General features: G+C 33.4%; 5 protein-coding genes and 1 long non-coding RNA gene across 9 annotated transcripts; 3 read left to right on the forward strand and 3 right to left on the reverse strand.

The window, feature by feature from the left end:
* Positions 1-18977: 18977 nt before the first annotated feature.
* On the forward strand, positions 18978-22010 carry LOC130932836 (cytochrome b-c1 complex subunit 9, mitochondrial). 2 transcript variants are annotated; one of them, XM_057862269.1, is made up of 4 exons: positions 18978-19179; positions 19317-19484; positions 19812-19859; positions 21673-22010. In XM_057862269.1, the coding sequence occupies exons 2-4, from the start codon at positions 19365-19367 to the stop codon at positions 21721-21723; spliced, it is 219 nt and encodes a 72-aa protein (XP_057718252.1). In that variant the 5' UTR covers positions 18978-19179; positions 19317-19364; the 3' UTR covers positions 21724-22010. The 2 variants fall into 2 exon arrangements, with proteins under 2 accessions (XP_057718252.1, XP_057718251.1); XM_057862268.1 differs by lacking the exon at positions 18978-19179 and having other exon boundaries at positions 19205-19484.
* A 1280-nt stretch (positions 22011-23290) lies between these two features.
* Positions 23291-26486, reverse strand: LOC130933110 (iron-sulfur assembly protein IscA-like 2, mitochondrial). The gene is made up of 4 exons (XM_057862623.1): positions 26193-26486; positions 25426-25556; positions 25220-25328; positions 23291-23799 (listed from the first exon to the last, which is right to left on the reverse strand). Exons 1-4 carry the CDS (start codon positions 26373-26375, stop codon positions 23734-23736), a joined length of 489 nt encoding a protein of 162 aa, XP_057718606.1. The 5' UTR covers positions 26376-26486; the 3' UTR covers positions 23291-23733.
* A 173-nt stretch (positions 26487-26659) lies between these two features.
* Positions 26660-29636, forward strand: LOC130936003 (glucosamine 6-phosphate N-acetyltransferase). The gene is made up of 2 exons (XM_057865963.1): positions 26660-26938; positions 28917-29636. The coding sequence occupies exon 2, from the start codon at positions 28917-28919 to the stop codon at positions 29376-29378; it is 462 nt and encodes a 153-aa protein (XP_057721946.1). The 5' UTR covers positions 26660-26938; the 3' UTR covers positions 29379-29636.
* A 2672-nt stretch (positions 29637-32308) lies between these two features.
* On the forward strand, positions 32309-40567 carry LOC130933319 (heme-binding-like protein At3g10130, chloroplastic). Of its 3 annotated transcripts, none has more exons than XM_057862901.1 (8): positions 32311-32649; positions 32753-32839; positions 32960-33030; positions 33496-33597; positions 33719-33823; positions 34229-34364; positions 39885-39994; positions 40104-40567. In XM_057862901.1, exons 1-8 carry the CDS (start codon positions 32436-32438, stop codon positions 40176-40178), a joined length of 900 nt encoding a protein of 299 aa, XP_057718884.1. In that variant the 5' UTR covers positions 32311-32435; the 3' UTR covers positions 40179-40567. The 3 variants fall into 3 exon arrangements, with proteins under 3 accessions (XP_057718886.1, XP_057718884.1, XP_057718885.1); XM_057862902.1 differs by having other exon boundaries at positions 32315-32643; XM_057862903.1 differs by lacking the exons at positions 39885-39994; positions 40104-40567 and adding an exon at positions 34452-35055 and having other exon boundaries at positions 32309-32649.
* Positions 40568-55745: 15178 nt separating this feature from the next.
* LOC130935824 (uncharacterized) lies at positions 55746-56464 on the reverse strand. Its single transcript, XM_057865730.1, has one exon. The coding sequence runs from the start codon at positions 56390-56392 to the stop codon at positions 55892-55894; it is 501 nt and encodes a 166-aa protein (XP_057721713.1). The 5' UTR covers positions 56393-56464; the 3' UTR covers positions 55746-55891.
* A 10688-nt stretch (positions 56465-67152) lies between these two features.
* On the reverse strand, positions 67153-69384 carry LOC130936040 (uncharacterized). The gene is made up of 3 exons (XR_009068035.1): positions 69013-69384; positions 67993-68082; positions 67153-67368 (listed from the first exon to the last, which is right to left on the reverse strand). It is a non-coding gene; the product is annotated as an uncharacterized LOC130936040 (long non-coding RNA).
* Between the last annotated feature and the right edge of the window lie 2558 nt (positions 69385-71942).

Raw genomic sequence — 71942 nt, forward strand, 5'->3', positions numbered from 1 at the left:
CTAAAAACAATGCCAAAAAGCGTATAAATTATCCGCTCATCACAACACTAAACTTAAATTGTTGCTTGTCCCCAAGCAACTGAAAATCAATTAGGATAAAAAGAAGAGAATATACTATAAATTCCAGAATATCAATGAATATTAATTCTAATTAGATGAGCTGGACTTGTAGCTTTTTGCTTCTGAACAGTTTTGGCATCTCACTTTTTCCTTTGAAGTTTAGAATGATTGGCTTCTCTAGGAACTTAGAATTTCGGATAGTGTTATTGACTTTCCTAGTTAAGCATGTTGATTCTTGAACACAGCTACTTATGAGTCTTGGCAGTGGCCCTAAGCACTTTGTTTTCCAGTATTACCACCAGATACATAAATGCCACAGACACATAACTTGGGTGAACCTTTTCAGATTATGACTCAGCTTTGCTAGAGTCCCCAGTTAGAGGTGTCCAGAGCTCTTAAGCACACTCTTTTTACTTTGGATCACGACTTTAACCACTCAGTCTCAAGCTTTTCACTTGAACCTTCATAACACAAGCACATGGTTAGGGACAGCTTGATTTAGCCGCTTAGGCCTGGATTTTATTTCCTTGGGCCCTCCTATCCATTGATGCTCAAAGCCTTGGATCCTTTTTACCCTTGCCTTTTGGTTTTAAGGGCAATTGGCTTTTTCTGCTTGCTTTTTCTTTTTCTTTCTATGTATTTTTTTCGCCATTTTCTTTTTTTTTCACAAGCTTTTTCTTTTTCACTGCTTTTTCTTGCTTCCAGAATCAATTTCATGATTTTTCAGATCATCAATAACATTTTTCTTTGTTCATCATTCTTTCAAGAGCCAACAGTTTTAACATTCATAAACAACAAGATCAAAAATATGCACTGTTCAAGCATTCATTCAGAGAACAAAAAGTATTGTCACCACATCAATATAATTAAATTAAATTCAAGGATAAGTTCAAAATTCATGTACTTCTTGTTCTTTTGAATTAAAAACATTTTTCATTTAAGAAAGGTGAAGGATTAATGGAATTATTCATAACTTTAAGACATAGTGACTAAACACTAATGATCATGAAGTAGAGACACAAAACATAAATGAACACAACATAAAAACCAAAAAGCAGAGAGAAATAAGAACAAGGAATGAATCCACCTTAGTGGCGTCTTCTTCTTGAAGGACCAATGGTGCTTTTTGAGCTCCTTTATGTCTCTTCCTTGCTTCTGTTGCATGATCCCTAGTAATTTTGGTGTTCCTATCCTTAGTTGCTCCCAATAATTATATGGAGGAACATGTATCCCCTGAGGTATCTCAGGGATTTCTTGATGAGGGAATTTCTCATGCTCTCTTGATGTGCAGTCAAATGCTCTTCTACTGAGTTATGGACCCTTGAGATGAATATCTCCATCTCCCATGACTCAGAGGTGGAAACTTTTGTCTTCTCTTTTCTCTTCTCTTTCTTTTCTCTCTCTTTTTTTTTTTTTTTTTTGAGGTTTCTCTGGCCTTAGGTGCCATTAATGGTAATGGAAAAGCAAAAAAAAGCTATGCTTTTACCACACCAAACTTAAAATGTTGCTCGCCCTCGAGCAAAAGAAGAAAGAATAGAAGAAGGAGAAGAAGATATGGAGGAGAGGGAGAGATGGTTGTGTTTCGGCCATGTAGGGTGGGTTTGGGTGGGAATGATGGATGGATGTGAGTGGTTTAGAGGTGATGGGGAAGAGAGATTGTTTATTGGAGAGAATGTTAAGAAAATGAGTGGAGGTAGGTGGGGATCCTGTGGGGTCCACAGATCCTGAGGTGTCAAGGATTTACATCCCTGCACCAATTAGGCATGTAAAATGCCTTAGCATACCATTCTGGCGTTTAAACACCGAGATGATGCACACTCTGGGCGTTCAACGCCCATGTGTAGCATGTTTCTGGCGTTGAACGCCAGTTCTATGCTTGTTACTGGCGTTCAGTGCCAGCTTTTCTCAAGGCACATTCCTGGCGTTCAAACGCCAGAATGTTGCTTGTTTCTGGCGTTCAGCGCCAGATTCATGCTCTGTTCTGGCGTTGAACACCAGCCAGATGCTCTTTACTGGCGTTGAACACCAGTCTGTCCTTCCTCCAGGGTGTGATTTTTCTTCTGCTGTTTTTGATTCTATTTATAATTTTTATATTTTTTTCATGACTCCACATGATCATGTACCTAATAAAACACAAAATAACAATAAAATAAAATAAAATAAAATAAAAATTAGATAAATAAAATTGGGTTGCCTCCCAACAGGCGCTCTTTTAATGTCATTAGCTTGACAGTGGGCTCTCATGGAGCCACAAGGTGATCAGGTCAATGTTGTATAGTCCCAACACCAAACTTAGAGTTTGGATATGTGGTCTTAACACCAAACTTAGTGTTTGGTTGTGGCCTCCCAACACCAAACTTAGAGTTTGACTGTGGGGGCTCTTCTTGACTCTGAACTGAGAGAAGCTCTTTGTGCTCACTCTCTTTTGTCACTGAGGGATGGCCATGTGCCTTAAACACAAGGTAGTCCCCATTCAATTGAAGGACTAATTCACCTCTGTTGACATCTATCACAGCTCCTGCTGTAGCTAGGAAAGATCTTCCAAGGATAATACATCCATCCTCTTCCTTCCTAGTGTCTAAGATTATGAAATCAGCAGGGATGTAAAGGCCTTCAACCTTTACTAACACGTCCTCTACTATTCCATAAGCTTGTCTTAATGACTTGTCTGCCAATTGTAATGAGAACAAGGCAGGTTGTACCTCAATGATCCCCAGCTTCTCCATTACAGAGAGTGGCATAAGATTTATCCCTGACCCCATATCACATAGAGCTTTTTCAAAGGTCATGGTGCCTATGGTACAAGGTATTAAGAACTTGCCAGGATCTTGTCTCTTTTGAGGTAGAATTTGCTAAATCCAGGTGTCTAGTTCACTAATGAGCAAGGGAGGTTCACTTTCCCAAGTCTCATTACCAAATAACTTGGCATTCAGCTTCATGATAGCTCCTAAATATTGAGCAACTTGCTCTCCAGTCACATCTTCATCCTCTTCAGAGGAAGAATAGTCTTCAGAGCTCATGAATGGCAGAAGAAGATTTAATGGAATCTCTATGGTCTCTATATGAGCCTCAGATTCCTTTGGATCCTTAATAGGAAACTCCTTCTTGCTTGAGAGACGTCCCAGGAGGTCTTCCTCACTAGGATTTTTGTCCTCCTCCTCCCTTGTGCATTCGGCCATATTGATTAAATCAATGGCCTTGCACTCTCCTTTTGGATTCTCTTCTGTATTGTTTGGGAGAATACTGGGAGGAGTTTCAATGACTTTCTTACTCAGCTGGTCCACTTGTGCCTCCAGATTTTTGATGGAGGATCTTGTTTCACTCATGAAACTGAAAGTGGCTTTTGACAGATCAGAGACTAAATTGGCTAAATTAGAAGTGTTTTGTTCAGAATTCTCTGTCTGTTGCTGAGAAGATGATGGAAAAGGCTTGCTATTGCTCAGCCTATTGCATCCACCATTGTTAAAGCCTTGTTGAGGCTTTGTTGATCCTTCCATGAGAAATTTGGATGATTTCTCCATGATGAATTATAGGTGTTTCCATAAGGTTCACCCATGTAATTTACCTCTGCTATTGCAGGGTTCTCAGGATCATAAGCTTCTTCAGAAGCTGCCTCTTTAATACTGTTGGATGCATTTTGCCATCATTCAGACTTTGAGAGATCATGTTGACTTGCTGAGTCAACACTTTGTTCTGAGCCAATATGGTATTCAGAGCATCAGTTTCAAGAACTTCCTTCCTCTGAGGTGTCCCATTATTCACGGAAATCCTCTCAGAAGTGTACATGTGATGAGCGGATAATTTGTACGCTTTTTGGCATTGTTTTTAGTATGTTTTTAGTATATTTTAGTTAGTTTTTAGTATATTTTTATTAGTTTTTAGCTAAAATTCACTTTTCTGGACTTTACTATGAGTTTGTGTGTTTTTCTGTGATTTCAGGTATTTTCTGGCTGAAATTGAGGGTCCTGAGCAAAAATCTGATTCAGAGACTGAAAAGGACTGCAGATGCTGTTGGATTCTGACCTCCCTGCACTCAAAGTGGATTTTCTGGAGCTACAGAAGCCCAATTGGCGCGCTCTTAACGGCATTGGAAAGTAGACATCCTGGGCTTTCCAGCAATGTATAATAGTCTATACTTTGCCCAAGATTTGATGGCCCAAACCGGCGTGGCAATTCAGCCTCAGAATTTCCAGCGTTTAACGCTGGAACTGGCATAAAACTTGGAGTTAAACGCCCAAACTGGAATGAAAGCTGGCGTTTAACTCCAGAAAAGGTCTCTACACTTGAAAGCTTCAATCCTCAGCCCAAGCACACACCAAGTGGGCCCGGAAGTGGATTTTTCTGTCATTTACTCATTTCTGTAAACCTTAGGTTACTAGTTCACTATTAATAGGATCTTTTGACATTGTATCTGGACCTCATGACACTTTACACATTTTTTTGTGTACTTTCCACGGTATGAGTCTCTAAACCCCATGGTTGGGGGTGAGGAGCTCTGCTGTGTCTTGATGGATTAATGCAATTACTACTGTTTCTTATTCAATCATGCTTACTTCCATTCTAAGATATCACTTGTTCTTAACCCGGATGAATGTGATGATCCGTGACACTCATCATATTCTCAACTATGAACGTGTGCCTGACAACCACCTCCGTTCTACCTTAGATTGAGTAGATATCTCTTGGATTCCTTAACCAGAATCTTCGTGGTATAAGCTAGAACTGATGGCGGCATTCAAGAGAATCCGGAAGGTCTAAACCTTGTCTGTGGTATTCTGAGTAGGATTCAATGATTGAATGACTGTGACGTGCTTCAAACTCCTAGCAGGCGAGGCGTTAGTGACAGACGCAAAAGAATCAATGGATTCTATTTCGGCCTGACCGAGAACCGACAGATGATTAGCCATGCTGTGACAGAGCATAAGAACGTTTTCACTGAGAGGATGGGAGGTAGCAACTGACAACGGTGAAACCCTACATACAGCTTGCCATGGAAGGAGCTTCGCGTGTTTGATGAAGAAAGACAGTAGGAAAGCAGAGATTCAGAAGATGGAGCATCTCCAAAACCTCAACCTATTCTCCATTACTGCAAAACAAGTAACCATTTCATGTTCTTTTGCTTTTTACAATCAATCCTGATAATTTCTGATATCCTGACTAAGATTTACAAGATAACCATAGCTTGCTTCAAGCCGACAATCTCCGTGGGATCGACCCTTGCTCACGCAAGGTATTACTTGGACGACCCAGTGCACTTGCTGGTTAGTTGTGCGGGATTGCAAAAGTGTGATTGCAATTTCGTGCACCAAGTTTTTGGCGCCGTTGCCGGGGATTGTTCGAGTTTGGACAACTGACGACTTATCTTGTTGCTTAGATTAGGACTGTTTTATTTTTGTTGGTTTAGAGTCTTTTAGTTGAGTCTAGTTTCATATTTTAAGTTTGGTGTCAATTGCATGCTTTTGTTTTTCTTTTAATTTTTCGAATTTGCATGTCTTTAGTCTCTTTTTGATCCGGAAAAGTTCTAAGTTTGGTGTCCTCTTTGTGTTTTTCTCTTAAAAAAAAATTTTCGAAAATTAGTGTTTGATTTTCTAAAAATTTTAAGTTTGGTGTCTTTTTGTGTTTTTCTCTTTCCTCTTTTCAAAAATCAAATCTTTTTCATAAAAATCTTTCAATCATATCTTTTTAATTGCTATTTTCAAAATCTTTTTAATTACTTAATTGATTCAGTTCTCAATTTGCTTTGATCTTATTTTCTTTTTGATTTTTAAATTTTTATTTTAATTTTCTTTTGTTTTATTTTATTTTTTTTCGTTTATTCAAAAAAAAAACAAAATTTATCTGTTTGCAATCATTATCATTTCCCTTTTGTCCATTATGGACCTAAGTGGGATTGATCAGTCTAAAAAGACTCTGGGGTCATATGCTAACCCCATTACAGCTGCATATGGGAGTAGCATCTGTACACCTCCCATCAAAGCAAGCAGCTTTGAGCTAAATCCTCAACTCATTATCATAGTGCAGCAAAATTGCCAGTATTCCGGTCTTCCACAGGAAGAATCTACTGAGTTTCTGGCACAGTTCTTACAAATTGCTGACACAGTACATGATAAAGAGGTGGATCAGGATGTCTACAGACTATTACTGTTTCCATTTGCTGTAAAAGATCAGGCTAAAAGGTGGTTGAATAACCAACCTACAGCAAGCATAAAGACATGGAAACAGTTATCAGACAAATTCCTGAATCATTTTTACCCTCCAAAGAGGATGACACAGCTAAGGCTGGACATCCAAGGCTTTAAACAAGAGGATAATGAATCCCTTTATAATGCCTGGGAGAGGTATAGAGGTATGCTAAGAAAATGCCCCTCTGAAATGTTTTCAGAATGGGTACAGTTAGACATCTTCTACTATGGGCTTACAGAAAAAGCTCAGATGTCTTTAGACCACTCAGCTGGTGGATCTATACACATGAGGAAGACAATTGAAGAAGCTCAAGAGCTTATAGACACTGTTGCTAGAAACCAATATTTGTATTCTAGCAATGAGTTCTCTCCAGATAAGGAAGTCATGACAGTAGTCACTGACCCTAATCCTCAAGAACAGATGATTGAGCTTAATTAACAATTGCTCCTGATGACAGAACAGTTAGCAGAATTTAAAGAGATGCTCTATGAAACTAAAGTTGCTAACAAGAACATAGAACTGCAATTGAATCAAGCAAAATAGCAAATATCTAAACAGATAACAGAGGAGTGTCAAGCAGTTCAACTAAGGAGTGGGAAGACACTGAATACCACTGCTCAAAAGAGCAAAAAGCCAAACAGGGAACAATTGACAGAGGATAACCAAACCACTGTTCAAAATCCCTCTGAGGACAGTAAGAGCCCAGAGAGGAATGTTATTGGCATTCAAACGCCAGAAAGGGAAGGAAAGTTGGCGTTAAACGCCCATTCCTTGCCCAGTTCTGGCGTTCAAACGCCAGAAAAGGGAGAGAAGTTGGCGTTTAACACCCAATCTTCACCCATTCCTGGCGTTCAAACGCCAAGGGAAGATCAGACACCTGAGAGTGCTGACAGTAATCCCTCTAAAAAGGCTTTTTCAACCACTTCTGTAAGGAATAAACCTGCAGCATCTAAGGTTGAAGAATATCAAGCCAAGATGCCTTATCCTCAGAAACTCCACAAAGCAGAACAGGATAAGCAATTTGCCCGCTTTGCAGACTATCTAAGGACTCTTGAAATAAAGATTCCGTTTGCAGAGGCACTTGAGCAAATACCTTCTTATGCTAAGTTCATGAAGGAAATCTTAAGTCATAAGAAGGATTGGAGAGAAACTGAAAAAGTGTTTCTCACTGAAGAATGCAGTGCAGTCATTCTGAAAAGCTTACCAGAAAAGCTTCAAGATCCTGGAAGCTTTCTGATACCATGCACATTAGAAGGCGCTTGCACCAAGACAGCCCAATGTGATCTTGGAGCAAGCATCAATCTAATACCTGCATCCACTATCAGAAAGCTTGGGTTGACTGGAGAAGTCAAACCAACCAGGATATGCCTCCAACTTGCTGATGGCTCCATTAAACATCCATCAGGCATAATAGAGGATATGATTGTCAAGGTTGGGCCATTTACCTTTCCAACTGACTTTGTGGTGCTGGAAATGGAGGAGCACAAGAGTGCAACTCTCATTCTAGAAAGACCATTCCTAGCAACTGGACGGACTCTCATTGATGTACAAAAAGGGGAAGTGACCCTAAGAGTCAATGAAGATGAGTTCAAGTTGAATGCTGTGAAAGCTATGCAGCATCCAGACACACCAAATGACTGCATGGGCGCAGACATTATTGACTCTTTGGTGGAAGAGATCAATATGACTAAAAGCCTAGAATCAGAGCTTGAAGACATCTTCAAGGATGCTCAACCTGATCAAGAAGAACCACAGGAAACAAAGGAATTTTCGAAAATTCCTCAGGAGGAGGATAAGCCTCCCAAACCTGAACTCAAACCACTACCACCTTCCCTGAAATATGCATTTCTGGGAGGGGGTAAAACTTTTCCAGTGATTATAAGCTCTGCTTTAAATCCACAGGAAGAGGAAGCACTGATTCAAGTGCTAAGAACACACAAGACAGCTCTTGGGTGGTCCATAAGTGATCTTAAGGGTATTAGCCCAGCTAGATGCATGCACAAGATCCTGTTAGAGGATAATGCCAACCATGGTCCAACCACAAAGGAGGCTAAATCCAGCCATGAAGGAGGTGGTGCAGAAAGAGGTCACTAAATTACTAGAGGCTGGGATTATCTATCCTATTTCTGATAGCCCCTGGGTGAGCCCTGTCCAAGTTGTCCCCAAAAAGGGAGGCATGACAGTGGTTCATAATGAAAAAAATGAACTGGTTCCTACAAGAACAGTTACAGGGTGGCGTATGTGTATTGACTACAGAAGGCTCAATACAGCCACCAGAAAGGATCATTTTCCTTTACCATTCATAGACCAAATGCTAGAAAGACTAGCTGGGCATGACTATTACTGCTTTTTGGATGGCTATTCAGGCTACAACCAAATTGCAGTAGATCCTCAGGACCAAGAGAAAACAGCATTCACTTGCCCTTCTGGCGTGTTTGCCTATAGGAGGATGCCTTTTGGTCTGTGCAATGCACCTGCAACCTTTCAGAGGTGCATGCTCTCTATCTTCTCAGATATGGTGGAAAAATTTCTGGAAGTCTTCATGGACGACTTTTCAGTATATGGAGACTCATTCAACTCTTGTCTTAATCACCTAGCACTTGTCCTGAAAAGGTGCCAAGAGACTAACCTGGTTTTAAACTGGGAGAAATGTCACTTTATGGTGACTGAGGGAATCGTCCTTGGGCACAAAATTTCAAGCAAGGGAATAGAGGTGGATAAGGCAAAGGTAGAGGTAATTGAAAAATTACCACCACCTGCCAATGTTAAGGTAATCAGAAGCTTTCTGGGGCATGCAGGATTCTACAGAAGGTTTATAAAGGATTTTTCAAAAATTGCAAAACCTTTAAGTAACCTACTAGCTGCTGACACACCATTTGTGTTTGACACACAGTGTCTGCAGGCATTTGAGACCCTGAAAGCTAAGCTGGTCACAGCACCAGTCATCTCTGCACCAGATTGGACATTGCCATTTGAATTAATGTGTGATGCCAGTGACCATGCCATTCGTGCAGTGTTGGGACAGAGGCATAACAAGCTTCTGCACGTCATTTATTATGCCAGCCGTGTTCTAAATGACGCACAGAAGAACTACACAACCACAGAAAAAGAATTACTTGCAGTGGTCTATGCCATTGACAAGTTTAGATCCTATCTAGTGGGATCCAAAGTGGTTGTGTACACTGACCATGCTGCTCTTAAATACTTACTCACAAAGCAGGATTCAAAACCCAGGCTAATAAGATGGGTGTTGCTTCTGCAAGAGTTTGATATAGAAATAAGAGACAGAAAAGGGACAGAAAACCAAGTAGCTGATCATCTGTCCCGAATAGAACCAGTAGCTGGGGCGTCCCTCCCTTCTACTGAGATCTCTGAGACTTTCCCAGATGAGCAACTCTTTGCCATTCAGGAAGCTCCTTGGTTTACAGATATTGCAAATTATAAAGCTGTGAGGTTCATACCCCAGGAGTACAGCAAAGTGCAAAGAAAGAAATTAATTTCAGATGCCAAGTACTACCTCTGGGATGAACCATATCTCTTTAAGAGATGTGCAGACGGAGTAATCAGTGCTTCCTCTTCCTGTGGATTTAAAGCAGCGCTTATGATCACTGGAAAAGTGTCACCCTCTCCCAGAAATGCATATTTCAAGGATAGTGGTAATGGTTTGAGCTCAGGTTTGGGAGGCTTATCCTCTTCCTGAGGAATTTTTAAAAATTCTTAATTTTCCTCTGGTTCTTCCTGATCAGGCTGAACATCCTTGAAGATGTCCTCTAGCTCTAATTCTAGACTTTCAGTCATATTGATCTCTTCCACCAAAGAGTCAATAATGTCAGCGCCCATACAGTCATTTGGTGTGTCTGGATGCTGCATAGCTTTTACAGCATTCAACTTGAACTCATCCTCATTGACTCTCAGGGTTACTTCCCCTTTTTGTACATCAATGAGAGTTCGTCCAGTTGCTAGGAAAGGTCTTCCTAGAATAAGAGTTGCACTCTTGTGCTCCTCCATTTCCAGGACTACAAAGTCAGTTGGAAAGGCGAATGGCCTAACCTTGACAATCATGTCCTCAATTATGCCTGATGGATATTTAATGGAGCCATCAGCATGTTGGAAGCTTATCCGGGTTGGTTTGACTTCTTCAGTCAACCCAAGCTTTCTGATAGTGGATGCAGGTATTAGGTTGATACTTGCTCCAAGGTCACACAGGGCTGTCTTGGTGCAAGCACCTTCTAATGTGCATGGTATCATAAAGCTTCCTGGATCTTGAAGCTTTTCTGGTAAGCTTTTCAGAATGACTGCACTGCATTCTTCAGTGAGAAACACTTTTTCAGTTTCTCTCCAATCCTTCTTATGACTTAAGATCTCTTTCATGAACTTAGCATAAGAGGGTATTTGCTCAAGTGCCTCTGCAAACGGAATATTTATTTCAAGAGTCCTTAGATAGTCTGCAAAGTGGGCAAATTGCTTATCCTGTTCCGCTTGGCGGAGTTTCTGAGGATAAGGCATCTTGGCTTTATATTCTTCAACCTTAGTTGCTGCAGGTTTATTCCTTACAGAAGTGGTTGGAGAAGCCTTTTTAGAGGGGTTACTATCAGCACTCTCAGGTGTCTGATCCCTCATTGGCGTTTGAACGCCATGATTGGGCGAAGAATGGGCGTTTAACGCCAACTTTCCCCCTTTTCTGGCGTTTGAACGCCAGAACTGGGCAGGGAATGGGCGTTTAACGCCAGCTTTTCCCCCTTTTCTGGCGTTTGAATGCCTGGAGTATTCCTCTCTGGGCTCTAATTGTCCTCAGAGGGATTTTGAGCAGTGTTATTCAATGTCTTCCCACTCCTTAGTTGAACTGCTTGGCATTCTTCTGTTATTTGTTTAGATAACTGTTTTGTCTGATTCAATTGTGATTCTATGTTCTTGTTAGCAATTTTAGTTTCTTGGAGCATCTCTTTAAATTTTGCTAACTGTTTTGTCATCAGGTGTAGCTGCTGATTAAGCTCAACCATCTGTTCTTGAGGATTAGGATCAGTGGCTACTGCCATAACTTCTTCTTTTGTAGAGGACTCATTGCTAGAGTACAAATGTTGATTTCTAGCAACAGTATCTATAAGCTCTTGAGCTTCTTCAATCGTCTTCCTCATATGTATAGATTCACCAGCTGAGTGGTCTAGAGACATCTGAGCTTTTTCTATAAGCCCATAGTAGAAGATATCTAACTGTACCCACTCTGAAAACATTTCAGAGGGGCATTTTCTTAGCATACCTCTGTACCTCTCCCAGGCATTATAAAGGGATTCATTATCCTCTTGTTTAAAGCCTTGGATGTCCAGCCTTAGCTGTGTCATCCATTTTGGAGGGTAAAATTGATTCAGGAATTTGTCTGATAACTGTTTCCATGTCTTTATGCTTGCTGTAGGTTGGTTATTCAACCACCTCTTAGCTTGATCTTTTACAGCAAATGGAAACAGTAATAATCTGTAAACATCCTGATCCACCTCTTTATCACGTACTGTGTCAACAAGTTGTAAGAATTGTGCCAGAAACTCAGTAGGTTCTTCCTGTGGAAGACCGAAATACTGGCAATTTTGCTGCACCATGATAATGAGTTGAGGATTTAGCTCAAAGCTGCTTGCTTTAATGGGAGGTATACAGATGCTACTCCCATATGCAGCTGTAATGGGGTTAGCATATGACCTCAGAGTCCTTCTGGACTGTTCAATTCCACTTAGGTCCATGACGGAGAAAGGGAATATGATATGAATTCACAAGTAAAGTATTTTTTTTATTTGACCGAAAATAATAAAATAAAACAAATGGAAAATAAGATCAAATTTCGAAAACTAAAAGAAAATAAGATCAAAGCAAATTGAGAACTAAATCAATTAGTTAATTAAAAAGATTTGATTTTTGAAAAGAGGAAAGAGAAAAACAACAAAATGACACCAAACTTAAAATCTTTAGAAAATCAAACACAAATTTTCGAAAATTTTAAAGGAAAAACACAAAGAAGACACCAAACTTAGAATTTTTAAAGAACAAGAAAGGACTAAGAACAAGCAAATTCGAAAAATTAAAAGAAAACAAAAGCATGCAATTGACACCAAACTTAAAATATGAAACTAAACTCAAATAAAAGACTCTAAACCAACAAAAATAAAACAGTCCAAATCTAAGCAACAAGATAGACCGTCAGTTGTCCAAACTCGAACAATCCCCGGCAACGGCGCCAAAAACTTGGTGCACAAAATTGCAATCGCACTTTTGCAATTCCGCACAACTAACCAGCAAGTGCACTGGGTCGTCCAAGTAATACCTTACGTGAGTAAGGTTCGATCCCACGGAGATTGTCGGCTTGAAGCAAGCTATGGTTATCTTGTAACTCTTAATCAAGATATCAATAATTATCAGGGTTGATTGTAAAAAGTAAAAGAACATGAAATAAATACTTGTTTTGCAGTAATGGAGAACAGGTTGAGGTTTTGGAGATGCTCTATCTTCTGAATCTCTGCTTTCTTACTGTCTTCTTCTTCAAGCACGCAAGGCTCCTTCCATGGCAAGCTGTATGTAGGGTTTCACCGTTGTCAATGGCTACCTCCCATCCTCTCAGTGAAAATGTTCAACGCTCTCTGTCACAGCACGGCTAATCATCTGTCGATTCTCAATCAGGTTGGAATAGAATCCAGTGATTCTTTTGCGTCTGTCACTAACGCCCAGCCTTCAGGAGTTTGAAGCTCGTCACAGTCATTCAATTCTTAAATCCTACTCAGAATACCACAGACAAGGTTTAGACCTTCCGGATTCTCTTGAATGCTGCCATCAATTCTAGCTTATACCACGAAGATTCTGATTAAGGAATCCAAGAGATATCTACTCAATCTAAGGTAGAACGGAGGTGGTTGTCAGGCACACGTTCATAGGTGAGAATGATGATGAGTGTCACAGATCATCACATTCATCAAGTTTAGGAACAAGTGATATCTTAGAATAGAAGCAAGCGTGATTGAATGAAAAACAGTAGTAATTGCATTAATCCATCAAGACACAGCAAAGCTCCTCACCCCCAACCATGGGGTTTAGAGACTCATGCCGTAGAAGGTACAGTATGAAACATGTAAAGTGTCATGAGGTCCAGATAAAATATCAAAAGGTCCTATTAATAGTGAACTAGTAACCTAGGGTATACAGAAATGAGTAAATGACGTAAAAATCCACTTCCGGGGTCCACTTGGTGTGTGCTTGGGCTGAGCATTGAAGCTTTCATGTGTAGAGACTTTTTCTGGAGTTAAACGCCAGCTTTTATGCCAGTTTGGGCGTTTAACTCCAATTTTTGTGCCAGTTCCGGCGTTAAACGCCGAAAATTCTGAAGCTGATTTGCAATGCCGGTTTGGGCCATCAAATCTCGGACAAAGTATGGACTATTATATATTGCTGGAAAGCCCGGGATGTCTACTTTCCAACGCCGCTGAGAGCACGCCAATTGGGCTTCTGTAGCTCCAGAAAACCCACTTCGAGTGCAGGGAGGTCAGAATCCAAATGCATCTGCAGTCCTTTTCAGTCTCTGAATTAGATTTTTGCTCAGATCCCTCAATTTCAGCCAGAAAATACCTGAAATCACAGAAAAATACACAAACTCATAGTAAAGTCCAGAAAAGTGAATTTTAACTAAAAACTAATAAAAATATACTAAAAACTAACTAAATCATACTAAAAACATACTAAAAACAATGCCAAAAAGCGTATAAATTATCCACTCATCAGGTTACTTCTGGATTGTTGAAATTTAGCTTCTCTTAGTTTCCTCTTAAAGTCCTTTCAGGTTCAGGATCAGCTTCAACAAGAGTGCTTTTGTCCTTGTTCCTGCTCATATGAAAGAGAAGAAAACAAGAAAAGAAAGAGGAATCCTCTATGTCACAGTATAGAGATTCCTTTATGTTAGTAGAAAAAGAAGGGGAGAAGAGTGAAGAAGAGTGGGTTCAGATATTTAGATGAAGAGAGGTGAAGAGAAGTGTTAGTAATTAAATAATTAAATAGAATAAGAAAAGAGAGGGAGAATTTCGAAAATAATTTTGAAAAAGGTGTTAGTATTTTTGAAAATTAAATATAAGATATAATTAAAATTAAAATTTAAAACAATTAAAAAGAATTTTTGAAAAAGAGAAAGGTATTTTCGAAAATTGAAGGGGGAAAAGTGGTTAGGTGGTTTTGAAAAAGATAAGAAACAAACAAAAAGTCAAATAGTTAGTTGAAAAAGATATTAAAATCAAATTTGAAAAGATAAGAAGATAAGAAGATAGATAAGATATTTTGAAATCAAAATTTTGAAAAAGATAAAATTTTTGAAAAAGATATGATAAAAGATAAAAAGATATGTTTGAAAAAGATTTAATTTTTAAAATTAAAATTAATTACTTAACTAACAAGTAACTACAAGATATGATTCTAGGATTTAAAGATTGAACCTTTCTTAACAAGAAAGTAACAAATTTCAAATTTTTGAATCAATCACATTAATTGTTAGCTAATTTTTGAAAATTTGATATAAAGATAAGAAAAAAGATTTTGAAAATATTTTGAAAAAGAATTTTGAAATTTTCGAAAAAGAGGAAAAATTGGAAAAGATATGATTTTTGAAAAAGATTTTAAAAAGATAAGATTTTTAAAATTGAAAATTTGACTTGACTTGTAAGAAACAACTAATTTTAAAAATTTTTGACCAAGTCAACCCAAAATTTCGAAAATTTGGAGGGAAATAAGGAAAAGATATTTTTTTGGTTTTTAAATTTTTAATGATGAGAGAGAAAAACATAAAAATGACCCAAAATATGAAAATTTTGGATCAAAACACAAGATGCATGCAAGAACACTATGAATGTCAAGATGAACACCAAGAACACTTTGAAGATCATGATGAACATCAAGAACATATTTTTGAAAAATTTTAATGCAAAGAAAACATGCAAGACACCAAACTTAGAAATTTTTAATGCATGGACTCTAACAAACGAAAAATGCATATGAAAAACAAGAAAATACATAAAACAAGAAATCATCAAGATCAAACAAGAAGACTTGTCAAGAACAACTTGAAGATCATGAAGAACACTATGAATACATGAAATTTTCGAAAATTGCAAGAAAAAATTTTTAAAGCATGCAATTGACACCAAACTTAAAAATTGACTCAAGACTCAAACAAAAAACACAAAATATATTTTATTTTTATGATTTTATGATTTTTTTGGATTTTTATTAATTTTTTTTCGAAAATTTTTTTGGAAAAACGAAAATAAAGAAAAAAAATTTTTGAAAACTTTTTGAAAAGAAACTTACCTAATCTGAGCAACAAGATGAACCGTCAGTTGTCCATACTCGAACAATCCCCGGAAACGGCGCCAAAAACTTGGTGGACGAAATTGTAATTCATTTGTTCTCTTTGTATTTGCATGAGATTTATTTAATGGCTCTATGCTATGTGTGGACACAACTCCGTTCAACTTAACCAGCAAGTGTACTGGGTCATCCAAGTAATACCTTACATGAGTAAGGGTCGATCCCACAGAGATTGTTGGTATGAAGCAAGCTATGGTCACCTTGCAAATCTCAGTTAGGCAGATTAAATGGTTTATGATAAGTTCGAAAATAAATAATAAACGGAAAATAAAATAGTAAATAGTTACTCATATAACTCCATGGTGGGAATTTCAGATAGGCATATGGAGATGCTGTGCTCCTCTTGAATCTCTACTTTCTTATTACATTCATCCGATCCTTCTTACTCCTTTCCATGGCAAGCTGTATGTAGGGCATCACCGTTGTCAATGGCTACATCCCATCCTCTCAGTGAAAATGGTCCTATGCTCTGTCACAGCACGGCTAATCATCTGTCGGTTCTCAATCAGGTTGGAATAGAATCCCTTGATTCTTTTGAGTCTGTCACTAACGCCCAGCCTTCAGGAGTTTGAAGCTCGTCATAGTCATTCAATGCCAGAATCCTACTCGGAATACCACAGACAAGGTTAGACTTTCCGGATTCCCGGAATCCTACTCGGAATACCACAGACAAGGTTAGACTTTTCGGATTCCCATGAATGCCGCCATCTATCTAGCTTATACCACGAAAATTCTGTTGGGGAATCTAAGAGATATGCGCCCGGCCTAAAGTAGAACGGAAGTGGTTGTCAGTCATGCGCGTTCATAGGTGAGAATGATGATGAGTGTCACGGATCATCACATTCATCAAGTTGAAGTGCAACGTATATCTTGGAATAAGAATAAAAGAGAATTGAATAGAGAATAATAGCAATTGTATTGAAACTTGAGGTACAGCAGAGCTCCACACCCTTAATCTATGGTGTGTAGAAACTCCACCGTTGAAAATACATAAGTGAAAGGTTCAGGCATGGCCGAATGGCCAGCCCCCCATGGTCTAAGGACTAGGCGTCCAGAGATGTCCCAAGCTGTCTAATACACTAGTAAAAAGTTCTATTTATAATAAACTAGCTACTAGGGTTTACATGAGTAAGTAATTGATGCATAAATCCACTTCCGGGGCCCACTTGGTGTATGCTTGGGCTGAGCTTGATCTACCCACGAGCTGAGGCTTCCTTTGGAGTTGAACGTCGAGTTATAGCGTGTTTCTGGCGTTCAACTCCGGGTTGTGACGTGTTTCTGGCGTTTAACTCCAGACAGCAGCATGTGCTTGGCGTTGAGCGCCACTTTACGTCGTCAATTCCCGAATAAAGTATGGACTATTATATATTGCTGGAAAGCTCTGGATGTCTACTTTCCAACGCCGTTGAGAGCGCGCCATTTGAAGTTCTGTAGCTCCAGAAAATCCATTTTGAGTGCAGGGAGGTCAGATTCCAACAGCATCAGCAGTCCTTTTGTCAGCCTTTTTCAGAGTTTTGCTCAAGTCCCTCAATTTCAGCCAGAAATTACCTGAAATTACAGAAAAACACACAAACTCATAGTAAAGTCCAGAAATGTGAATTTAACATAAAAACTAATGAAAACATCCCTAAAAGTAGCTTGAACTTACTAAAAACTACCTAAAAACAATGCCAAAAAGCGTATAAATTATCCGCTCATCAATAGTCATGCTACACATCCATGTAATTTTGTATTCAAATCCATCTAAGTTAGCCCAACATAAAAAAAATCCAATACCGTTAAATGAAACGTGAAATACACGTGCCCAACACACAGAAACCGCTCTTACCCAACGCTTCTTCTTCTTCTTCTTCTCACGCTTGTTTACGCACGGAGCGTCTTCTTCTTTTTCTTTGCCTTCTTCTTCGCGTTCCTCCTCCTCCTCCTCCTCCTCATTCTCCTCCTTCTTTTTTGTGTTCCTTCTTCTTCATGTGTTTTCTCCTTATCGTCATTCTTTTGTTGTTGTTGCTGTTGTATTTTTTTTGTCTTTTCCTCCTTCTCTCTCTGTTAAAGAAGCAGTAGAAGGTGAGGAGAAAAAGTTTTGAACTGTGCAGAACAGAAATGAACCAAACATGTTATTATGGTGAAACAATTGTATAGTACTAAATGAATGGAATATTATCCATTATATAAATTCAAATTCAAACATCTTTTTGCATAATGAACCGAACACATGCTCATGGTGAAATAATTGTATAGTACTGAATGAACGAAACATAATCCATTATATAAATTTAAATTCAAACAGCTTTCTGCATAATGAACCGAACATGTCATTATAGTGAAATAATTGTATAGTACTGAACGAACGAAACATAATCCATTATATAAAATCAAATTCAAACAGATTTATGCATAATGAACCGAACACGTACTCATGGTGAAACAATTGTATAGTACTGAGTGAACGAAACATAATCCATTATATAAAATCAAATTCAAACAGTTTTTCGCATAATGAACCGAACACGTACTTATGGTGAAACAATTGTATAGTACTGAGTGAACGAAACATAATCCACTATATAAAATTAAATTCAAATAGCTTTCTGCATAATGAACCGAACGCCTACTCATGGTGAAACAATTGTATAGTACTGAGTGAACGAAACATAATCCATTATATAAAATCAAATTTAAACAGCTCTGCCTATAATTTACATATTATCAATTCAATTCAATTTAATTCAGTACATCTCCGTCCATTCAATTCAAATCAATTCAATTCAATTCAAATTAGTAATTGCATTCTATTCAATTCGATTCAAAATTGAATAATCCAAACTTCGTCCGTTTGGTTCGTTTCAGAAGAATAATCCAAATCGCTTTTATTCAACTGATTTGAAATTGAGTCATTCATTGTTTCGATTTAAAAGTGCAGATCGAAGAAGAAAACGAAGAAGAATAGAAAGAAGATAAATGCAACGTAATCAGATCGAAAGAAAAAAACGAGAAGATGAACGCGACCAGAAGAGAACGACGAAAGCAATGCAGATCAATAAGGAAAAACGCGAGCAAAGAAGAAGAAGAAGAAGAAGAAGAAGAAGAAGAAGAAGAAGAAGCGAGCAGAAAAGAAGGTTTACGTTGCAGTAGAAGGTTTACTTGAGCAAAGCTTTAGGTTGCAACATGTTATATGTAGCGTGTGTATAACAAACGAGTGAGGGTGGGAGAGGAGCGCATCTGACCAATATTGCTTGAATAACTTGAATGCATTTTTTTCATGAATGTAGAGTATTATTGTTAATTTTAATATGTAAAATATATTTAAAATTTAAACATTGTAAATAATTAAAATTTTAATAAATCTTATACAATTATTGAATTTTATCCTATCATATTAACCAAACCATCTCTGTGTTACTGAGTTGACTAGGGTTTGTGAGTACTCCAACAGGCTAGGTAATGCAATTTTCTCTCTCTCTCTCTCTCTATTTTTTGGTTATAATCGCAACTCGTTAGGTTTGCGGAAAAATCTTTAGTGGCAGCACCTCAAACACCAAACCTGGCAATAAGGTACTTTACCCCTATTATTATTATTATTATTATTATTATTAAATCAAATCAAAAGTTGTCTTCAGAACATTCACTCACCTCCCTTGGTTCTTGGATCTTCGCTTTTTCCTTTCCATCGCTATTGCTGAACGAGGCAGAGAAACAGAGAGTAAATCGTAACCCTAATCCGATTTCAAACAAGAGCAATGGAATCTGCGTCTCGAAGAAGTGGAGGAGGCATCTTCGAAGCCCTTTACAAGGTCCTCATGCGCCGCAATTCCGTCTATGTCACCTTCGTCATCGCCGGCGCTTTCGTCGGTGAACGGGTATCTCTTTCATTCCCTTCGCTTCAGTTGCAGTATCCGATGCTTTATAGTAATTGTTGAAATCCAGCTTTGTAGGAGGGTGAATTTTATCTGGCGGTTAAGGGAATCCATCTTTCAATTGCCACTTTATATGATTTATTGTTGTAATTATTCAGTTCTTTTTTGTTTTCTTTTTGTTTTTTCTTTCTTCTGAATGAATTTATGACTTTCATTGTGCAAGTTTATTCACATTTGAAGCTCTGATTTTTGTTTTTGGTTTCTTCCATGTTTATTTAAGATCTGTTTCTGCGGTTGGAATTGCTGAATGATTCTGTTATTGGGTTGCAGGCTGTGGATTATGGAGTTCACAAGCTCTGGGAGCACAATAATGTTGGGGTAATATGCCTGCCTCACTTATGTTATGCCTTGTGGTTTATCTGTTGATTTTACTTGGATGCCTTGTCATGTGCTGCTTGCTTATTTGTGACGATGATATATTGGATCTACAATGAAACTTGGACGGGGTATTTTTTTTTGTAGGTCATGTTTACATATCTTGTTAATAGCTTTGGCTTTATTAAGATAACAAGTTCTTTGTATGGTATATCCGTTAAAATGGATTAAGCTTATGCAATATCTTCTCTCTATTCTATACCAATGCTCTACTCAGTGGAATAGAACTTGATTGTGCTTGTACTATGGTTATTAATTTATTAGTATCTCCTGATTCTGCAAATACACTTCATAGGCCAGTAATTCATAAATACTAATTGGAATTAGCTAGTATTGCTTCAAAGTTTTTTGGGAAAATACTAAATGCCTTTGAGTTGATTCTGCAGCATCTAAACAGACAAGGAGCATCAAAACTGGTAGGATGTTTTAGGGTGTGTTTGGCTTGTGTTTTTACCTCCTGTTTTCTTTTTTTTTTTTCTTCACAAAATTCTGAAAACAGAAATAACTGAAAATTACAATAGAAAATGAAAACACAAACCAAACGAACAGATTTCCTTTATTATGAAGTCTGGAAGAATAAGGAGACTACGCATTTGTTGTCTTAATTCATCAGTTTTTTGCTGTGTTTTCTATCAGCACAAAGATTTTGCCATTGAATTCTAAATTATATAATTGGTCTGTTTTTGTGTGAAACAGAACTTATTAATTGCTCTTTGTTGCTTTTGTGGTTCTTCAATTCTCTGTCTTACTAATATCTTGGCATATTTATCATTTGGGATTCGAGTTATCTACCTTCCAGTTTGCTACTTTATCATGTCACCTGATAGCGTTTGCACATTGCCATTGAATTCAATTTATACAAATATTGATTAATTGTTTACAGTTTTACTGTCACTTTTGCAATTGATTCGTCATGTTGTTTGGAGATGATGCAATCTTGACAGGTGTATCTTGCATTGAACAGTATCAAATTGTATTATCTAAGTTTTGTTAATAACTTTATCCATATGTATTGCTTAGTGTATTGGTAGGCATTAGCCATCGCCTCAAACATGTGCTCAAACATACCCTATATACACTCCTCACCTAGTCACTTGCTCTATATCTGTGGCGGCCCTTTGGCCTTACATTTTCTTTGTCTTGAGAACACAAACTCATCATTTGCTATGTCTGTGGCACATGATTGACCTTGCTATCATAATTCACCTCTTTCTTAAAAGAGGATAAATAAAATGGTCACATAATCCATTATTATATTGTTAGGCAGACCATTTTTTCATAATTAATGATCAACTAAGGTTCTTTTGTAAACGGAGTAACTTCTATTTTCAAGATGATCAAATACCGAGTAGAAATGCCATTGTTGATATGAGTCAAAAGTGGCTATCATAAAATTTGGCCTTGGCTTACGTGCTGTTGATGGGGCTTGTTAGTTGAGAGGGAAGAAGGAGAATGAAATGAATGAGGGAGATCATTGTGTAATGCACTTATGGCGGGCTAACTATTTGGGTTGTTTAGGGCATGTGCCCATTTCGTATTTTCATTTGTTTTCCTTTATTCTATGTTTTCACAGAAGTTTAGTGGTAGTATGTATGTGAGATAATTATGGAAAATTTGTTCCATCAATTCCATCCATGCCAATGAATATCTAATTATGAAGCATTGTTTAAGAGTTGTGGTTTTCATGATAGAGTGATGGCTACTTCTACTGTCAAACTTTTTCAGTATTTTTAACCAATTATATTTTCTTCTGCAGAAACGATATGAAGATATTTCTGTGCTAGGGCAAAGGCAATCCGAAGAGTGAATTGTTGGACCATCTTTTAGCTATTTTGAGGTTTATCATTCATGGAATTTGAATTGAACATCATGAGCTGGAAGTTGCTTCTTTTTTTGCTAATAAGTATCTGATAGTCTTGTGCTTTGCTAAAACTGCTCACTGGAAATATAGAAACATTGAACCAGTTCAAAGCTATGTATTTTTTTTTTCTACAATTTGGAAAGAAAACATTGTGTTATTGAAATCTTTGGCTTCAGTGTTGAATTATCTTAATTTTTGAAGATTTAGGAATAAGAAAGTACTTTCTGTCTAAATATGTCACCCTTTCCTTACTTTTCATCGCACTCAAAATATTTATTACAAAAAAAAAAAAAATTCTTTTAGGGAAAGCTTGAATGTTCGGGATTTACTATTTGACAATTGGGTTTGCTAATCATACTGAATGCATTGTGTGTGTGTGTATATATATAATATGGTTACTACATTATCCAATCATTATATAACGAATATCAGTTATTACTATATAAGTTTAATATCAATTAAATACGTTTAATTTGATATACCGATGGTGTAAGTTTTTAGTTATTTAATTGTCTCTTGTTATGCATATGTAAATGTAATTAAAGGACTAATGGATAAGCAAAGATATAGAAAACACCTAACTTGTACTTTGTTGTCATTTGTCATATCTTCACAAGTTTCTTTGCCTATATTAAGTCAATTGCAGCTTTAACATCATCATCATCACTAGTAACACAACAACAATTAATCACAGTAATTGAAGAAAAAGAGAGAGAAAAGAGAAGAGAAAGGAGGGGGGGGGGGGGGGGGACCTAAAAGATTTGTGATTCTAATCTGAGAGAGACACATATAGGAATAACAGGGCGACGGAGAGGGGAGGAGTTGCTTCTGTATCACCTTTTGCTCAGCTTGCTATTTTAGTTCTGTCCCAACTCTATTGTTGTCGTGTTCTATATCGCTATTGGAGCTTCAATCCCACCTCTGCTCAACGTTGTTGTTCTTCCACGGTCTTTCATCTGTCATGATGAGACAGACACGGAGAGAGTCCATGGAAGTCAAACGGAATATGTATATGGGAGTTATTGTCATTTATATATTTTGAGATTTTTTTGTTAAAATAGTTATGTATTAAGAGTTAAAATGACTATTCAATCTTTATGAACTAAATCCTCGTAGTAGTATTTGAGATTCACAACTTATACTATTTTAGTCCCTTAAATTCAAAATTAACTATATTAATTAATGAGATCTAGTTTTAGACAACATATTAATGCCTGGACCATTTCCAGCGTTTAAGTCAACGAATAAAATGTAGAGTTAATTCTAACTTACCATGCTAGACACAATATTAAATGATGTTTGTTTATTTTAACACTTAAACAAGATAAAAACGAGATCGTTTTAAAGAATGAGGGGAAATAAAACGATTTGCACATTATATAAACTCTTCTTCCTCTTCTCATTTTGCTGTTTTATACTGGACTCCATAGTCATTTATTAGAAGATATATCTTACATGTCTTTAGTAGCATTCTGTAAATGTAACGATTTAATAAATCTAATTTCGAGCCCTCCGTAATGGGATTGGTAATTTGGTAGAGTAGAAGTTCATATTCGTATTCACTGCAAATAAATTTACTAAAATACGATTGCTCAGTTATCTCCTGCATCATCACTCTACGAAACTATACATGTTGCACGGTATTTTGCATAACATCTCAAGTGTTAAATTTATTAATTTTTGGATGAAAACTTCAGTCATCAAGATTTTGGAATGAAAAATCTATACAAGCCAATAAGCCTCGTTAACAAATCCTCATTGTTGACAGGCTAAGAAAATGCCTTATTACTAATACAGTTCCATGTTACATCGATATAATTATACAAACAATAAATTTAATCTATAGTTCGACCAATCGATATTTGAGGTACAAAAGTAATGATTCATAGTGTAATATAATTTGCAAGAAATTGAGTATCTTAGCAGTTATGAAGATTCGGAAGCAATCATCAGGAATTACTGTTTCACCATGAATGAAGCTTTACAACTACAACCACCAACGGCACTGGGGTTCTCAGTCACCTGCAAATGAAACCAGACATTGATATTTTTTCTAAAGAAAAAAGTCATCAATGATCTTTATCCAAAATTTAAAAAAAAAAAACATGGCAGGGTTGTGATATCATAAGTCGATGACTCAAGTATCCTGAATTCATCATAAAAGGTGATGGAAAACAAATACAGATGTAAATTACACAATTCAAATCCGGTGGATGAAACAAAGGAGTGTTTGCAGTGTTATTTATGACTAAAAAAGGTACCATGAAAAAGCCCAAGGAAAGATTTTGCCACGCATCTACCAAGAGCAACAATGTTCTGTGGGGAAAAAGACCAAATATGTCTATACAGAGACTGAACGTGAATATTGGTCAGTAATAGAACCAACAAAATAAAAAAGCTTAATATTGTATTTGCATAGATGATGATTTTACATTGGATGTGTCTATACACTGGACAATCGGGTGATGAACAAATACATTAGAAAAGTTAGTATAGCACCTATTGTGCAGAAGAAGGTGAATTATCACCACGAGTTATTTAGGAATCAATGGATTAAGGTTGTAGAAGTTCTAACAGGGAGATTATCTTATACAGAGGACAGTTCAATAGCTAAATATAAAAACTCAGAAAACTTTATGTGAAAAAATTGAAAAAGATTTGGATGTAAGTGGTCTAATTACAAACATGATTAAATTCAAGTTACCAAAAAAAAAAAAAACATGATTAAATTCAAATCCACTTGGTGTAACCCCACACACAGAACTTATCTTCTAAGAAAAAATAATACCATGGAACTTATAAGATAAACCATGTTTGGGACATTTTGCTGCAGTTTACAGACAAATTTCGTCTCAAGACTTGAATTGCCATATGAACATTATAACAAAGTTCCATTTGTAATAAGAAAGCAGCTGGTACTGTGCTTAAAAGTAGAATAGAAAATTAACGAGGAAAACTCTTACTATATAAAAATACTGCTCAGGACATTCTAGAGTAGATACTGGAAATTGAAAGGAACTGATAATAGAGAAATGCAGAAATAAAGTTGAAATTTAGTGCTGTTAGACAAGCTATCCTCCCAGGCCTAATCCCCAATTCTTTCCTAAATTCCACTCTCCCCCCTTTACTACACTCATCCTTCCCTTCATTCATTTTGTCTCCATGACAAGGTTTACCCCTAATTGGTAATTGCAGCATCATTTTTCACTCTCCATTGTCCTGCTAATAAACTATCATGCTCATTTCCGACCCCAGATGCTTACCCACTTGGCCGAATTCCTTCGAAGTTCGAACCCTTCTCTATTCTTTTATAACTCCTCTTATACATGTGGGTTAAAGGCCCATCCTAATTCGTGTGGAGCGTGAAAAAGGAATGAAAGTGAAGATATAATTTTGAATAATACAACAGTTTACACATGGCTTTCAAGTGTGCTTGACTTACCACGAAGGCTGAACGGATTAGCTCCTCAACGTAATCAACAGTTGCACCTTTGACAAAATCGTATGAGATATTGTCAACAACCAGTTTAATCCCTTCTTTCTCAAAAACTCTGTAAATACAGCAAGAAAGCCAGTTGTAAAAGAACCCAGGACAAAATAGCTAGCATATCTCACAGGTGAAACTTGTGACTGGTAAAAGGGGAATACTTGTCATCTGAGTTGATTCTGTCATCCAGATTAAAAACGTACTGAAATCCAGAACATCCACCGGTTTCTACACTCAGACGAAGCAGTTTTCCATCAGATGATGACTCAGTTGCTTCTAGTTCTTTCATTCTCTGTTCCATATTCAAAAGTTGCAGAAAGGGGTTATTATTCACCACTTTAATCATACATTGCTCCTGACGATATCCAATGTAAGCAAAAGCAAAGAGGAACCAAATAGAATGAACAATTAATGAACTGAAGAAAGAACACTCAATGCAACATAATGGGCCACTCTAGCAAGATTTTGGGATGCAAAAAATGCAAACTTTTAGAAAAAGAAAAAATTTGTGAACAGCATCAAAATTTTTAGAAAAGAGAAGGAGCCTCCCCCTAATTTGGAGAAGTAACAGTGCTTCAGTTTATTCCAAATGGCATAAATTTAGAAGTTGAGTTAGTTATTATGGTAGTTGATACATGAAATTGCAGAACAATCCAGAATTCTTGATTACACTAACTAACCAATAAATAGGAAGCACATAGCAAGGTAAAATTGAAACAAAGTCGCATCTTCAACATACTAAGATGTGATTATGCACATCAATTGCATAGATAAGAGCGTTGGGTAGAATCATTGTTTTCCTTTATATGTTGAGAGAAATATAGCTGAATTCCTAACTTTATTTATCTATTTGAAAAATAAAAGGAAAGGAGGAATTATTAGTAAGAAGCTGGAAATGTTAGAAAGTAACGAGAGAGAGAGAGAATACTCGGACGCAGCTTTCGGTCATGTGAACGGGCTCAGGAGAATAAGAGGAAGTCGGAGTTGAACGGTGAAGAATGGAAGCCGAAGAAGAAGACGAAGAAGCAGGAACGGAGTTGATGAACCTCTCGTTCTGTCGGAATCGCGCCGCCAGGTACGGTGCCAGCCGCCGAATCAGTGGTGTCGACATCGCTCTCTCTATCTCTCTCTATAAAACCATCGGGGAAGATATCTCCGCTTCGCTAATCGCTCGCTCTCTTTCTCTCTCTCTCCCTCTAATTCTGCAGTTGCGTTTTTGAAACACAGAACAGAACATTTCCCTTTAGGTCCCCACCCCGCACTCAACCAATTCACGATCCAGATTCAGCCACGTCAACTAATTTATAATCCAACTGTCTGTAACTCATCCACCCTTCCATCCATCATGTTTTCAATTAAAAAAAAAAAAAAAACTAAAATCAGAGAGACGATGCATCAAACCTCCCTCAGACCTCACCTCAATGCCTCACTCTTCTTCTTCTTCCTCAACCCTCAATCCTCTGACCTCACCCTCTTCTCCACTGTCTCACGCTCACTGCCCAGACTCATCCCCTAGCCACGCACGATTCGCAGGCGTCACCTCCTCCTTGCTGCTTCGCCGGTTCGTCCTCGCCCATCTCCACCAGTCCTCCTCCATCCGCGAATCGCCGGCGTGACCAGAAGCTCCGGGCTTCTCCTCCTCTGCAGTCTGCTCCGCGCCTCTATTGCTCCTCGGTGAGCTTCTTTATTTTAATTTTTCAATCTTCAATTTTTGATAGACTAACGAGAAATGGTTAAGGCCATCAAAATTTATTATTTTTTGCAATCACTTTTAGCCATCAACTCAATTCTTTTTAGTTTAGTAATACAGCAATATAGTTTAACCCACACATTGATGGCTAACTAACTGATGGCCGAAAACCATAAAGTTTGATGGTCCTCTAGCATTCCTCTGGATTAATTGTCAAATTTTTTTCTTTGCATTTCATTGTTCCCCCGAATCACCCCTATCTCTTCTCGTTTGCTATTTCTCTGTTTTGATGGCCGTTTCTTTTTTACTTAGTGTTGAATTCCCGAAGAAAGAAAAATTTAAATACCCTTAGAACTTGCAACCAGTAATGCAGATTCTATCTAATCCTTTTCAATATGTTTCGACTCCGCCCCTCCCCTCGCCCAATTATGAACCCTATGTTGGTTAGTGGTTGTTATGTTAGAGACGGTTAAGTAAATTTTAGTGAATCATGCGAGTTAGGGAGTAAAGTATTCCATTTCTGTAATTGTTATGACATAAGAATAATTTGAACTTTTTTAGTTGTGGCTGAATTAACATAATGTAAAGTGCTTTGGGAAAAAATTTTTTTAATTTTAATTATGAACAATTATTTACTAGGTTTTGAAGGCATTTGATTATTAAAACATGTTTGATACTTTCAGAATCATCACAATTTTTTTATCATAATGATTTCGAAACTCGTGTACAAATATAAAGAAGGCTCTATAGAAATAAAAAGAATAAAAAACAGCAACAAGAATTATATAATGTGAAGTCTTTCCCATGATCGTCATTTACAAAAGAAAATTCTATAATGTAGGAAGTCAGAAGCATACTACTTTAAGCATGGTAATTGTATATTTGTGGGTTGTTCTTATCACTCTAGATACTCCCTATCTATCCGGCTTTCTACTATTTTCTTTATGTTTGTGGGTTTCATTGGGAAATTTGAGTTGTTTCAAAAAAAGATTGTAACCAGACATGAGTTAAATTTGTTATTCTATTGGACTTTGATATTCATATACGTGTGTATATTCATATACTTCGTTATTCTATTGGACTTTGTTACTTTATTAGTTCTTCATTTAATGTCCTTTATTTTTGGCAGCCTAGCTACATACTCTTTCTCAAATATATAACATTATAATTCAGGTTTCAATCTTGACCTTCAAACTATTAATGATGATGGAGAGTTGGAAAGTGACTAAAACTAATGGATTGAAGGCTCATTTATATCTGATGTGATTTATTTATGATTTGTTGTAATGTTGCAACCTTTTTACTATTGTGTTAAATTTGTTTGGTGACTAAACATTAGTTTTTTTCTTTTTTATTTTATGTTATTTGACATTGTATAAATCTTTTGTTTTTAGTTTAGTTTATGTTTGGATGTGATCTTGATTATATAAATTTTGAAATTTAATTTTGTTTGCTGGATTTTAATGATTATAAGGGCGGATCAGGATTCAGTTTTCTACTACCTACAGGTAGGGGCAGGGCAGTTTCTATACAAGTTAAAAAAAGGGCAGGGCAGGGTTGGGTAGGGCGAAAAGCCACCCCATTGCCACCCCTAGTTCTGTCTCCAGATCCTCTTTTTTTTCTTCAGTCTAACTGCAGGATGCGAAATAATATCAAATAGTAAATAAGAACCTCAAAATCTCCGAAGCTTGTTTTCCCGCTCCTTTTTGCTACATTTTCTGTTGAGGCTTTAATCTGTTTTTTCATCATGAATTGTCATCCACCACCCTCTCAATTTCATACAATTCGAGTTAGCATGATGATGAAGATGCTATTGATCTGTTATTTTTGTTTCCTCTCGAGGTGTAGGTAGTGTTGTGTTTCTTGAGAAATGTACTCCTCCTAGTCCTTTATCAATGTTAATTTACACAATTTGGGAAATTCTATTGATATCTTTGCTTCTTGTTTGTATGCTGTTTCCAGATGGAAACTAGTGAGGAACAAAAGTATGGAGTGCGAAGACTGGAGATGTCCGACAAGGGCAAAGGTTTCATAGAGCTACTGCAACAACTTAGTGTTTGTGATTCTGTCTCTGACAAGGAGTTTGAGGATAGATTCCGAGAGCTCAGTTCCCTCGGAGACGACCATGTTATCTGCGTCATTGAAGACCATGTTTCCAAGAAGATTATTGCTACGGGGAGCGTGTTCATCGAGAAGAAGTTTCTAAGAAACTGTGGCAAGGTTGGTCACATTGAGGACGTTGTTGTGGATTCCAGCACTCGTGGGAAGCAACTGGGAAAGAAGATAATCAACTTCCTAACTGATCATGCTCGTTCAATGGGCTGCTACAAGGTCATTCTTGATTGCAGCATTGAAAACAAGCTCTTCTATGAGAAGTGTGGCTTCAAGCAGAAAGAAATTCAGATGGTTAGGTATTTCGTTTGAGTCGGTAGCTTTTCTAACTATTCAGATAATTATGAGTATGTTTTGTTAACGTGTTGTAACTTAGTACATGACCTTTGTTCCCTTCATTTTTTTACCTTCTCAGTTCAATTGTGATTTAAGATTCCTTTGTTCAATAGAAATGGCACCTTCAAACATCTGTTCAGAAACACAAGCATATCAGCATATGCACATATGTTTTAAATTACATTGCCAAGACATTCCTTGCCTATATCACTTGATACATTTGTTATAAACAATTCAAGGTGCTCTATACAAATTGAAGTTGTTGCACTTCTAACAAATGAAATTCTAGTAGTTTACAACTATACAACTAATCCATAATCTCTGCACTTTTTCTGTTTTCTCTCTATATATAAAATGTTGAAAACAAATTTGCCTGAGATGACCCCGATCAAGGCAGAATTCGGCTACATTATTATTACAGCTACATCTTTTCCTTGAAAGAAGTTAGCATGCAGGCTGCGCTAGATGTTCAGCGACATGCAGGGCACAATATTTGAACAATTGAACTTAAGTCTTGAAAGAATACCCAGTGCACAAAAAACTACCAAAGATCATTGAATACTTCATGAACCTAAGCCTTGAATTTTGATATAGTAGCAGCTAAATTAACTGCATGAAAGAATAAAATACAGAGGCAGAAGTGGATGCCTTAAGGCGCGGCAATGGTATTGCAGTTATCCAAGTACTCAGTAACACTGCAGTGTGCAGCCTAGCCTGGTTTGCCTTTTCAATTTCAGCTTTCCCTTTCAAGAAAGAGAATCACAGCGTATACCTCGAACATTATCTCCCCAGTAAAGAAATTACGAAGGCCCAAGTAAAGAAGCCAACAACCAAAATGTATCTGAAAATATCACCATTCAAAGTAGGTGATGTCTGTGGTGGCTGCACCAGTTATAACTATGTAATTAAAGTAATTAAAGTATTCATATGTCATATTTCAATTAGATACTTAATGCATAGCCATCCATAGCCGCCACCACAGACATCACCTTCAAAGTATGGTAAATAAGGAGTAACTAGTAAGTACTTAAAGCAAAGGATTTGGGTTTTGCGTAACAGGGTCAATCCCATCAAAATCCATACGATAGTTACTTATATTGGGGAAACATAATCTTATAATATATTCAAATAAGCTAAGAGGAAGCGAGTAGAGTCCAAACCATCTTTAGAGTGGACATAGCAGATTAACTTCATTCAAGCTCCAGCTGACTTCACACGAAGGATGACAATCATTAATCATCTGTAGTTTTTTCATGTTGAGCTCTCAGTCATCTCATGAGCCATCCCAATCCCTTCCTTAACCTTCCTCTCCCTAAACATCCCCTTAATCAAAATGATGAAAGTAACACTACATTTGGCTCACACCTCACCTTTCTTATCTCCTTGAACATCTCCAATGCCAACCCAAACTTCAAATTCCTACTATAACCACTGATCAAAATGTTACAAGTTACTCTGTAACCATGTTTTCAACTCTAATTCAAACTTTCAATTAATGCTCTTCATTGCCTTAGCTGATTTTCAGATTGAGATTCTCTTCCTAAACTTGTTAGGTGACTGCTGCCCCCAATTTTCATTTTGATATTTCTACGAGCTATGATGAAGTATATCCTCTCACTCATCGATCCAGCCCTCATTAACAATCAGGTAATTTTTTGTCATATTTGATATGTAAATGCTATATAGAACCATTATAGTAGCATCATTCTAGAATTACATGCAATAACCCCTTCTTTTTTTTGGATCTTACGGCGACATAAACTATTTTTTTTTCCGGTGAAACACACACACTATTTTTTCCCCTTCCAGTTGTAGGCAAGTTTTGACCCTTGGCTTTCGTTGTTTTCAGTTTTTTTTTTTTTTTTTTGGGTTATGAACTGGAATGGTTCTATATAACTTTACCCGTCAAATAAACATGAAAAAATTTACATGATTGTTAATGAGGCTGGATCAATGAGGAGAGAATTATCCTCGGTGTAGCTCATATATACAAACAGCACAATGAAAAGTGAAAATAGCAACCACCTCAAAGTGAACGTAGCAATCACGTAAAATTGGGAATGAGACTCTAATATATTTGATAGTCATATACTAAAAACTGAGACTAAAATTGAGATTCAATATTATATTTAAAATTTTAATTCTAAAATACAAAATTTTAGTACCTTTAATATTTTTAAAAAATAAGAATATAAGTGATTGAAATTTTTTAAGATAGAAACAAAAATTTTAATAATATTTTTTTAAAAAATATTTTCATTTTATTTTTTAAATTTTAAATTTATTCTTCAATTTCTATATTTATCTTAAATTAAATATAATATTAAAATATAATTAAATATATTTTATATCAAATATAATACAAAAATTTAATTTAATTTCTGTCTCCCAATATCATTTAACGTAGTTTAAGAGCCTAAGACAATGAAAAATATTAATTGAAAGTTTGAAATTTGGAACTAGAGTTAAAAATATAGTAACGGAATAACTGTTAAGATGGATGGAAGTGGTTAAACGATAATTAATATTAAAAGACAGTGATGAGTAAATAAACCAAATCACTAGAGCTGGACACATAAGAAAGGATGACGTTCATACGATATAAGCTTCAAATAGGTGGGGTGCTAGAGAATTCACCGTAAATAAAATAGGGCTCTTTTATTAGTCAAATTATAAGTAATGTTATTTGCTTTCATTTGCGAATTACCAATAAATAATACAGTTAATTCCAGATTTCCAGTTAATATTATAGTTAATTACTAAACAAAGTTTAGTATGTTCTGTGATAACTGAGAAATTTATATTGAATTTGAATTTCGAATATTTTAGAAAACTAAGTTTCGGATGTGAATTTTTTAATTTTTTTTCCTTTGCTGCAATATTAATCGTGAATATATCTGTCAAAGATGCGGAATACGTGTAATTGTGCCGGGAAAAATAAACAACCTGAGGACCAAAATTATCTGAGCTGTGTCAGTGCGTCGCTGAACAACAGAAATTCAAAATAGAAGAAGCTGTGTCTGGAAAAGCACCATGGTTCCCCTTTGCAACCCTACGCTTTCTCTGCCCCTCCGGATTCCGACGAAAGCCAACAACCGCTCCTCGAATTCAATTATCACCAACTCTGCTTCTTCCAGCAAGAGGCAGCGAACAACTACAACTACTTCCTTTTCGCCCTTCGAAACACGAGTCTCACTCATTTTCGCCCTTGCTTCTCAAGCTACCTCTCTCTCCCAGCGACGTAAATGTTCAAACAAATATTCCTAACAACTCTTCTACTCTTCCTTTTTTCCTTCACTCTCCGATCCCAATATTATTGCTTTTATTTATTTATCTAATATGTGGCGCAGTTATAGCTGACGTGGCTTCTGAGACTGCAAAGTACGTGTTTCCTAAAAGATTTGAAAGCCGCACGCTCGAGGAGGCCTTCATGGCAGGTAATTGAACGGTTACTACTTACTACTACTCTTGTGTTGTGTTTTTGTGTGAATTCTGCTTAAACTTCATTCTCGATTCAATTCACTTCTTGATTTTAATTGATTGTTATTTCGGTGTAGTTCCCGACCTTGAGACTCTCAACTTCAAAGTTCTTAGTAGAACGGACTTCTATGAGATCCGGGAAGTTGAGGTATATACTATACACACTAATATTTTCTTATGTTTTGTTCTTGTTCTGGTTCTGGTTCTACGCTGTGTGCTTTCTTTGTCTAAGGCTTCTAGGCTATTACATGTGGTATGCGGTATGTGATTGGGTAATATCCATAGTTACATGAACTCACCAATTAGGTGACGTACCGCGCACCAATTCATGCAAACTAATTCATAATTCTTCTGCGTACCAGAGTGCTATAAATATATTTTTCACATAACATATTTTAAATGTGTCGAACAGCATCCTGCTTACCCATTTCCATATCAAAACGTATTGCAGCCCATGTAACTATTTCAACTGGTCTGAAAATGCTCTCCTTCACGCTTGCAATTACATTGAAATGACAAACTATTTCAACTTGTCTAAAAATGCTCTCCTTCACGCTTGCAATTACATTGCAATGACATTATTTTTTGCATCACTGACAATGCATCTTTGCAGCCTTATTTTGTGGCAGAGACTACAATGCCTGGGAAGACTGGCTTTGATTTCAATAGTTCTTCTCAATCCTTTAACGTCCTAGCTGAGTACCTCTTCGGTAAGGTAATTATACATTTTACAACTCTACTACAATATTCATGCATTAATTTTATAGTTGCATTTGATTACTTGTGCTTCTATTGAGAGGAGCTAAGTTATAGATGTGGGCTGTTTCTGATGGTAGAATACAAGAAAGGAAAAAATGGAGATGACTACACCAGTGATTACAACTAAGAATCCGTCGGATGGAGTTAAAATGGAGATGACTACCCCTGTGCTAACAACAAAGGTATATACAATTATACAGTCTTAAATTTTGTGAAATATCTCATTTGAAGCCTTCATCTTTGGGTAATGATTGCTGTTTGCATTCCAGCATGGTTAGTTCATAGTATAATAAAGCATAAGTCAAACATTGATCAGCAATTTGGATTAGTTTATCCTGTTTTTGTCTTAGAAATTGACTATAACTATCCCATTTGGACACCATTTTTTTAGCTTTATCTTTCGTTTAGGTCATGGGTTCAATGTTGTTCCTTCCATTGTAGTAGTGTACTAGTATTTCCTCACAGTTAACAACGTGGATTTTGTTATATTATCTTCTAGAAAGTTTAATCTTAACGCTGTTATATTAGTATTTATTGAATATAGTTTTATTTTATGATGTTTCAATGTAACAATGGAATTATTTTAGTCAGAAGATCCAGATAAATGGAAAATGTCTTTTGTCATGCCATCAAAATATGGTGCTGATCTGCCACTGCCTAGAGACTCCTCTGTGAGGATTAAAGAGATCCCCAGAAAAATAGTTGCTGTAGTTTCATTTTCAGGTGTGTTATTGCTTAATTGCCTTTTTTATGTATTTTTTTTATAAATAGTATGTTTTGAAACATTAGATTAATGAGCTGTAATTACAGTTCATAGCTCACTTACATGCACTACATCTACTTGCACATACAAGGAGCTGTAAATCACAACTTAAGTCACCCACTTGCCCCACTCGCACAACTAACTCAGCACACTTTCAAACAACTCAATGATTTGTAATGAACTGTTTTTTGTTTCTAAATTGTGCCTATAAATAAGGCTATGTATTGTATAATTTAAACATAACAGAAAATATTTTTCTTCTTTCTTCTATATGTATGCAACTTTTTTTCTCCTTGTTGGTGAGTCTTTGGATTTTAGATGCAGGAAATTATTAACACTGCAGATAATTAACTTTAGGAGAAACCCCAAATCTGCAATTTGGTTTACTAGAGCACATGCATATTTTTCTGCGTGTATGATGTGTGTATTTTCATCTGGTTGTGCTCCATTTGTATTTCAATGAAATGTTTGAATGCTTGGGCATGACGACTCTTCGTTTTCTCTAATCACTGAGTTATAATAATTAAGTAAATCATTGTTAGTTTTAAATAGTTTGATGTTGGTTTAGTGCATTATGGTATTGAATATTGTAGTAAGGATAGTTTTGATGAATAAGTAGTTTGGATAAATGGTTTGAGAAATTTGATAGTTATATTATTGATGGGTTAAAGAGAGAGGACAAAGGCTAGTGGAATTTGATATGTTTGTTAGTTAGTTACAATGAACTTCATGATGACTTATTTATAGGCTCCATAAGTTGATTCTAGATAATTCCAAATCTTAGATAATTCCAAATCTTAGATAATAATCTAAATATTTTTAGATACTAATCTTAAATATTTCTAGTACTTGATTTATTTACTTAACTTCTAAACTTCTCCATTATAATATCTAGATATTTATTTTTATAAAACAAGATCATAAAAAATCTAGAAAATTCTACAATTGTGTAGCATCATTAATACTCATCCGTAATGCACATTTGTGTAACTCCAACCATCTCTCGAAATAGTTTGAACTTTGATCTTGATAGTACCTAGTGAAGATGTCTGGCAGTTACTCATCTGTGTTGCAATACTCGATCTTTATCTTTTTCTCCAATATAGCTTCTCGTATAAAATGATACTTGATAGCTATATGCTTGGTCCTACAATGATGAATTGGATTGTTTGCCACTGCTATTGTTGATTTGCTGTCGCACAACATAGTTGTTAGTTCTTTTTGTTGCTCTCCTGTGTCTTCGAATATTTTCCTTAGCCATATTGCTTGACTAATAGTATTTGCGGCTGCAATATACTCAACTTCAGGAGATGATTGAGCCACAGTTTCTTGTTTCTTTGATGCCCAAGAGAATACTCCAGATCCTAGTATAAATGCATATCCAGAAGTGCTTTTCATGTGTCAATTGATCCTCCCAATCACTATCGATATATCCAAGTAGTTTTGGATCTTCGGTAGATTAGTGAATGCCATAATACTTTGTGTCTTTAGATATCTTAAGATTCTTCTTATAGTCCTATAGTGTTTTTGACTTGGCTTTTGCATGAATTTTGATAGTAAACTTGTTGCATATATAATGTTAGGTCTTCCGGTAGTTAGATAAAGGAGACTTTCAATGAGACTTCTGTATTGCGAAACATCTTCCTCTCCAGATCCATCTTATTTTTGTAATTTCTCATTATAAACTAGAAGAGTAGATAGTGCTTTGTAATTATTTATCTTGAACCTTTGTAACAAATTTTGAGTGTATTTCTTTTGCGAGATGAAAATTCCATCTTCATTTTGGTTTATCTCAATGCCAAGAAAATAGTGCGTTAATCCTAAACCAGTCATCTTAAATGTCTGCTTCATTTTTTTTTTGAATTCTCTGACCATAGTCTCATTGTTTCCTATGTAGATAAGATTGTCCACGTACAAAAAAACTATGAAAGTCTTTGAATTACCTTGCATCTTGATGTAGAGTGTAGGCTCACTTTTACTCCTCTTAAATTTATGATCAGTGAAATATTTGTCAATTCAACTGTACCATACTCGCGGAGCTTGCTTGAGTCCATAAAGTGCTTTCTTTAGTCTTAGCACCTTGTCTTCATATCCTTCTACAACAAACCCTTGTGGTTGATCAACATATACTTCTTCCACCAGTTCTCTATTTAGAAAGACAGATTTCACGTCCAGTTGATAGATTTTTCATAGCTTTTGTGCGGCTAGTGCAATGAGCACCCTTATTGTATCTAGGCGAGCTAAAGGTGTAAATGTCTCTGTGTAATCTATTCCAGAAATTTGTGCATATCTTTTAGCTACGAGCCTTGCTTTATGCTTTTGAATAGATCCATCAAATTTGAGTTTAGTCTTGTATACCCACTTGACTCTAATGTTATCTTTATTTGAAGGGCAATTTACTAGTTTTCATGTGTTATTCTTCTCAATCATCTTGATTTCTTCTACCATAGCATTTCTCTATTCTTCTTGCTTTTTTGCTTCTTCAAAGCTTTTAGACTTGATCTTAGCAAAATTACATGTTTCATATCTATCTTGTAGAGGCTTAGTTTTTTTTAGGAGAATCAGTGGTTGCTTCTACTGTTGGAGTAGTTGTGCTTGCTTCTTCACATTCTTGTTCCTCTAGTCTTGCAGGTGATTGTTGTGATATTTCAATGCTTTCTTTCTCGACTTTTTCATCTTTCCAGTTCCATGAAACATTTTCCTCAAACTTCACGTATCGACTGATTATGAGTTGCTTCGTTTGCAAGTTATACACACGATATCCTTTTGATTGTGTACTATATCCAAAGAAAATTTCTTTTTCTGTCTTCTCATCGAGCTTGCTTCTTTTTTGTGTGAAAATATGGACATAACATATACATTCAAAGACTCTTAAACGCTTTGCACAAAATTTTTGTCTACTCCATGCTTTGATTGAAGTTTTATTTTCTACTGCACTAGTGGGAGAACGATTTAGTAGGTATACTGCTGTGTAAATAGCTTCTTCCTAAAAGATGTTTGACAGACTTTTCTCCTTGAGGATCAAGCGTGACATCTCCATCACGGTTCTATTTTTCCTCTCAGATACTCCATTTTGCTCAAGAGCATATCCCACTATGAGTTGACGCTCGACACACTCTTCTTCGTAGAATTTATTAAATTCTTTAGAAGTGTATTTTGTTCCTTTGTCGCTACGAAATACCTTGATGCTACCACCACTTTGCTTCTCCACATGTTGCTTGAACTTCTTGAAGATGCTAAAAATCTCTGATCTTTTACGTAGGAAATACACCCACGTCATTCTAGTATAATCATCGATGAAGAGAATGAAGTACCTGTTGTTATTGAGTGATGGAGTCTTCATCGGACCACAAATGTCGGTGTGAACTAATTCAAGCATCTCCTTGGCTCGCCAAGCTCTTCTAGAAGGAAATGGTTGACGATGTTTGCCAAGTAAGCATCCTTCACAAGGTTGATTAATCTATGTGATACTTGGTAGATCTCTCGTTAGTTGCTTTTGATGTAGCAACTTTAATCCATGAAAATGAAAATGACTAAATTTTCGATGCCACGGCCATGAATTATCTTCTTGTGACTTTAATGCAGTTTCTATGATATAACTCCATTTAAGTGGAAAGCACATATTTTTCATTTTGACGATTGTTAGAAGTCTTTTAGTTTTTCTTTCACTTATGGTGCATGAGTCTTCTTCAAAGTGTAATACGTAATCTTTTTTCATCATTTGGCCAATATTAAGTAGATTCTGTGCTAGTTTAGGAACTAATAGAACATCATGAATATTCTTAGTTTCTATCTAGTGTGGACGACGATTGTACCTTTGCCATTCGCCTGCACGATCGTTCCGTCTCCAAGTCTAATGTTAGATCGAACAGATTTATTGATGTCACTGAATAGGCTTTGATCACCTGTCATGTGATTACTGCAACCACTATCGAGATACCATATGTCATCTTTCTTTTTGCACTTTTCTTGTGATGATGCATAGAATAAGCACTCTTCTCCCTCCTTTTCTTTAGAGAATTTTGCGTAATGATTGATCTTCATCCTACAGTCTTTCTCTATATGTCCAAACCTATTACAATTGCGACACTATGATTTTTCACGGTGCCAACAATCCTTCTCTAGGTGGTTGGTTTTCTTGCATATGTCACAAGAAGAATATTATTTTCTATTTTCAGTTTTATTTTCTATTTTTCTAGAAGTGTCAGAACTTCTAGAATTTGCTTGTCTTTTTTTCTCCTCCTTTTTTATTTAGATTTTGAGATTTTATATTGAGTTTAGACTGAAATACATTTTCTATTGAATCTTCATCATCTCGACTTGCTAGTCTTTGTTCAAAAGCATATAGTGAGCTTATTAGCATTGATAAATCCTTAATTTTCTCAATTGTAGACACTTTAAGATTGAATTTGGAAGGCAAATTAATGAGTATTTTTTTCACTATCTTTTTATCGGACAAGTCATCTCCATAAGCTTTCATTTCAGTTACTAAGCTTATTAATCTTGTATAATAACTTTTTATTTTTTCAAAATCTTTCATTTTCATATTTGCATAATGCTTTCTTAGAGATTGGAGGAGGATTGTGTGTACCTTTGCATCGCTTCTAAACTCTTGCTCCAAATTTTTTCACACTTTTTTAGTTGATGATATTCCTCTTATCCATGAGAAGATTGTCTTCGTTACAATTTGTTGGAGGAAGTATAGAGCAAAATAATTTCTTTGTTGCTCTTCCTTCAATTTTTTCTTTTAAGCAGCGAAAAGTGTTGCTTAATTCTCTGGTATAATAAACCCTTCGTGGAAAACATCCCACAAGTCTTGTGTTTGTAGAAAAGTTTTTATTTGAGAATGACAGTCCTCATAATTATCTTCTGACAATATGGGCACAGAAACATTGATGGTTGAGATAGTCATGGTTATGGAGAATTTTTTTTGAATGGGTTATAACGTGGTGGATATGTATAGTTGATAGGTTAAGAAGAAAGATTCTATGTCCAATAGATGATTGAACGTAGCTTTGATACCACTGTTAGTTTTATGAAATAGTTTGGTGTTGATTTAGTGTATTATGAACTCAAATATTGTAGCAAAGATAGTTTTGATGAATAAGTAGTTTAGATAAATGATTTGAGAAATTTGATAGTTATATTATTGATGGGTTAAAGAGAGAGTACAAAGACTAGTGAAATTTGATATGTTTGTTAGTTAGTTACAATGAACTCCATGATGGCCTATTTATAGATAATAATCTTAAATATTTCTAGTACTTAATTTATTTACTTAACTTTTAGACTTTTCTATCATAATATCTAGATATTTATTTTTATGAAACAAAATCATGAAAATTTTAGAAAGTTTTACAAATATATAGCATCATTAATATCATACTCTACATATGTATATGCAACATAAATGGATATCATGTCTGCATTTCATTTAATATCCTCAAATATATAACTTTCTTTCCATTGCTTTGAATAAGGTTTTGTGAATGATGAAGAAGTCAAGCATCGTGAACTGAAATTACGCGAAGCCTTGAAAAGTGACAGACAGTTCAAAATTAAAGAGGGAAGTTCAGTAGAAGTTGGACAAGTGAGATGCTTATTGCAAATCTTAGGCTAAAGGTTTCTGACATGGCTTACCTGAATATCTGTTATCCCCATTTTTTTCTAATGTCGTTTACTCTTTCATTTGGTTGCAGTACAATCCACCATTTACCCTACCATTTCAACGGCGCAATGAAATGGCATTGGAGGTGGAACGGAAAGATGAGTAGGAATAAACTTGAATATTTACCATTCCTATTATAAGTTGTAACATTTAACACAGTTAGCATCATGAGGGAACAAGATCTTTGAAGTCATGTTGACAGGGGCGGAGCTAGAAAAAATATTAGAGGGGGGCTAAAATTATTTACACGATAAAATAATATTAAAATAAATTTTGGGGGGACTAAACTGAAATTTACATATAATTTACATGTAAAAAATTAAAATTAGGGGGGACCGTTGCCCCCCTTTCCCAGTATGTAGCTCCGCCCCTGCATGTTGATGCTTGCCTTTTTGTAAATATACTGACATTGAAAATTTTAGAATCAAATATATGGAGAATATACCAATTTCATATGTTTTAAACATGGTGCTGTAAAAGTGTGGCATGGTTCGATAACTGCATGAGTTTTTCATAGAAACTTAAACAGATTGTAATTTAACATTCTGTTATGCTTTATCACAAACCATAAGGACCATGGATGGATTTTCTTTGGAAGGGGATTCCAAAACCATATCCTAACCTTTCTTTTTAAATTTCCTATTCACATAAGCTTTTGTTTTAATAATATTTATATTTATACGGATATAATTGTGATTCGCCTACTCTATCTGCATTTTCGTATGCAATTTTATATCCCAAATACTGTGAAGTAGTTACGTATTAAGTATGACTGCAAAATTGATTTTACACCTTTTGCCCTGTAGATATTCTTAATTACACGTGATGATTGTAGTAATTCACAATCTCTAAGATGGTGTAGAAGTTGAACATTCTAAGTAGGCTGGGACGTTTTTTTTGTGTGACTAAGTGTGTGTTTAGATTAAAATTTGTAAATGAGAGTTTGTATAGAATTAATTTTGTAAAATTGATTTTGATCAAGAGTGAGTTGGTATTATTATGGTTTATGTTTTGACAATTCTTATATTAAAATGGATTATGTAAACTAAATATTGTTTGGGTTATATTATTCAAAATTATTTATAAATAAAAAATTATTGAAAGGAATATAAATTTAAATGATTATTTTATATTATCTTATAATTTATTTTAGATATTTAAATAAATTTTAATATTTTTTTTTTATACTCTCAGTATTCTTCAGTACTCTAATAGAATTAATAGAATTATAATTTAAAAAAAATATTCTATAAAAAAAATAATAAGTAAAAAATCATATAAACAAAAAATAATAAAATTTTTATAAAAAATAATAATATACATGAGAGAGCATTAGAAAAACTATATTATAAAATAAAAGTAACAAAATTAATCATATGAACAATAAAAGACAAAATTGGTAGATAGAAAATAAATTTTAATCTAATATAAATCTTGGTAAATCTATGTTAGAGGGTAGAATTGTATTTGCATTTAGAAGAAAAAATAGTCAAATAAAAAAGTAAAGCTTTCAAGAAAACTAAACGTACGCTAAGCTAATACACCCTAAGCAGGCTAGGATTAAATATGAATAGTAGTAGAAGTTCAACATTAATATTACATTTAGAAGAGAGACTGAGATTGAAAATATAGATTAGGGCTATCAAAATGGGTCAAACACATCGGGACAGCACATTTACCCATTTAAATGGGTGGGTTTTGCGTCTAAAATTAAGTCCGTTTAAATTTTGGGCTAAACAGGTTGAGCCCGAAAAAAATGATGGGTTAAACGGGTTAGTCTGTGGGCTAAACGGATGGCGCGTTTATTTTTTTATATTTTTTCGAAAAAATAGCACTTTTAGCCGATATTTCTCCCGATCTGACCCGAAAATCCAACCCATCAACTAAAAAATATTATTTTTAAAGGTTTTTTTACCAAAATTGATATTTTTTGTCAAAATATTTTTCAAAAAAAATAAAAGAATAAACGAGCTGATCCGTTTAACCCATTGAGCTGACCATAAACGGTCCAGACTGAAAAATTATGGCTCACAAATAAAACAGGTTTAAACGGTCTAACTCATTTAACCCACGGACTAGTCCGTTTGACAACCCTAACATAGACTAGAAGACAACGACTAACAGAAAAAGACTGAATTAAGTCTGTATTATATTTGGTATAAAATATATTGAACTGAATTATGTCTCAATATCATATTTTGTTAACATAAATATACAAATTGAAGGATAGATTTAAAACTTAAAAAGTTAAATGAGAATATTAAAAGAAATAGTATAAACATTTTTCTTATCATCTCTAAAAATTTCAATCTCTTATGTCCTTATTTTTTGGAGATTCTGGACGAACCAAAATTTTAGTTTTAGATCACCAAACATAATATTTAATTTGAATTCTCCAAAAAACAATACTTAGTTTGAGTCTCCAAAAAAACAAAGGCAGCCTATAAGAAATTAACCTGACCTACTTTGTTACACTACATATATAGTGGTACCTGTAGTAATGCGAAATTGATGAATACAACAACGGTGAAAGCAATATTGCAGCTCTATTATGATCACATTTATTTTTTCCATAAACTCTAGTGTGTGAATGGCGAACATCATCATACTATCTCCATTAATTTTCTTTTAAAATGGGAGAGTTGTATTAGCATTTGAATATATTTCTAGGGAAAGGGGTCTTTACCTTCGGTGTTGGGTGGTAGTACTTAAAGGAGTAACGCCAAAAGACTGAAAATGTGATTTTTCTTCTGATAATATATTCATGTGCATGAATTTATTAAAGTAATAAAGTTTAGTTAACAATTATTAATTATAACTTCTCTCTAATCCTTATCCTTCCACTTTTTCTACTCTCAATCTTTCCTTTCCTTCAGATTTTCAGTTGCATTCATTTTTATTTAAAGTAATTAATAATTAGATGTTTAAAAATTTTGACTTCAGATAAATTAATTTTTAAAAAATACAAATTAAGCATTTTATAATAATAAATAATAGACATATTACGTTCTTTTTTTAATTTATCATGTAAAATTTAATTACAGTACTTATGTATATCGTTAATTATGGTGATGTATTAGTTTATGAAAAATCATTATAGAAATAACAAATTTTTTAGCGAAATTTCAACTATTTCATTAGGATTCGCAAAATTCTTAGTTCGAAGACTACTTGCTATCGTGAAGAACCTAATTGGTACTTTTTTTCCAAAACTAATTAATTAGTCTGAGATCGAAATCTTTAAAAATTTAATTGTCGCTTTACTCTTATACGTATGTTTGGATGAAAAGATCAAACAGAAACCCTTTTTGAAATGATATTACCATAAAAACAGTGACGGATCCAGAAAATTTTGATAGTGAGCGCAAAATATATATAATATAATAATAATTTTTATAATAAAAACATATGTGTACATAAAAATCAATTATCAAAATATTCATTCATTATTATATATTTGTATATAAATATATGTATTATTTAATTTATTTTTAATGTGTATTTTTTGTTCAATATGTATATTGGTAGTTATTTTCTATGTACATATAACATGATTAGTCTTTAAAATATCTAATTTACAAATTAAAATAGTAAAATAATAATTTAAATAATAACACATAATTTAGAATTTTATTATTTAGGTTTTATATTTTAAAAAAATTGAGTAATCTTGTTCTTAACAATACAATCAAAATATCTCTCTTTTTATATAGAATAATGTTACACATTCAAGTTTTATTTTTGTTAAACAAGTCCAACCAAATTAATCTAAGATAACAAAAATCAGTTATGACTAGCATTCTTCTACGTCTTATTGTTTAACTTGGTTAGACTTAGTTCATAAACAATTATTGTTGTAACACCCTAATTATCCTAAGCCTTACCTCGCGTTGTAAAGCAAAGGTTAATCAAAGGTTACGACAGTTCTAAGGCTTATACATATTATATAGAAAGAAGTAATATATATTCTAGAAGCCCGATGAAGGATACAGCTCAAAAACAGCATTTGAAAAGCGCAAAACGTACACACGAAACTACAAACTTAACGCACAAGATATAGAGATAATATACCAAAATATCAGAGTATGATAGTATAAAGATCTAGCCACGGCTCGCGAAGTTTAAGCCGGCTAGCTATATACAGACAACACAGAATTTTGAAAGTTAAAAATAGCTTATACAAGTTTTCTCTCTCAAAATAAGCCTCTAGACAAAAGTAAATACAAAAGTGAGAGATATAAACAAAATAATCAAAAAGACTTCAAAATGAAATGGAGATCCTCCGCTCTGTCACCACCAAGCAACTCATCGAGGTGGGTTGCAACCTGTATCTGAAAAAGAACAAGAGAATATGGTATGAGAACCAGAGATTCTCAGTATGGTAACAATGCCCAATGATGTAAGATATAAGACCCCAGGACGCCAGAGGTAATCTTAGAACTTCATATCCATCACAAGATTCATCTTAAAGCATAACTAAAACATTAAAGAATAAATTAAACCTTAACATAATAAAAGGGGTAGTCTATCTTAGGGAATTTTCTAATCTAACAGTTCTTCGCTGTTCCACAGCCTTCACCAACTTATCCTCCATGCGATTCCATTGCCACCACCTTCCGAACCTCCTCAATCCCAGTAGAAAACACAATTAATATCAATGCAAGGAAAACACAAGTATAGGCATATATGGCAAGAAACTCAACTAGGCAAGCAATTACAAGTCGGCAAAGCAAACAAACAGATAAAAGATGCAATTGATGAATGCCTATCCTATAGGCTGTGATATCACATTGTCAGTTCAATTGCCAACCCGACACATCTCCATGGAGATGTCGCCCTTCAGAATCATAATGGGAACCCCCGAGATATGCTCGGAACACCGTCTAGGATTTTGTGCCTGCACACTCTAGTGATCCGAAGGGATGCAAGCGGAATACTCTTGCCACGGACCTCACTTCTCAACGTAAACGAGACGAACCACCGCCCTTACACCATCGCCACTACCTAGACATGCGGGATCCAACCATCGTCCCTGCTAGGTACATAGCGTCTCAACAATCTCAATTTAAAAATGTTACATCAGTGGTTATTCAAAAATTCATTATTTTAGTATATCAATGATTCATCATTTCTATCCTGAGTCCTCGACTCATCTTAACCACTGCCAATTCAAAATTTTCATTCCAAACTCATCAGTTCATCAGTTTCTCAATCCATTGTCAGTAATCACCAATACTGCACGCCGCCTTATCACTCAACCAAATCCATCCTCAGTACACCAGAAACCTAAGCCTCCACTCTCTAACTTTTAAAGGTAATACCCAAATAATTTCACCCAAGACCTTTTCTATTTTTTAACATCCAAAAACAAGTCAAAAAGTCTTAAATAAGTGTCACAAAAGTTTATAAGCTTGTTGGGAAGGCGAAACAATTAAAAACAAGATTTTAGTTGAAAAACAGAACATGTGCATATGCACAGGGGTGTGCGTGCGCCACCCAGGAGGATTTTCAAAATGTGTGCGTACGCATAGAGGTGTGCGTATGCACAAGTGTAAAATTTTTTAATTCTGTTCGCCGCACAAGGTGTGCGAACACCCTTGATGAGCGGATAATTTATACGCTTTTTGGTATTATTTTTACATAGTTTTTAGTATGGTTTAGTTAGTTTTTAGTATATTTTTATTAGTTATTAAGTAAAATTCACATTTCTGGACTTTACTATGAGTTCGTGTATTTTTCTGTGATTTCAGGTATTTTCTCGCTGAAATTGAGGGACCTGAGCATAAATCTGATTCAGAGGCTGACAAAGGACTGCTGATGCTGATGGATTCTGACCTCCCTGCACTCGAAATAGATTTTTTCGAGCTACAGAAATTCAAATGACGCGATCTCAAATGCGTTTAACGCCAGCTTTCTGCCTTATTCTGGCGTTAAACGCCAGAAACAAGTTGCAAGCTAGAGTCAAACGCCAGAAATAAGTTACAAACTAGCGTTTAACTCCAAAAGAAGCTCTACACGTGAAAGCTTCAATGCTCAGCCCAAGCACACACCAAGTGGGCCCGAAAGTGGATTTCTGCATCATTTACTCATTTCTATAACCCTAGTAACTAGTTTAATATAAATAGAACTTTTTACTATTGTACTCACATCTTTTGATCTCTTGATCACGTTTTGGGGGCTGGCCTCACGGCTATGTCTGGACCTTCATCACTTATGTATTTTCAACGGTGGAGTTTCTACACACCATAGATTAAGGTGTGGAGCTCTGCTGTTCCTCGAGTATTAATGCAAAGTACTATTATTCTTCTATTCAATTCATGCTTATTCTTATTCTAAGATATTCATTCGCACACAAGAACATGATGAACGTGATGATTATGTGACACTCATCACCGTTCTACATGAAAACAAGCTTGAATGTATATCTCTTGGGTTTCTAATCAACGATTCACATCGACTCCCCTCTGACAACGGGGTATCTGAATCCGAGATTAGAATCTTCGTGGTGTAGGCTAGAATCAATTGGCAGCATTCTTGAGATCCGGAAAGTCTAAACCTTGTCTGTGATATTCCGAGTAGGATCTGGGATGGAATGACTGTGACGAGCTTCAAACTAGCGATTGTAGGGCGTAGTGACAGACGCAAAAGGATAGTAAATCCTATTCCTACACGATCGAGAACCAACAGCTGATTAGCCATACGATATCTGTGCATGGTATTTTTCATCCGAGACGAGAAATCCGACAGTTGATTAGCCGTACAGAAACCGTAGAGGACCATTTTCGCTGAGAGAATAGGAAGTAGCCATTGACAACGGTGACACCCAACATACAGCTTGCCATAGAAAGGAGTATGAAGGATTGGATGAAGGCAATAGGAAAGCAGAGATTCAGAAGGAACAACGCATCTCCATACGCTTATCTGAAATTCCCACCAATGAATTACATAAGTATCTCTATCTTTATTTTATGTTTTATTTATCTTTTAATTATCAAAACTCCATAACCATTTGAATCCGCCTGACTGAGATTTACAAAATGACCATAGCTTGCTTAAAGCCGACAATCTCCGTGGGATTGACCCTTACTCATGCAAGGTTTATTACTTGGACGACCCAGTGCACTTGCTGGTTAGTTGTGCGAAGTTGTGAAAAAGAGTTGAGATTACAATTGTGCGTACCAAGTTGTTGGCGCCATTGTGTATCACAATTTTATGCACCAAGTTTTTGGTGCCGTTGCCGGGGATTGTTCGAGTTTGGACAACTGACGGTTCATCTTGTTGCTTAGATTAGGTAATTTTCTTCTTGTTTTAACCATTATTTTATTTTCAAAAAAAGTTTTCAAAAAATATTTCAAAATTTTTCTTTGTTTTTGTTTTTCCAAAAATAATTTTCGAAAAATCCAAAAAATAATAATAAAATCATAAAAACCAAAAAAATATTTTGTTTTTCTTGTTTGAGTCTAGTGTCAAATTTTAAGGTTGGTGTCAATTGCATGTTTTTAAAATTGGTGCATTTTTCAAAAAATTTCATGCATTGCATTCTTCATGATCTTCAAGTTGTTCTTGATAAGTCTTCTTGCTTGATCTTCATATTTTCTTGTTTTGTGTCTTTTGTTATTTTTCATATGCATTTTTGAATTAATAGTGTCTAAACATGAAAAATCTCTAAGTTTGGTGTCTTGCATATTTTTCTTTTCTTGAAATTTTTCAAAAATAAGTTCTTGATGTTCATCATGATCTTCAAAGTGTTCTTGGTGTTCATCTTGACATTCATAGTGTTCTTGCATGCATCATTTGTTTTGATCTAAAATTTTCATGTTTTGAGTCATTTTTGTGTTTTTCTCTCTCCTAATTAAAATTCAAAAATAAAAAAAATATATTTTTCTTATTTTACTCATAATTTTTGAAATCTTTGGGTTGACTTAGTCAAAAATTTTTAAAATAAGTTGTTTCTGGTTAGTCAAGTCAAGATTTCAATTTCAAAAATTTATCTTTTCAAAATCTTTTTCAAAATCAAATCTTTTCTTTTTTCCTTTTATGTTTTCGAAAATTTTCTTTAAAATTGATTTTCAAAATCTTTTTCTTATCTTTATTTCATAATTTTAGAAATTAATACTAACAATTAATGTTTTGATTCAAAAATTTCAAGTTTGTTACTTTTTTGTTAAGAAAGATTCAAACTTTAAATTTTAAAATCATATCTTTTGATTTCTTGTGAGTCAAGTCATTAATTTTGATTTTAAAAATTAAATCTTTTTCAAAATAAATTTCAATCATATCTTTTCAATCATATATTTTTAATCAAATCTTTTTCAATCATATCTTTTTCAAAAATTTGATTTCAAAAATCTCTTCTGGATCAGCTTCAATGAGAGTGTCTTTTTTTTTGTTCCTGCTCATATAAAAGAGAAGAGAACAAGAAAAGAAAGAGGAATCATCTATGTCACAGTAAAGAGGATCCTTATTATTAGTAGAAGAAGAAGGGGGATAAAGAAAAGAGAATGAATAGTCTGAATAAAGAGTAAGGATAAGAGAAGTGATATTGAGATGAAGAGAAGTGTTAGTAAATAAATAAATAAATAAAAGAAGAGAAGAGAGGGAGAATTCGAAAATAACTTTAAAAAAGTAGTTAGTGATTTTCGAAAATTAAAGATAAGATATAATTAAAATTAAAATTTAAAACAATTAAAAAGAATTTTTGAAAAAGAGATGAGATATTTTCAAAAATTAGAGAGAGAGAAGTAGTTAGGTGGTTTTGAAAAAGATAAGAAACAAACAAAAAAGTCAAATAGTTAGTTGAAAAAGATATTAAAATCAAATTTGAAAAGATAAGAAGATAAGAAGTTAGATAAGATATTTTGAAATCAAATTTTTGAGAAAGATACAATTAAAAAAAATATATGATAAAAAGATAAGATAAAAAGATTTGATAAAAAGATATGGTTGAAAAAGATTTAATTTTTTTAATTAAAAATTAATTACTTAACTAACAAGAAACTAAAAGATATGATTCTAGAATTTAAAGATTGAACATTTCTTAACAAGAAAGTAACAAACTTCAAATTTTTGAATCAATCACATTAATTGTTAGTGTAATTTCGAAAATTTGAGATAAAATTAAGAAAAGATTTTGAAAATCAATTTAAAAGAAATTTTTGAAAATATATAAAAAAATGAAAAAGATTTGAGTTTTGAAAAGATAAGATTTTTAAAATTGAAATTTTGACTTGACTAACAAGAAAACAACTTATTTTAAAAATTTTTGAACAAGTCAACCCAAAATTTCGAATTTTTGAGAGAAATAAGGAAAAGATATTTTTTATTTTTGAATTTTTAATGATGAGAGAGAAAAACACAAATATGACCCAAAACATGAAAATTTTGGATCAAAACACTTAATGCATGCAAGAACATTATGAATGTCAAGATGAACACCAAGAACACTTTGAAGATCATGATGAACATCAAGAACATATTTTTAAAAAAAATTTTGATGCAAAGAAAACATGAAGACACCAAACTTAGAAATCTTTAATGCATGGACACTATGAATGCAAGAATGTACATGAAAAATAATAAAAGACATAAAACAAAAAAAATCATCAAGATCAAACAAGAAGACTTACCAAGAACAACTTGAAGATCATGAAGAACACTATGAATGCATGGAATTTTCGAAAAAATAATGCATAAATTTTAAAAACATGCAATTGACACCAAACTTAAAAATTGACTCAAGACTCAAACAAGAACACAAAATATTTTTTGTTTTTATGATTTTATGATTTTTTTGTATTTTTATTATTTTTTTTGGAAAAAAATTCTTTTGGAAAAAAAAAAAATAAAGAAAACAAATTTTTTTGAAAGAATTTTGAAAACTTTTTTGAAAAGAAAAGTACCTAATCTGAGCAACAAGATGAACCGTCAGTTGTCCATACTCGAACAATCCCCGGCAACGGCGCCAAAAATTTGGTGGACGAAATTGTGATCATCAATAATGGCTCCAAAGGCTTGGTACTCTCAAACGTGAATCACACTTTGTCACAACTCCGCACAACTAACCAGCAAGGGTACTGGGTCGTCCAAGTAATACCTTACGTGAGTAAGGGTCGATCCCACAGAGATTGTTAGTATGAAGCAAGCTATGGTCACCTTATAAATCTCAGTCAGGCGGATTATAATTGATTATGGATTTTCGAATAATAATAATAAATAAATGGAAAGTAAAGATAAAGTTACTCGTGTAATTAAATGGTGGGAATTTCAGACAAGTGCATGGAAGTGCTGTGTTCCTTTCGAATCTCTACTTTCTTATTACATTCATCCAATTTTTATCACTCCTTTCTATGGCAAGCTGTATGTAGGGCATCATCGTTGTCAATGGCTACATCCCATCCTCTCAGTGAAAAAGGTCCAAATGCTCTGTCACAGCACGGCTAACCATCTGTCGGTTCTCAATCATGTTGGAATAGAATCCAGTGATTCTTTTGCGTCTGTCACTAACGCCCAGCCTTCAGGAGTTTGAAACTCGTCACAGTCATTCAATCCCGGAATCCTACTCGGAATACCACAGACAAGGTTAGACTTTCCGGATTCCCATGAATGCCGCCATCAATTATAGCTTATACCACGAAGATTCTGATTAAGGAATCCAAGAGATATGCACCCGGTCTAAGGTAGAACGGAAGTGGTTGTCAGTCACGCGTGTTCATAGGTGAGAATGATGATGAGTGTCACGGATCATCACATTCGTCAAGTTGATGTGCAACGAATATCTTAGAACAGGAATAAATCGAATTGAATAGAAAATAGTAGTACTTGCATTGAAACTTGAGGTACAGCAGAGCTCCACACCCTTAATCTATGGTGTGTAGAAACTCCACCGTTGAAAATACATAAGTGAAAGGTCCAGGCATGGCCGAATGGCCAGCCCCCAATGTCTAAGATCGCATAAACTGATCAAAGATGAATAATACACTAGTAAAAAGTTCTATTTATACTAAACTAGTTACTAGGGTTTACAGGAGTAAGTAATTGATGCATAAATCCACTTCCAGGGCCCACTTGGTGTATGTTTGGGCCTAGCATGATCTATCCACGAGCTGAGGCTTCTTTTGGAGTTGAACGCCAAGTTGTAACGTGTTTTGGGCATTCAACTCTGGTTCGTGACGTCTTTCTGGCGTTTGACTCCAGAATGCAGCATGGAACTGGCGTTGAGCGCCAGTTTACATCGTCTAATCTCGAATAAAGTATGGACTATTATATATTGCTGGAAAGCTCTGGATGTATACTTTCCAACGCCGTTGAGAGTGCGCCATTTGGAGTTTTGTAGCTCCATAAAATCCATTTTGAGTGCAGGGAGGTCAGATTCCAACAGCATCAGTAGTCCTTTGTCAGCCTCCTATAAGAGTTTTGCTCAGGTTCCTCAATTTCAGTCAGAAAATACCTGAAATCACAGAAAAACACACAAACTCATAGTAAAGTCCAGAAATGTGAATTTAGCATAAAAACTAATGAAAACATCCCTAAAAGTAACTAGATCATACTAAAAACTACCTAAAAACAATGCCAAAAAGCGTATAAATTATCCGCTCATCACGCACGCGTGAATCACGCGAACACGTGACCTGGAAAAAATGCAATCCGCGTGAACGCGTGGACGACGCTTCCGCGTGATTTTGCCGCGACCTGTACGTACCAGAAATCACCGGTTGTTTTTGACCCAGTTTTTGGCCCAGAAAACATAGATTAGAGGCTATAAAGTAAGGGAATACATCCATTCATGGAGACAACTTTCATAATTCAAAATTTTTATGTTAGATGTAGTTTCTAGAGAGAGAGGCCTCTCCTCTCTCTTAGGTTTTAGGATTTAGGATTTCTTTTAGGATTATGATTTCTACTTCTCAATTTCCAGGTTCAATGTTCCTTTAATTTAATTTCTCTTTTATTTATTCTATTACTTTGATTTATGGATTCCTATGTTTAACTTGATTTTCTATTTAATATAACTTGAGATATTTCATATTTATAATTGCTTTCTTCAATTTATGTTATTGATGCTTTTGATTTAATTTATATTTCTCCCCTTTGCTTTGGTTGAGTAATTAGAGACTCTTGAGTTATCAAACTCTTTTGTTGATTGATAATTGGAAGTTGCTAATTGACTTGAATTCCACTAACTCTAGTCTTTCTTTGGGAATTGACTAGGACTTGAGGATTCATATTGATTTATCCACCTGACTTACCTTCATAGTTAGAGGTTGACTAAGTGGGAGCAGTGAGCAATTCTCATCACAATTGATAAGGATAACTAGGATAGGACTTCTAATTTTCATACCTTGCCAAGAGTTTTCTTAGCTATTGATTTATTAATTCCTGCAATTTATTTCTCTTGTTCAAACCTTTCAAAAACCAAAAAATACTGTTTTCCATAACCAATAATAAACACACCTCCCTGCAATTCCTTGAGAAGACGACCCGAGGTTTAAATACTTTGGTTATAAATTTTATTGGGTTTGCTTAAGTGACAAACAAAACTTTTGTGCGAAAGGATTCTCTGTTGGTTTAGAAGCTATACTTACAACGCGATTATATTTTTAAATTTCTTTACCAATAGAAATCCAATCGTCAAGCCCCTTCTTCTTTTCTTTCTTGGTCTTTTCTTCTTTCTTCTGCTTTGGACAGCCAAACTTGTAGTGTCCAGCCTCTTTACAGTTGTGGCAGATGATCTTGCTTAAGTCCCTTTTTGGTCTTCTTGAACCGCCTCCCTTGCGTCTTTCTTAAAGCTTCATCATTTTCCTGAATTTCTTAGCAAAAAGAACAAACTCCTCATCAGATAAATTATCACTGGATTCATCATCCAGGGACTCAGTGGATGATTTGAGAGCAATTCCTTTCTTCTTTGTGTTATTTTTCAAGTAAGTGATTTCAAAAGTAAATAAATTTCCTCTCAGATCATTATATGTCATTTGATTAATGCCACTGCTCTCAGCTATAACTATAGTCTTAGTTTTCCACTCTTTAATAAGACTTCTCAGAACTTTCCTTACTAACATAGGTTTAAGGTGAGTAATCCCCATAGCATCTAAGCCATTGATGATGAGTTGAATCTTTCAAACATTTCGTTAATAGATTCTCCTTCCTTCATAGAGAATATTTCGTACTCTTTGCTCAGCATGTCTATTCTGGTTCTCTTTACTTGGGTAGTCCCTTCATGGGTGACTTGGAGCTTGTCCCAGATTTTCTTTACTGTTTTGCATCTTGATACCTTTCGGTATTCCTTGAAGCTGATAGCACAGTTAAGCATATTGACAGCTTTGGTGTTGAGCTTTATCTTCTTTTTATCTTCATCATTCCATTCGACCTTAGTCTTAGGAATGACTACACCATCTGCTCTTGTTTTGGTTGGAACTTGGGGACCATTCAAGATGATCTTCCAAATGTTGTAATCTATTAATTGAACAAAGATCTTCATTTTCTCCTTCCAATAGCTATAGTTCTTTCCATTAAAGAACGGAGGTCTGTTGTTGGATTTCCCTTCTATCAGAGTGTAGGCCACCATATTGGAACCATTGTTGTTTGCCATCAGGATCTTTTCTCCAAGCTGCAAAACTTGATCTCTTTGAGACCAAGCTCTGATAGCAATTGATGGTTATCAATGGCTAAGAGAAGGAGGGTTGAATCTTAGCCTCCTTTTCTGCTGAATATTACTTTTCGTTTTTTCAAAAAAACTTAGGATATATTTTTACTTTTGTCTCGTATTGAGTTGAGAGACACTTTCTTTTTGTCTCCTGAGTAACAAAAAAAGAAGTGATGTAGAAAAGAAGGAGTAATGCCCAGACGTATCCCAGTTCAGCTACTTAGTGCAATGTAGCCTACATCCAGTCTCCATCACAATTATGATAGAATTTCACTAACTCTTTCAACATATTACATACACTAATGTTTTTTCTAGGATATATCCAATCCTATTTGGGACAAATTCAGATTCTAACTCAATCTAAATTTGACTAGGATTCAACCTAGATTTCAACAACCAAGTGCTAACCCAACTTGTAAGGAGATTCTCACAGGATCATGAAACAAAATAGAAAGATGTACAAAGAAAATCTGAGACATCTTATGGCTTTTTACTCACTACCTTTTACTCTTATTGGCTTATTCTTACAAAGCTCACCATGTTTGCCTTTTTCAATGAGACTCAGATAGATTAAACTGAGAAAAATAAAATACTAATGAACAACATGAAGGAGAAGAACTCAACAAGTTTAGGAAGTTATGAGAGCCGAACTCTGTACTTTGTTCTTACTCTCTTGCTTTCAATCCTTGACTGTCCACCCTTATTATAGAAGAGTGAAACTTCCAAGGTTGAAGCTAGTTCAAGGTCCATACTGTCTTCTTCTCCTTTATAGAGCTTGCAGAGGCTTCGTTAGTGATGAGAGAGAGAGATCCGAATCTGTTGCATGCAATTTACCCATTCTCTCTCATCCTTTTTTCTTCAATCTTCTTCAATCTTGACCGTAGAGCTTTGCTTTGGTTCCAAGTTTAGATTTGTACCGTGGATCTTCTGCTATCCATATTCGACTTTGATTTCTCTATGGTTGCTTGATTTGTGCTTGAGACTTTGTGGATTTCTTTTTAGTTTCTTGGTGCATCACAAATGAGAAAAAATGCTTTTTTATGAGCTCTAACCAAAGTGTCACTAGCTTCTTGGTTGTAGCCCTTTTTTCTTGCTTAAAATTGGAACAAGCCTTTTGTTCTTAATCCACCATAACTTCTGCACTTTTCTTTTTTTTCTTTCTTTATTGGGAATGATGTGACCGAAGCGAAAGGAGAGAGGAGAGAAGATTTGGCTTTCGAGAAAAGCCAGAAGGGATTAAGTTGAATTGAACTTGAATTTTAAATTTCTTGGAGTGTGGGTATTGGTGACTTAGGTTAAAGTGTATGGATTCTGAATGTAATCACCAAGTGGACTTGTGTTGGGCCAACACTTCTTGTTTCATTTACTTAGTTTATGTGGACTTGTATATTTGTTCCATAATTAATCAATTATTTTTTTGCACACCAAATCAAACTCATTAAACAAACAATTGGTAGAATAATAATTTTTGTTCATCACATAGATTAATTTTTTAAACTTAACATAATTGAATAATAAAAGATTGAATAAGAACGAAATTAAGAGTCAGAAAAAAAGAAAAGAAAAATAAAGCTCTTTAAATTAAAAAAATATTTCAAACAAGATAATTTCATTTAACATATTGTGTGGGTTGTCCAATTAATAATACATAATGAGTGTTAATTAAATGTTATACCAGCTATTAGGATTGGCTTAAGTAGTAATAATACTTTCGGTGAGATATTTGACTACTTATATGCACGAGATAGCAAATTTTGATCTCATTGTAAAATATACTATGAATGTTAGCGGTTAACTTCACTTTAAAAAAAAAAAAAAAACTTTTAAAGCTCCACCATTAAAAAATTGATGTACAAACAAGTATTTTAGTGTGTCAATCAACTTCACAAGGAATAAGAATATCGTGTCAAACAAGTACTAACACACCAGCTTTACAAAGTGATCGTGCTTGTTAGATGTAATAATTTAACTGATCTGAGTTGCTTCAGTTGTATTACGATTGAATTTAAAGTTACTCAGGCAGAATCGATAGAATAACCCGAAGAAGAGTCAATTATAGTTTTTCTGTTTTGTTTTGTTTCGTCTCTAAATCTATTACATGTTTGTGTAATGTTACACTGTATACCATGCAAGTTAGAAACACATAAAGACTAGTACACAATTTGGAACACTGCTACTTGCTAGTTTACTTCTGTTATGCTTTCTAATGGTGGTTTCCACGCGTTATCACAAAAATCTCGATTACCTTCTTCTTCATCATCATCATCATCGGTTGCTACCTGATTTTCACGGTGAACCATAGATAACATCTTATCAACCGAAACCACTCCCTTTTGCATCATATCCCTCAGTTGTTGCTTGCTAATAACTACCTTAATTGTAACCACTTTACTTTCTTGAACATCTTGCACTTCTGGTTCTGCAAACCTCACCTTCTTGCTAGATTTTGGTGTCGAGGGTTGCTGTGACGGTGGCGGCGGTGGAGGAACTAGGTGGTACAAGCTTCCGCCGAGCAGTTTGGTGTTTGGCTGAAGATGGCGGAGGAGTGAATCAGATACTACATGGCCGGAGAAATCTACCAGAACTTGCTCAACTTTGATTGGTGCTTTGTATTCAAGTACTTTCCCATCTGTTTTCATGATCTTCACTACGTTTTCTTGAACCACCAAGCAATTCCCCATGCCTTCCTTTCTTTCCAATTTGATTTTGGTTTTGGTGGTTTATGATGAGGTATGGTATGGTTGAGTATATATGGCACTTCTGTGAATGTAAGATTAAGAGCTCTGAAGAGTGCAGTATTTAAAGCAGTAGTTCTGAGAAATACCCTCGTAGGGGTGAAATATTACAAGAGTGCCCTTTGTTTTTGTCTTTTTGGGATGCGGATAATTTTAAATGATTACTATATTACTTAAAAGTAATTTAAAAAATATAAATAAATAATTTTAAATATTTAAATTTTGTTATAAAAGATAAATTAAACAAAAATTAAATATTAACTCACATATATCATATAGAATTGATTATAATTTTTTTCAAGAATTATGTTGTTTTGGAAATTAATTTTTAGTTAGTTAATAGAGTTTAATTTTGATACATTGATAGTATAAAATATTTTACACAATCGTACAATCACAATCGTTTTCTTAAATGACTATTTATATAGTTAATACAAAAAGTAGTTACTTTTACTAATGTGAAATTATATATAATTAAATATATGTATAAAATAATTTTACACAGATAATACATTAAAATTAAATTTTAGTTAATTTTAATTTTAAAAATTTTTATTTTGTAAAAATGTTACGATTTAAAATTTATAAATTAAAATTTAAGATAAATACTTTATGATTAAATATAAAATTTGAGACAAATAAAATCATTTTTAAAAAATTGACTAATATTGATGATAAAATTGGTTCAAAAAGTGGTAAAATTGTGACCTAATTATTTTGTGATACATTAGTCATTCTTCATCAAAAACGACTTTATTTTCATAAATTTGATGGTTCATGCTCTTCATCTAAAAAATATTGTTTTGAATGACAACAATATGAAAACTTCACAAAGTGAATGATAAATCGGTACTATATCATTTTAATTTTGTTTAGTTAAAAATCCTGTGATTGTTTGAAATTTTTTTTATAAGATACGAACTTAAATATTTATTCAACTATGATTCTGATTTCAGTTTTGCGTGGGTCAACCGGGTGAGTTCAAGTCAATGACACAATGGACGGGTCAGGACCCACTACTATCACAACGGAACGGAAAAATATATTCTTTTTGCAACACCCAAATATAATACTCTTTATGTAATACTGATATAATTAAGTTAGAGTGTGTGTTATCTCTAACTTCTTTTGGCTTACGATGCTTCTTATTTGGTCATTTATACGTTAATTAACAAACGTTCAAAATCAAGAATGAGTGATGTTACATATACAAATATTTTTATAATCAAATTAAATTAAATTAATATAAATTTAATAAAAAAAATGTATATACATCGCCACTTTTTTTATTCTGTATTTTTGCAGCATATAAAATTTTTTTGAAGAGCATAAAAATTTTATTGATATAATACACAAAATTTTAAAATATATCATAAAAAATTTTATATATAACACAAATTTATCGATTTAACACACAAATTTATGCTGCAAATATATTTTATTAGTTGAAAATTTTAGGTACGTAATTCTCTAAAAATTTGTGTTGCACATTAAAATTTTAAAATTTTTTTGTTATGTACAAAAAATTTTGTGCTATACATCGAAATTTATGTGTTGTGTATATTTTATTAGTATAATATACAAATTTTTGTACATAATATAAAAAATTTTGTTGCGAATGTATTTTGTTAGTTGGATGAATCAATATTCTGAATATGTAGTATTTCAAAAAGTTATATGCTGCACATCAAAATTTTTATGCTATACACCAAAATTTTTATGTTGTATATATACTAAAATTTATGTGCTATACATTCAAGAAGAAGATGAAGACGATAAGGATAACGATGATGATAATAAAAGAGGATGAGGAGGGGAGAAAAAAGAGAAAAAATTAAACAATAACAATAACAATAACATCATCATCAACAACAACAACAAAACAGCAGTAGCGGCAGCGACCACACGATAACGACGTTAAAGAAAGAAACGCACAAAAGAATAAGATAATGACGACGATAATGAAGGAGGAGGAAGAAGTGTCTACCTGCCTGTGTACGAAAAAGAAGAAGCACGCGAAAACTAGTTAAAAATTTAATTTAAAAAATGCTTGAACATATAGCATTTTTTTTCTTCGAAAAAGCTCTAAAACAATGCAAAATCTCTAATCAATTTCAATTAAATACTGTATCACATAATTAGTTAACAATTTATTTTATTGTAAATGACATGGTTAAGTAATTTCGGTGTTAAAATTAAAAAAATTCTATGGTACAGTTACAAAATTTTGGTGCTCTCATCGTCGTCGTTGTCGTCATCAGCATCATCATTTTTATTCCTCCTCCTCCTTCTCATCATCATCATCATTTTTATTCTTCTTCTTTTTGTTTCATCCTCTTAACAAGAATCTGTGTCACGATTAAGAAATTTCATTATTAAAATTGAGAAATGTATGTATCATGATTAAAAAATTTCGATACTATTTTTTGATAAATTTCGTTTAAAATCTTCTTATAATTCTTGTTTCACCCTTTAATTTCAACAAGAACCTATGTCACGATTAAGAGATTTTGGTGTCAAAATTAAAAAATTTACATATAACAGTTAAAAAATTTCAGTGCTATTTTTTGATAACTTTTGTTTAAAAATTTTGGTACTATTTTTTTATAAAAGTTGTATAACTCAAAACTCATTTTCTTTCCCATTCTCATAATTCTTATTTCACCATTTTAACAAGAATCTGTGTTATGATTAAAAATTTTAATGTCAAAATTAAAAAACTTTTGTGTCGCAGTTAAAAAAATTTAATGTTATTTTTTGATAAATTTTACAAAATTCAAAACTCCCTCCTCTTCAATTTTTTTCTTGTTCATCTTTTTCTTCTTTTTTCACTTTCTCATCATTTTTTTATCCTTAACAAAAATAAAAAAGTGTAACAAAATTACTCGTCCCAAAAGTTTAAATTGATGGGAGAATGCAACATTAATGATTATATCTCTAACACTTGAACCTCTTTTGGGTTCGTTTGATTTTTTTATAGACATATTTTTTATTTGCTTTATATCATTTTTTTGAGACTCACCAAGAATCAAACTTTTGATATTTTAGACATAAAACTTTAATATTATATCATGAAATTACTTATCTCAAAAACTTAAACTGATAAGAGAATGTAACATAAATAGTTATATCTCTAATAAAAAAAAAATACATGCTCACAAAACCATTAAAAAAAAAGAAGAAAAGTAAAAAATAAAATAATAAAAAAATAATAAAAATAAAATACGCAAAGAAAAAAAATGTATTAACACTAAAAAACGTAGAATATGTATTAGTAAAATGTTAAAATATATCTAATATATTCTCACTAATAAAATTTGAATTTAGACTAATTTAATTAAAGTTAAGTACAAAAAAAGTTAAATAAATAGGGAGACTGTTCTCTAAATATAAATTCTCAATTGAGTTCTTCTTAAATATATATAGGATTTTTTATGAAAGAAGAGGGTGGGACCCATTAAAGACAAACCACTTGTGCACTTTGGATTTTGTTGTGGTTGACTAAATCATGTGCAGTATTGACTGTGTGTTCTATGATGTTGCCATCAAAATCTATACCTGATTACGGTCGGCAACAAGTTGGAACTCGCATGTTTCAAAATTTTCCTTCTCTTTCTTTTGGTATATCATATGAGTTTTCGTAAAACTTTCTATAAGCGTGTTTTTGTTTAAAAAGAGCATTGCATCAATCATAACGGATGAACAAACGTAGTTGCTTATGTCACAACTGGCAAACATTATTGTAATATCATGTGCAGTTTCATAAATCATAACACTTCTTTTAGTTTCATTATTCAATTGCAAGAAGCATATATGTACTCAAAGTATGTATAATTGCTTACTGGTATTTCAGTAGTTGTTAAAGCAAGCCAGGTGCATTTTAAAAGGTGCCGTAGGATTAATCTGATATGTACCACTAACTTATCTTTCATCCACATTAATATTAATATTAAAGTAACAAAGTTTGATTTTACTTTGCATTAACCACAGTTGGCAACTTGATATATATAAATAGTAAAGTGTTACAGCACATCCAAAAAAAAAAAACCATATTTAAGCTTTTCTTTTTAAGATTTTCTATTATAAGTGTCTATTGTAAATAACTTTATAAATGCTTATTAAATTTAGAGACATAAAATTCGGTTGTTTGTAATAAATACTTTTTTAATTTTTGAGTTATTTGTTTGGGTTTCTTTAAAAACAGAAACAAAAAAAATAGTTTTCTTGCATTTTTGAGAAGTAGATAGAGACATAGAATCCGTCGAAGAGAGAAAAAATCTGCAAAAATGATTAAGATTATAAATTTATCTCCATATTTTTTTAGAAAGGCAAATATACTCATATAGAAATATAAAATCCAAACCACTAGATAAGTCATTGTGAAATTTTTCTATTACACTGTTCTAAAAATGAGATTAAATTATATTGTGGTTATTATTTAATAGATGTAAAAATATATTTTATTTTAAAAGAAAATTTACACTACTATTTACACCCACATATATGTGTGTATATATCTAAAATATGTGTTAGAAGAGATTTTGCATATTATTATTAAATTAAAATATTTTTAAATAAAATATCATTAAAATTTAAATTAAAATTTATCTAATTATTTTATTTTATACCAATAAGTAAATATATAGTAAAAACAATTAAAAAATAATGCTACACTAATAATAAAATTTATCATTTTGGTCAACAATCTATATATCCTAAATATTAAATAATTTTAAATTCTAACTCCTAGCCAATGAGTTATAACTCAAATGACATAGTCTCCTCATACTCAACTAAGAGGTCGCGGGTTTGAGTCTCCCTATTTTTAATTAAAAAAAAAACTTCTAACTCCTAATAATATAAAAATAAGGTATTAGTTAAAAGTATTGATTAATATTGATAAACAAATATTAACCTCTTAACATTTCTCAAACAATGATATCTTTTAATTTTATAAAGAATAGTTTTTTTCTCAATGCATCACCATATATAATTGTAATTTTATATAAAAAATACTTATATATTTTTCCTTATATCTAACTAGTTAACTACTTCTGACTCCAATACTTTTATAAAAATATCTAAATGCAGAATATTTTTCATTTTTATTTACTAAAAAAGCATTTCTCTCAAAAAAAAAAAAAGCTAAAGGATTATTCTAAACTCGTCGGATTGATTGATACCAAAAGTTTAAAACTAAATTTAAGTGTCTAAATTTTTCTATAAATAGAAAAATTTACTTCTAACTTTGTCTAATTGTCAATCATGGTATTAATGAAAGTGAAATTGAATTGAATATCAGTAATAAGTGGTCAATAGTTGCCCCCTTTAATTATTTGTATAAAACAGAAGAAATTAAATTAGAACTCTAAACATTAAAGAAAGAGATTCAAAATGGAAGACAATACGCTTTCTCTATCTCCTTTTGTAGACAAAGATACTTTCTAGTTTTTAATTCGTATATGGAAACAAGTGAAGGGAACTAGTAGGAATTTAGGACAAGCTCGTGGGATTGAAACATATAATATATAATAGCGTCGTTGTCACTACCTATCTATCTATCCTGTCCTTTAATTTAATTTTATGAAGATCATGATCATGAGTTTGGCCTTGTGTCATTCTTGGCTATGCAAGTGGTGGTCCAATGGAGAAAATCTAGTACCAGATTGGTCACTGCCATGCCTTTAACAACAAGCACTCGTAAAATAATTGACAATTTTGCCACCCTTCACACCTTCAAGTTAATTAATTTTGATGGCTATGTAGCAAATTCAGGAGCAGAAATAATGTTCAAAGAACCTGGACTGAAAGTCTAAAGTTTCTTTGTTTTGGGTTGGGGGACGGTAATATTAATATAACGATAAAAAATGTATATTCCAACAAAAGGCGTTAACATTTATATCGAGATAATGTTCAGTTTAGTTTTCTAAAATTCTCACCACTCGTTAAAAAAAAATAGTTTCTAGCCTTCGAAAAAGATTAGTCTTCTCTTAATTAAATTGTCAATAACACAATATAAATATATGGTGTTAAAATATCTGTGTGATATTTTTAACGGTTAGATGATATGACTAAAATTTTAATATAATTAAATAAATATTTTAAATTAGTTAATTGAAGAGATTAATTAAAATGAATTTAAATTGATCAATTTAAAATATTTATTTAATCATATAAAGTTTTTACTTTTTATTTTTAATATGAAGGAAGGTGTAGAGTGATACAGCCTTATGGAAAATAAGGGTGCTTTTCCTGCATATGTTATCAAGAGGTTGAAATCGGATCGAAGGATTTAGAGTAAGGAACTCAAACGGTCCGATTAGAGGAAATCTATAAGAAAATATTTTTTTAATAAAATTTAGAGGATCCGTTTTGATTTAAAAAAAAAAGAAAAATCTAAAAACGGATGGTCGATTTTTATTTAAAAGAAAGTTTAAAGAAACAAAATTGTAAACAGAGGGTTCATTTTCAGTTTAAGAAAGAAAAAAAAAGTGTAAACGGAGGGTCTGATTTGATTTTAAATTAAAAAAAAAACAAAAATTAATCGGACGGTCCGATTTGAAGTTAACAAATTTTTTAACAAAGAATTCGAACGGTTCAATTTCTCTTTGTCACACACCTGTGTCTAACACCTGTATACACCATAACCAAGCACAACTCACACACTCTTCCAATATAAAAAAAATTAGCCTAAAGTCTTAGTCATATTATTTTATTGTTAGTAATATTTATATCAGTATTTTATTAAAGACAATTAAATTAATGATGAACAGAAATTCAGGTTTATAAATTTATTGACCAATTTAGTTATTTTTAAAATTAAAAACTATTTTAATGAATGTTAAAAAGTTTAAGAATCAAAACTCGAGAATATTTTTATCTATATTTATATTTCAATCTGATACTTATAATTAATTTATGAACCCTCTATATAATTTTTAGGTATTAAGACACTTTTAACAAATTTAATTATATTAAAAATTATTAGTATCATTTAATAAGATAGCGGATGATATCTTTATAAAAAATAAATAAATAAAAAGAAAGAAGATGTGATGGTAAATTAACGGAGGCTAATTGGAAGTGTGGTTGCAGAAAAGAAGGGCTTAGTGGTGGCTGATGTTGTCAACACGCATGCATGTGGTTGGAGTGTTTGGAATAATAATGAAACTTCTCGCAGGTTATTGCTTCATAGTGGAGGTAGAAAAATACGACTATTTAGTAAGAAAATTCTATGCAATAAATATTACATAAACAGAACCAAGAGAAAAAAAAAAAAAAAAAAAAAAAAAGAAGGCGATGATGCCTTTCTTATTACCAGATACTATGAGACATATTTAGTGGGGCTTATCCTCCATATCCATGAATATTCATCTCTAATCATAGAAATGAACCACCCTAGTTCGAGATATACTTGAGGATATGTGCATGATTTATCAGAATAACATTATTTTAGAGCAACAAAAGTTTAATTTTGTAATAATATCATATATAGCTTATAATTTATATTTAATTTTTATAACTGATATAAGAAATAATTTTTTTTAAGAATTAACACTACAAAAACTCACTCAAAACTGTTGAATTTATTGTCGAATAAATTTTATAAAAAAATTTCGACAAAAAATATTTATTATTAAATTTTAGAGATCAGTACTTCATTTGTTACTATTAGATTAATCTGACAGTAATTAAAAAAAAGACAAATTTATTTTGTTATTACTATCAAATTTAATTATCGTTGAGCATATTTGTAGATAAATCCAATGATAATAAAGATATTTCTACTAATTCTTTTCATATGATTATATATCTATTCTTTGCTAATGTCACATGCTTACAATGAAAATAATTAGTCACTTGTTAATTAGTCGTATAGATTGCGTATTTAAATATAAAATAATATATATAATAATTAATTTAATAAATGATTTTTTAATAAAATCTTTTTAATTTTTTTCTTGTACTTTTTCAAAATGTAAAAAATAGAAATGGATAAAATTGAAACAAACCTTTTAAAACAGGAGGGAATCTTTATTTATGTTTTTTCAATTTCAAAAAAAGGTATAGTAAGAACCCAAAAATAGTGACCATATCTTCCTATACACTAAGTAAAATAAAATAAAAAGAAAAAAAATAAGAAGGGAGAAAAAGAAAGAAATTAAAGAATATATATATATGTAAAAGAAGATTAAAATGATATTTAAACTTTGATATATAAAGTAGAAATTAAAAAAGAAATTTAAGAAAAAATAAATAAATAACTCAGATGCTTATGTATTTACGTACAACCTTATTAAGACATCCAAAAAAATATATTACCTTATTAGTTTTATATTTATTTATAGAAAAATGAGCTAAAGTTCAAATAGTATAATTTTTTTTTTTAAAATAAAAGTTTTGAATTTGAATCACACTTCTAACTTTAAAAAAAAAAAAGATTTATTACAACTAGCATGGTTGATAATTATTTTTAGTGCCTTCATTCTCTTATTTCATTCATATTAATATGTTGTTAATCATATACGTACACTTCACATGTGAAAATTTTTAAGAATAATGAGATTCCAGTTGAAGAGTGTACTTTTAATTGTCCAATTAACCTCTCCCTGAATTGACTATGCTAGTCTGAAATTTGAATAAATTCTGCTTTCATATACTTGAAATTAAATAAATATGATCATGCTTATAATAAGTGGGAAACGTTCATGATTCCGTGTTGGGATCCACAAAAAGATCTTTTGCTTTTTAACATGGGTGTAAAGTGAAAGAAAGAGCCTTTGATTAAAAGCAAAACAAAGATATTTATGTTTGTGATGGAAATATCCTTCATCAGAATCAACTATGAAAATGGAATGAATTCACCTGGCAAATAAACACTGGCCTCAGCTATGGATAATCCACTCGGCAATTTATTTAAATGCCACACAACATCATCATGCTTATGCATGATATTTTGGATATATATATATGTATATTGAGACCAATGCAATTCAAGATATATGAAATATATATGATGAATCATACTTTTCGATTAAGAAATTAGATATTTTGGATGGCAAACAAATCATTATCTGGCAGATATTTCAGAAGGTACTCATCATTCATCGAGCTTAAGTTATGTTCTTGTTTTTTAAGTACACAAATTTCAATACAAAATGTAGATAAGAAAAGTGTTATTTTTTATCAAAGGCAACACTTTGTGGTAAAACGTAATATTTTTTAGGAGTTAACTATACAGTTATTATCTTTGATTTAAGACAACATATTATTTAGGAGTTAATTATACAGTTAACTGTACAGTTTTTATATAAAAAAGTACTCTTTTCGTGACCATCTTTAAAAAACATTGTCTTTTCTATTAAAAAAAAAAATTCATGTATGAATTGTTTTAGAAGATCTAAATACAATACATTAATAAAATTTTATTACAATATTTTTTATAAGTTGTATTTTTTAATATATAAAGTAATATTTATCTAAATTTTTTTAAATTACCTTTTTATATATCTAAAATAACACTTGTATAAATTTTTTTCGTTTTTTTATATACCTAAAATAATAATTATTTAAATTTATTTGGAGTTATCTTTTTTTAATATCTAAAACAACACCTTATTAATTTTTTTTAAGTTGTCTTTTTTTATATCTAAAGCAAATTTCTTTTTTTGCTTTTCTTAAATTTATAGACATTTAAAAGATATATAGCACATACTAACAATATTTAAATATTTAAATTCAATTAAACAATATATAGGGAGAATAAGGTAATATATATTGCATATATATAAAAAGATGTTTTAATTGCCAATTAAATAATTTTCAGATATATATACTTGCTAAATTATCAAGTCAAATGATAAATATACATAAGTAAATAAAATACATATTTTTTTCATAGACTTAAAAAAAACTATATATTTTCATATGAAATTAAAGATTTGTACTTTACCGTTGTGTTAAAAGTTGTCTTTATCTCGTAAAACTTTATCCCTCTATAAGCAAGCTACAGTCAAATATAAATAGACAAAAAAAGACATATTTTCTTAAAAAGTCTCAAAAATAAATTATTGACAACTAATAGGGATAGTAATCTACCAGTACTATACATATATAATAACGTGTTCTAATCACAATACCATTAAAACAACATATACATATGCAAGTGTTTATACCAAGCAATTAGGAAGGAAAGAAATAAATAACATATACACTACAAGATTTTTATTTATTTGTGATAATTTTTTTTATTTGTGAAAGTTTATAACCCCCACCAAATGATTTATGAGGGAAGGTGGGAAAAATTTTTAAACTCCAAAATTTGAGATGCCACAAAATCTTTTGTGAAGGTTTTTAAAAATCTCTACAATCTATTCAGTAGGAAATTTTATATGTATTTAGTGGTGGTTTTATATTAGACTTTTGTGGCAATTTTAAATAACTTTTGTGGCAATTTTAAATAACTTTTGTGGCAGTTTAACAAATTGATTTTTTAATTTAACAAAAAATAACTATTTTGTAAAATTTTCAAACCTTCACAAACCCTATAATTATTTATTTATTTTTAATTTCAAATCATTCATTAATCTCATCTCATTTACATACTCTCAAATTAGAAATTTATTTTTTAATATCAAAATTTTAAAATTAAATCTTTTATAACATAATTCCTCAATATAAAAAATAACTCTATATATAAAAAAATTCTCAATGTCAATTAGTTCCAAACATAATTGCATATGGTATTATTTTACATAATTATTAATGTTTTTTTTAAAGTAAAATAAAACAACAACTTCAATATTTCAATATCATCTAATTACATAAAAGTATCAAATATTTGTTCTCGGATGTCCATTGCTATCATTAGCTGATCTTTTAGCATCAAAGGGAATAATAGGCTTGCTTTCAGCATCATTAGCCTATATGTAAGTATAACTGGAATTTAATTATAAAACAAATACATATCGAAAAAGATTTAAAGCATACACACAAACTAAGGTCTAAAATTTTGTTCACCAAATCTTCCTGCAACCTCAATAGTATATAATTACACTAAAGGTCCCAATCCTAAATGAAAGACCTTTTAACATTGAATACATTATCAAGTTAATTTATGTTGCTTTAATTATTTTGAGTTTAATTTTAAACTGTGGTCTCCAACTGCAATTGCATCCATATTATCAAAAGCACAATAAAATTTGGTTTAGCACTAGCAGCATTAAAAAGCTTTCAAGATGGAAGCAAAACGGAATAAGGAAGATACCCTAAGTGCAGTTGTAAGATTAAAGCGACCAGAGCTATGAACACCTATTGCAACTTTAGGGAATCCATTGGTATCACAAAAGCATGTCCATAATGATTCTCTATCTTCAGCATCTACATAGTAGAGCTAAAACGCAAATACCATAAAGGTTGAACACATAAAAAACCATTGCATGCTTGCTAGTTACTACAAACTTTTGAAAGAAGAACATCTACATTTTTACTTGTTTAGGTAAGTCTTATATATATTGTTGACTGAAAAAATATACAGTTCAGTGTACCTTGAAGATCTCCACAGGCGTAAATCAAGAGATGTCGTTCTGCTTGTAAATATTATCCAAGTATCTCATATAAGCTTTTTTGCCTGAAATCTGCTACCATTGTAATGCATTAGTATTTAGCACAAAACTAATTACCAAAAATTATTCAAATTCTAGAAGCTGAATATTTACAATTAATTCAAGATTATGAGAGAACAAGATTAGGACCTTCAAGTTGATTGAACTTGATGCTGCTATGAAGGACTCCAACAGAGCGGAGCCGTTGGGGACTCCAACAAGATTAGGACACTTTTTTTATTAACAATGACTTTATTTTTTGCTCCTTTTCTTAATTGGATTTATTTTCCCATGCTTTGCTTAACACTGTGGTATTATATTAATTAATTAACCTCCTTTTGATTAAATCATACCTGCCTTTTTCATTTTCCTTGCACCCAAGTCTTCATCGCTACCCCACCCCATGTGACTCACTCTCTTCCTCATTCCTTCTCTCTTTATTTCACTTTTCCTTTGTTTCTATAAAATCATCCAATTTTCTCACTCCTTAGTTACACTATTAATTACATCTTATAATGAACACGTTTTATAAAGAATTCCAAAATTACACCTTATAATGGAATCTAATCTTTCAACAACAAAAGACTAAATGCCATTTGCAACTAAGAATTGGCTAAGTATTCTTGAGTAGCTAAGAATAATTGCAAGAGAAGTAATAAAGACCAAAATTAAAACATGAAATTGTCGAAAGAATAAACAAGTAAAAGCATGCAAGCATATTCAGACAAGCCATTTTCATTTCCAATTCTATTTCAATTTGCAGGATGCCGCACAATAGTAAAATTCTATAATCATGAGTCCAGTTAACGTAATAATCAAATGGCAATTGCTTCATTGTCAAAATAAGTATGGTATTAGGCATCGATTTAACACATTTGAATGATTATCCTAAGCTGGTTGCTCAATTGGAACTTTAAAGAAGCAGAGAAATAGAGACAAGTAAAATATGGAGAAGAAGAATACCAGCAGGAACTCGAAGGAGAAAATAGATCTGAAACAATGGCTTGATTCAGAAGCTTTCGACCGCAGAAACTACCGCGACAACGTTGGCGAAAACTGCGGCGGCAACGGCGGCGGAAGCTGCATCGGCAACCGTAGCTTCAGAGCAACCAGATCTGAAACCATAATGTTGATAGAGGAGGTGGCTCGATTCATGAGCTTCTTGCGACAACTGTAGCGGCAACGGCGGCGGAACCGGGCGACTGCAACGGCGATGAACCGGCGAATGTAACGATAGCTACACCGACGGTAGAGAACTTAGGGTTTTGTCGATGGCCATTCTCTTCTCTTTTCTCTACCTCGGTGAGTTTTGAAAACTCAATAGTGCTACGTAGGGTTTTTTGGGCTTAAGTTTAAATTTAATAAATTAATTATTAGGGAGAATTTTATAAATTGTCATAAATAAAGTGTATTTTGACTTTTGGAAAATTTTAAAAATCTCTACTAAAAAACTCCCTTAATTAAATATGAATCTTGTAGTGATAGATACCAACAACAATAACAACAACAACAAAGCCTTGTCCCACTAAGTGGGGTCGACTACATGAATCAAATAATGCCATTGTGCTCTGTCATGTATCATGTCTACATAGAGACCGTTTACATGTAGATCTCGTTTGACTACCTCATGGATAGTCTTCTTAGGTCTTCCTCTGCCTTTCGCCCTTTGTCCATCTTCCATCTCATCCACCCTCCTGACTGGATGTTCTATCGGTCTTCTTCTCACATGTCCAAACCACCTGAGACGCGATTCAACCATCTTTTCCACAATGGGTGCTACTCCAACTCTCTCCTTATATCTTCATTCCTCATTTTATCCAATCGCGTATGACCACTCATCCATCTCAACATCTTCATCTCTGCCACACTTAGCTTATGTTCGTGCTCCCCTTTAGCCGCCCAACACTCCGTACCATACAGCATAGCCGGTCTTATAGCGGTGCGATAGAATTTACCTTTAAGTTTTAAAAGCACTTTTTTGTCGCATATAAAACCAGATGCACTCCGCCATTTTGACCAACCTGCTTGGATCCTATGATTTACATCCTGTTCAATCTCTCCATTATCCTGTATGATGCACCCAAGATACTTAAAACTTTTAACCTTTTTTAGGATGTTTTCTCCAATCTTCACCTCTATATTGGGGTTTTCCCTTCCCGAACTGAACTTACATTCCATATATTCCGTCTTGCTACGGCTTATGCGTAGACCATACACTTCTAAAGCTTCTCTCCATAACTCCAACTTCTTATTTAGGTCTTCCCTTGACTCTCCCATAAGGACGATATCATCAGCAAAAAACATGCACCATGGCACAGGCTCTTGGATGTGCTCTGTGAGTACTTCCAAGACTAATGTGAAAAGGTATGGGCTTAAGGATGATCCCTGGTGTAATCCTATACCAATAGGAAATTCTTCCGTCACACCACCTTGAGTCTTCACACTAGTTGTGGCCCCATCATACATGTCTTTAATTGCCCGAATATATGCGATCCTTACTCTCCTCTTTTCTAAAACCTTCCATAAGACCTCCCTTGATACCCTATCATACGCTTTTTCCAAATCAATAAACACCATATGTAGGTCCCTTTTACTACTACGATACCTCACCATATGTAGTGATAGATACCAAGTGTTTATAAAAATTGTAGTTTGATCATTTTAGTTATTTTACTTATAAAACTGGTTTATTTAAAATAGTTTTAATTCAGTTTTAGTGTAATTTGGTTAAACTAGTTTTTAAAACTGGTTTATAAAATTAGGTTTTCACCTTTTCAAAAATATCTAAAGAATATGATATTAATTGGAGCATACATAACAATTTCAATCTGTTATAATGAGTTCTCTTACGTAGCTTTGAACTAAATCAAATACTTGGTTAAGAAATTGGTAAATACACAAGTATAACATTTGTTTTTTTTTTTTCAACCCAACTCCACCGTAGGATTCATGTCTTGTTCTTTTAGGTTTTCTGCAGCATCTTCCACAATTGATGGCCTCTCCAAGTTAGATTCCATATATCACTCTCCGAAGTTTTATGTGAATCCAAAGATATTTCTGCCCTAAAAGTAGCTCAAATTACAAAAAAAAGGAAAAAGATTTTACAACTAACCAAAATACAACATAAAAAAAGTTTTCTAACTTTTTATCTGAAAATATACATATAAAAAATACAGATCCTATATTACATTCACTAATCGATTTCATAACATAGTGTCTAAAAAGTGATTGATAAGTTAAAATTTCAAAAAAGTTCTTTCAATATGATAATTGATAAATATTAGTCACAAATGTAAATGTCAAAAAGTATGTCTGTTAAGCATTTAATGAACACTATGAATACATGTTTCAAATGACAGAAGAAATTGGAGCAAGACAATTGAAAAAAATAATCAAAGAACAACTTTAAAGATACACAAAGTGATAATTTCCTGTTTCAAACTAGAAAAGATATGTAGAAACCATTCCACCAATTGAAACACGCCCAATAATTCAAGTACATTAAAATTAAAGCAGTGAATATAAAGACTTACTCACTAGACAAGTTTGGCTAAATGAACCAAATCACAACAACATTGCTCCATGCCATGAATCATAATTCAACACAATTCATTAATGAACCAAACAACAACAGCATTACTCCATGTCATGAATCATAATTTAACTCGATTCATTTATACTTAAATTTTTTTAAGTTCTAATAAGCTTATTTAGAGTTCAAAAATCCTTAACCACATGGTTATTTCCCATGTGATCCACTGTTCTAGCATGTCCAAATCACATAAGGTGAAATTTCAACATATATTTTTGGCTTATCTGAAATCTAAGAGAAGAAAAAAAAAGAAAAACCTACGCTAATGAAACCAGAACAAGGGAGAGCTTTGTCAACGATG

Source organism: Arachis stenosperma, chromosome 6 (genome assembly GCF_014773155.1).
Source record: "Arachis stenosperma cultivar V10309 chromosome 6, arast.V10309.gnm1.PFL2, whole genome shotgun sequence".
Classification (NCBI taxonomy): Eukaryota; Viridiplantae; Streptophyta; class Magnoliopsida; order Fabales; family Fabaceae; genus Arachis; species Arachis stenosperma.

Excerpts from the sequence above, each read along its gene's own strand:
- LOC130932836 (XM_057862269.1), top strand. The coding sequence starts at position 19,365 with ATGGAATCTGCGTCTCGAAGAAGTGGAGGAGGCATCTTCGAAGCCCTT. Across the intron at positions 19,485-19,811 it reads GCGCTTTCGTCGGTGAACGG|GCTGTGGATTATGGAGTTCA; the intron begins GTATCTCTTTCA and ends ATTGGGTTGCAG. Across the intron at positions 19,860-21,672 it reads GGGAGCACAATAATGTTGGG|AAACGATATGAAGATATTTC; the intron begins GTAATATGCCTG and ends TTTCTTCTGCAG.
- LOC130936003 (XM_057865963.1), top strand. The coding sequence starts at position 28,917 with ATGGAAACTAGTGAGGAACAAAAGTATGGAGTGCGAAGACTGGAGATG.
- LOC130935824 (XM_057865730.1), bottom strand. The coding sequence starts at position 56,392 with ATGGGGAATTGCTTGGTGGTTCAAGAAAACGTAGTGAAGATCATGAAA.
- LOC130933110 (XM_057862623.1), bottom strand. The coding sequence starts at position 26,375 with ATGTCGACACCACTGATTCGGCGGCTGGCACCGTACCTGGCGGCGCGA. Across the intron at positions 25,557-26,192 it reads TGACCGAAAGCTGCGTCCGA|AGAATGAAAGAACTAGAAGC; the intron begins GTATTCTCTCTC and ends AATATGGAACAG. Across the intron at positions 25,329-25,425 it reads AGAATCAACTCAGATGACAA|AGTTTTTGAGAAAGAAGGGA; the intron begins GTATTCCCCTTT and ends CTGTATTTACAG.
- LOC130933319 (XM_057862901.1), top strand. The coding sequence starts at position 32,436 with ATGGTTCCCCTTTGCAACCCTACGCTTTCTCTGCCCCTCCGGATTCCG. Across the intron at positions 32,650-32,752 it reads TCTCTCCCAGCGACGTAAAT|TTATAGCTGACGTGGCTTCT; the intron begins GTTCAAACAAAT and ends TATGTGGCGCAG. Across the intron at positions 32,840-32,959 it reads CGAGGAGGCCTTCATGGCAG|TTCCCGACCTTGAGACTCTC; the intron begins GTAATTGAACGG and ends ATTTCGGTGTAG.